Genomic DNA, 72,089 nt, shown 5'->3' with positions numbered 1-72,089 from the left:
TGTAAAGCACACCCTTTGTTGTTGTCTTGAATTGTGAGAACGTGCTTTGAGTAAACTTTGCTCCTGGGACAAACAGAATCGCACTTTCGTCAAGACTATGTTTGCTTTATGAAAATATCCTTTATAGAGGCACCTGGTGGCTCAGTCAGTTAAGCGTCCGACTTCAGCTCAGGTCATGAGCTCACGGTTTGGGAATTTGAGCCCCGCGTCAGGCTCTGTGCTGACAGCTCAGAGCCTGGAACCTGCTTCAGATTCTGTGTCTCCCTCTCTCTCTCTGCCCCTCCCCTGCTCGCGCTCTGTCTCTCAAAAATGAATAAATGTCAAAAAAAATTTAAAAAGAAGAAAATATCCTTTATATCTAAGATCCATGTGTTAAACACTTCTTCTTCTTGTGCCCTTTTGTTTTTCGTGAAGTATGAGCATTAGGAAAGGGCTAGGATACCCGATCTCTTGCATAGGTATTGTTGTGAGTGTTACATGCTACAATATATATGAGGGCTTCTAGGCTTCTGACCTTCTAACCACTGGTTGAATAAGCAACTCTTTCAAAACAGGTAAAAACCAAATCTCAAGCAACAATCAAAGGAACCAAGTTTACTGATGGGCAAATTATGATACATTATTAATTCTAAGTCCCAACATCCTCATTCTTATCAAAAGAATTACTTATAAGGCCAGTTGGGAGAAATAAAAAGCAGAATTTTCCCCAAATGTCCCCCAAATGTTTCCCAAATGTTGTAGAGAACCCACAAAGAGAGCTCCTTAAATGTTCGTCTTCCCATCAGAAAGCTGTTATAATACTCAATGCCAGATATTCAAACAAAATAAGCTCCTCCCAAATTATTCATAATTCGACATTTTCCAAATTCCCAGATACTAAACATCACAAAGATTCAATTAAAATCTGTTTACCTCCAAGTTTTCTTTTGGCATTGATTTATTAAACAAGAAACTGAGAAAGTCATTGAAAACAGTAGCAAAATGAAGTGCATTATTCAACTGTCAGCAAAACTGCCAGTTTTCTCATTTGTGGGGAAAGGGAATAAAAATAATGTAGGAGACAGAGTTTTCATTACTTCCATTAAACTGTTGCTTTTCTTGTTGCCAAATCATACTATCTGGAGGCAGTGCGTGGAAGGCGGAGTAGGCAGGAAAGATCCACATCAGCAGCCAATACTCCGCCCCGGATGTTTCCACCCTCTTCTATTCATGGCTGCACATGCAGTTCCCCTCTTCAGAGTAGTAAGATCAGTGGTGGATTTTCTGTTGCTGTCAACAGGGATAGCCCCGGAGGTTTATGTTGGACCCTGGAAATCAATGTTGGCGTTGAAAAAGATGTCTTTTAGACAATGTAGGGAGAAAAAAAAAGTCAGTTGTATCCTACGTGTATGTTGTCCAGTTTAAATAGCAGGGCACATTTTACCAGTGTAAATGCAACCATTGGGTTTCTCTAGTGATGACAAGGTAATTACTTAATCCTTGTGAATATCTTAAATCACTAGACTGAAGATGCCACTTTAATGAAACGACCCTTTATCTGGAAAGAAAGTGACATAACATAAAGTAGCCTTAAGAAGTGCAACATCTACACTTTTATGCAATGTCTTTGTTCTGCGACCTGATGCTTTCAAATCTGTGACTATACTCCTGCCATAAGTTAAAGATATAAGATGACTGTTGCAGTTAACTCTTGGTTATTCTTGAGAATAGGAGGGTATGGATAAATAAAACCCACAGATAACACAAAATGTCTCTCACAGTCCTCCCTCTGGGGAAGAAGCTGATGGATGGATTGTTACAAGGTCTCATTTGGAGCCTGAGCTGAGCTATGCTAATTGGTGAGCCAGGCTGCCAGGATTTGATTGACAAGAGGAAGAGGGATTTGGGAAGTATTCCACTGGGAGGCATTATTTTTATCTATTGCTATGTAACAAACTATCACAAATTGAGAGGTTTAAAACGGTACACGCGCACTATCTCACAGTTACCGTGGGTCCGAAATTCGGACACAGCTTCTCAGGTCTTCTGCTTCAGTTTCCACAAACCTGCAATTAAAGTGTCAGCCCGGGGTGAGGTTTCATCTGAAGGCTCAACAGAGGAGAGATGTGTTTGTCGGTTCAGTGGTCGTGGGCAAGATTCCGTTCCTAAAGGGCTGATAGACTGAGGACTTTAGTTCCTCACTGGCTATTGGCCACAGGTCATCTAATTTCCTGCCATGTAGGCCTCTCCTCATGGCAACTTGTTTCATCAAAGTTGCAAGCCAAGAAAACAATAAAATCTGCTAGCAAATTGGAGGTCACAACATTTTACAGCCTCAACATGGAAGTGGCATCCCATTACCTGTAAGGTGTTCTATTGGCTAGACATAGACCATTATGTCTAGCCCTCACCCAAAGGGAAGGTATGACATTTGGGCATGAATAACAGGAGGAAGGCCTTACTGGGGCCAATCTTATCTGCCTACCTCAGGATGGTTGAGGACAGAGAGATTGGGATGCGAGGGAAGTTGTGTGTCTACCCCAGATGGTGGCTTCTGGACCTGTATGTCCCCACGTTCTGAGCTGAGGCCCTCAGTAGGCTGGAATTGGAGGGACTGTTTTCACCTAGAAGGATTCAAAGAAACCAGAGAGTTGTGGCTTTTTCTGCTGTGTGACAACATGTGACACTGGATGGATATAAAGAATATGCTCTTCTTTTCTGCATGCACCACAGCATTGCTTTGTCCTTATATAGCCTGTGTTCTCTACAGCAAGAATGCAGGGGGTGGAGCTTTAGTGCCTCAAGACTCTGAATTATGAGAAGTGCTGGGAGATTGTGTCCTTGGGTTTTTATGCAACTGTAAAAGGGAATGTTAAGCATTGCAAGAATGGATGACTCTTGTCTGAGCAGCCTTGTACATACTGGATCTGGATATGTGGGTGAACACTTAATTATTTTCAGGAATATATGTGCTCTGTTTTGTAGTTCTTCCATTTTCTTACCTTCCTTTCTTCCTTTGACTCAGTGATCACACTTTCTGGAGGTTTTAAACATCCTAATTTGTATCTAAAAATAATAAGGAATGGGGCGCCTAGGTGGCTCAGTCCGTTAAACGTCCAACTTCGGCTCAGGTCATGATCTTATGGTGCGTGGGTTCGAGCCCCGCGTCAGGCTCTGTGCTGACAGCTCAGATTCTGGGACCTGCTTCAGATTCTGTGTCTCCCTCTGTCTCTTCTCCTCCCCCACTCATGCTCTGTCTCTGTCTGTCTCTCAAAAATAAACATTAAAAAAATGAAAAGAAATAATAAAAATAATAAGGAAAGCCAAATTCTTAATTCTCTAAGTTAATTCTCTAGGTTTCACAGCAGAAGGCTGAGGGAGAAGGCAGGCTGGTGATGTCTGCTACCCTGACCTCTGATCTATATCCAGAGGCATGCTTTCACTTGATATTCCTGTATTATTTTGGATAGGTAAGTGGATATGTCAGCATACTAATACTGTATGTTGTGAACCATATCCTGGCCACTAAAATGTATCCATTTATCCACCCACATGCTAGATACACAAAGAGGGTATAAATGTTGATACCTGTCAAGAAATACCAGGCTAAAGCAGAAGGAGAGGAAGAGAAATGTGAAGAGAGTAGGTTTTTTCCTCCGATCGTGTTTATCAGATCTCTTCTGAAAGATACACTCCAAGGGCCACCACAGAATGTTCACGCACTGTTTCTCTTGAACAAAGCACCTTCAGACTCCTCCTGGAATGAAGGGAAGGACTACAGGAGGCAGAAATCTCAGATTTGTCTATTGAGATGGCTCTATAATTTATTTTGTAAATAGTTTCATAATGAGCTTATGATGGACTATGTTGTCTGAAATCCTACAGATTTCAGGATGGTGTTTCAGGACCACCTTATGTCTAATATTTATCAAAACAGGAGAGACTAAAGGATTAAAATGTCTAAACGTTATCACACATGTGTGTCTGCGGGCAAGACTATAGAACAGTTGTTCATATTGAAAATGAGATGAAAGATGTTCTAAATTTATCTTATCAGCGCTGTCTTTCAACATAATGATACTTACTTGACACTATCTCATTGCTTTTCAGCCAGTTGCAACCAAGTCTTCAAAAGACACACATTCATTCAGAAGTCATGGCTCAGAAATAGAGAGTGATGCCAAATGAAACAGATAAGTGTTCATTCACCTGGGAACCATATTTTGACTGTGCAAGTTGAAAAAAAAAAGGAAAAAGCAATGTTCACATCAATTTAAAACTCATACTTAAAAGACCTCAGATGGAAACCATATATTTTTCCAATATCCATATATAAATTAATACGTACCATCTGGGTTACATCTGGCAACATAAAAATGTTGTCTTAAGAACACTAAAGGTGTGAGAACCATCAAGCAGAACCAAGCTGATTTGGCACATTTGTTCACGAAAGGAGGCAGTTCTTTATGCGGCAATATTTAACCTAGAATGTAGAGGTTTAAGAACTCATCCCAACATACACAGTTTTATAAAGAATATAAAGAAATGAATTTCATTAATATTCATTAGATAACCAGATTGCCTTCTACATTAGAAGATTATAGATTTCATTTTTTTTATGTTTATTCATTTTTGAAAGACAGAGAGAGAGAGCACAAGCAGGAGTGGGGCAGAGAGAGAAGGGAACACAGAATCTGAAGCATGCTCCAGGCTCTGAGCTGTCAGCACAGAGCCTGACGCGGGGCTCGAACTCACAAACCACGAGATCATGACCTGAGCCGAAGTCGGACACTCAACCGACTAAGCTACCCAGGTGCCCCTACATTAGAAGATTATAAAAAAAGAAGAGTGCATTTTGGAAAATAAGTCTGCTTTGGGGTCTTTTTATCAAGGGTGGTTGGCACTCAGTTTAGAAATATAATATTGTATACAGAAATTGTGATTCTCCTAAGAAGGAAAACCAAGATTTAGCCCTCAGTCTGTCTGTCTACAGGTTTGTGCCCTATGCTATATGAAAGGTCAAAGCTTCCCAATATATCGTATATGCTGGCCATCACACTGACAGTCTCAATTTCAACTCTACTCTAGTACGAACATTAAGAAAAGTGTTTAATATGTTGCCTATATTTTACTGTTGTTTGGAAAGGAGCATTTATGAATAGGTTACTAAAATGAAAACAAGATTCTTTCCAAATTAACACATTACTCTCATTTGTTAGGAGATATCCAGGCTAAAAGCTAATATGCTTAACTAAGGGCCTTTATTCAATATGACTAACAAATAGATAAAATAAGGGAGAAAGAGGTCTATGATTTAATATACAAAGGATGACGCTAAAAAGTGCCTGGGTGGCTCTTTCGGTTAAGTGTCCGACTCTTGATTTCATGCTCAGGTCATGATCTCCTAGTTTGTGAGTTCGAGCCCCACAGCAGGCTCTGTGCTGACAGTATGGAGTCTGCTTGGGATTCTCACTCTCTCTCTCTCTCTCTCTCTCTCTCTCTCTCTGTCTTTCTGCCCCTCCTCTGCTTGTGCTCTCTTTCTCTCAAAATACATAAGCATTAAAAAAAAAACAAAAATTTTAAAAATTGAGTTAAAAGAAAAGAATGGTGCTAAATAATTATTCCACAGGGGCTGAAATTATGAATGGGAATCTGTTAAATTGCAAATGGGATAATAACTGTGATATTACTTATAACTGGAAGCACTTATTCCATAGAATTGGCAAAGTTGTAAGAAAAGCAACACAATCAAGTAATAGAATATAATATACTCAGCTTTTTCAATCTGAAGGCTAGAAGGAAATCTTCCTGTTGGTCCATGCCTTTGTATCTGCCCTGCGATGTGGCCCTGGGTGACCAGCTGGAATTATACAGCTCTACAGGGTGGAGAGTGGGGCAGAGAGAGCAAGAAGCAGGGAGGCATCTGGGAAGTGCTGGGAACATAGCTCCTGGGTTTCCCTGAGCCTGTGGATCTGGCTGTATTTCTGGGACCCTCAGCTGCGTGCTCAGGCCAAGCCAGACTATTGGGGAGGGTCACAAATCACCTGCAGGAACTTCCTTTCTTTTTGTCTCCCCAGTATTTTTATGCAGGTTAAATCTGTTCACAGTTAGAGCCAAGGGAAACAGGAAAGGAAAAAGAAGTTAAAAAAAAAAAAAAAAGATATCATAGGAGTATCAAAAAGTAACCAATCCCCCTCACCTAGTTTGTGTTCGTTTTTTTTTCAAGTTTATTTATTTATAATAAAGAGCATGTGAGCGCTCCTGTAAGCGGGGGAGGGGCAGAAAGGGAGGGCGAGAGAACTCTGGCTCCAGGCTCCCTGCTCTCAGCACAGAGCCTCATCGGGGGCTCAAACTCATAAACTGTGAGATCATGACCTGAGCAAACTATTCCCTGGCAACACGAAGCTTCCCAGGTGTCTCACATGCTGGCAGTGCTGTGTGAAGGTCACCATAATCAAAAGCCTGAGCACCACAGCCACACAGACTCAGAAACCCAATTTTGGCTACACCTTGAGAAGAACTGTCTTCTGAGGCAGACTCACATTAACTAAATTCATAAGCCTGACGAAGGCAACAGGAACGTCATTCCAGGCATTCAAGAGCCAACAAGAGTCTTTCTGCCTGTCTGCATTCCTCCTTATTACCCTTCTGAGCGAACATCCTTCTACCCTACCCCTTGCACACTGTGCTCGGGCCACTCTGACCCCCATGATCTTCTTCAGACACACCAGACATGTTCTTTCTCCCAGGGCCCTTGTCGTTACTTGTCTTCACAACTGGATCCCTCACCTCTTATGGCCCATTTCACAAATGCCAGGGACTCATGTCCCTGTTTAAAATTCCATGTCTCCCCCACCCCACCCCATTCTCACTGCTTTCCCTTCTCTGCTTTTTTTCCGTAGCACCATCTGATGCAATTTTATACTTTACTTATTCGTTTTGTTTGTTTTTATTTACTAGATATGAATTCTGCTTATTTACTAGAAGGTAAACATGACAGCAGGGGCCTTTGTCTCCTTTATTCATAGCTGTATCCCCAGAATCTAGAACACTGCCTGGAACATAATAGCTATTCTATTACAAGTACATTTAATAAACCTAAAATGGGGACCCTCCCCAAACAAAACTCCCCAAAAGCAGTTCCCCTCCTCGATCTTACCGTAAGGATGGGGGGGCCAGGGAGGTATTGGTAAATTTCAAAGTACTCCTGGTACTCCTATGATAGGACAGGGTTTAGAGCTTTAGTTTTAAAAACAGCTTGGCGAGTGAATATGTTTGTGTGTAAATAAAAGCAAAAAAGGAAAAAATGCATTTAATTATTTAACTTACAGAGAAATATATAACTAAAACTATGTTTATCAGGGTCCTCCAGAGAAACAGAACCAAATGGTAATTTATGTGTGTATGTATATGTATATAGGGAGAGAGACAGAGAGACAGAGAGATTTATTATAATTGGCTCATACAGTTATGGAAGCAGAGGCGTCCCTTGATCTGCCATATGCAAACTGGACAGCAAGAAAAGCTGGTGGTGTTATTGAGTCTAAGTCCAAAAGCCTGAGACTGGGGGATCGGGTAATGGTATGGGTCCAGGTCTGAGTTCGAAGCCTGAGAACCAGAAGCACTGATGTCCAAGGCAGAAGAAGATGAGTGTCCCAGCTAAAGCAGAAAGAGTGAGCTTGCCCTTCCCCTACCTTTTTGTTCTATTCAGACCCTCAAGGATTAATGGATGCACACATCCGTGAGGGTGATCTGTCTACAGATTCAAACGTTAATCTGTTCCAGAGACATCGTCACAGACACAGCCAGAAATAACGTCTTACCAGCTAACTGTGCATCCCTTAGTTATTATCCCTTAAAATTACACTGATAATTTTATCAGTCAGGTTGACACGTAGAACTAACCATCACACTATGTAAAAATATAAATATGACAACTTATGTTACGTGATATATGGCATGATAAATATGGTGCTTTGTTACATACAAAATATAAATAGGATACTCATGTACAGTTTGACTCCCGTGTTTACTCAGTAGACAGTGGAACATGGTAATAAAATTAAAAATTTGGAATTGTTTGGGGAGTATGCAACCAGGCTAAGACAATTGATTACACACGTAGTAGCAGCTAACTCTCAAATCATAATCTTGGGTATGCTCCTCAAAATAAGTAATGTCATTTAATTGCATTTAATTTTTAGCTTGAGTCCCATTCTGTCTGGTAGCAGAATCACTTAATTTCTAACAGTTAAACATACTCGATTCAAGGTAGACTCAGTCAATCCAGAATTGTTCTTCCTCTTTTGTGTATTTCTAAGTCTTGGGAAGTTTACTTAGTGTCAGGGCACTGAGGGCAAGGGCCACCTCGTCTTGGCTCACCGTTTCCTACTTGGCTGGCATCGGCTCAGCCTGCCACATTCCCACGCCCCACCCCCACCGCCACCCCATGTATGCCTCACGGTAGCACTCCGTGGCTTCCCTTCATCCTACTCCGGGGGCCTCTTCACATCTGCCAGCTTTCTTTCTAATACCGTCGTGCTCTTCTGGAAGAGGCTCTGCAGGTACACAAGAAAAGTTCCTGTGCTCTCCCATACCACTCTGGAGGCACAGCAGACTTCCAAGGAGGGTACCAATGAGGGAGTGCTGGGTAGGGGATGTCTTTGAACTTCTGTGACTACTCAAGCTACATTTCTTCTTGACTTCTCCTTCATCATTTTAGCATGCAGAATCCCCTCAAATCTTGCCACTTTTCAGAGCCACAGATGGGAAATGGGGTACCTGTTGATTTTGTCCTATAGCCCGAACCTACATGGTAATTAGTGGCGGAAATGGCCAGCTTTCCACCAAAATGGCATGCTTCTCCTTCCATAGTATGGAATAATTGCCACGTCTAGACTGTGTAGCCAGGGGCTGTATTTCCAAGTTTTTGCATCAGGTTGCGGGTATGTAATTCAAATAGTTCTTGCCAACTGAATGAGAGTAGGGGTGACGTATGCCATTTCTACAGCAGGGTTTATAAAAAGTGGGGGTGGCTTTCTCACCTTCTCTTTTTTTCTTCTGCCTGTTGGATGCTAAGTTTCCAAGGAATTGAGGAAGTCCAAGATGGGAGGAGCTGGAGTACATGAGTCATCAGATGGACAACAGCTGCCTACCGATCAGACCAACCTGCTTGGACACTTGCATTAAAAAAATAAAAAATAAAATACTACTGCGGTAAGCCTTCAAAATTTGGTGATAGCAGCAAGTATTACCTTAACAAATAGAGAGTTCTGTGGTCCTCCAGAACTAGGTCTGGGGATAGAGGGTAGATCCTTTCATAGCACACTCAGGGGTATCTGCCCTGTTTCCTTTCACATATATGCTGATCCTGGCCCATGGGATCTTCATCTCATCTGAATTCACAGGAAGAACTGTTTCTGGGTGATATTTATTCTTCTATGAATATTATTTAGCACAGGGCCAGGCCTGTCTGATGAAACCAAAGTCTCGTCCTTGGGTTTCAAACGTATGCTTAGCAATTTAAAGTTGAGTTTGCTTGAAGCTTAGTCTTTGCATTCTGACTGTTATAATTCTTCTGAGGCCCCGAATGCTTCCGGCTGAATGAAAGTTAGTGAGGTTAGCCTCTAGTTTGGGTAGTCTGAGTAGAGAAGGCGAACTTCAATTAAGATAATGTCTTCTTATCTCCTGTATTTATACAACATGACATCAAGATGGACTTTCCATAAGATTGTATAGGAAGTACGTAAAGTCTAAGAATTGAGATTTACTTTTCTCTAGAGAGCACCTTAGATGAGCTCTGCCAACATTTTCCTTGGTGGCCTTCCTTCATCTACACTTACTTGGCCAATCCTCACTTCTGACCAACGCATGATTTCTTTGGACGGCTCATGCTCGCAGACTGTCTTCAGGGCTGATGGTTGGAGTCATTTGAACCTTTCAGGTAACCGCATTTATCCATGTTCTTGCCAATTGCGTATTTCTTTTAAGAAGCGTATGTCGGAGAATGATCAGCTATTCCTTAATTCTAAGATTTGGGGAATGGCATCTGTCTGCCCACTCTCCACATTCTCAAACACCGGGTTTTGGGGGAGGCCTTTCTCCTCTTGCTGTTTGGCAACCAGGTTACACTTTCTGGGAGGCCAACCGAATCCTGTCCCCCTAACCTGACTACCAGGCAAAATCTCTGCAGTTACAGAAGAAGGTCTTCCAAATGTGAATGGGTTGAAGAGTTGTGGATATATAGAATGCATTTTTGGAAAGAAAAGAAGTCGTGGCAGTAGATCCAGGCGGCTGAGATCCCATGCTGAGACCCTTGGCTGTTTCAAAACTACGCTTGCTATCACTCAGCACAAGGGTTCTGTTAGGACAGTGCGAGTTCGACATTCGCAGAATGAAAGATATTTGTAGTTGATTTTTGAGTGCAGATGGTGAAATTTGGGGTAATAAGGATGATCTTTATATCCATGTTCTTCTTTATAAGGAAAAGGTTCTACTAGATTCTCTCAGTGGGCATTCTACTAGATTCTTCTTGTTGTGTCAACCAATGTCTTCCTATTCACTGTGGAGATAAGGCAATAAACTTACTAGCGTATTAGGAATTGTTCAAATGTCTGCATGATTAACAGGAACTTGAACATCATGGACCTTATGGAAATGGATGTATCTTTTCTAGAACTGGGAGGTATCACCTCATGCTTTCCCTGTACTTCTCAGATAATAATCTGAGATTCGGAAAGGTAACACACTTGCCTCAAGTTATCCTTCTTTGTACAGAATGAGATAGAACCGTAAAGAAATGTATGCTAGCCAGGAAAGGATAGGAAACATGGAAACACTGTCGATGACAGGGGATGTGTTTTTAACATAGCAAATAACACACACACACACACACACACACACACACACACATATATTTGCTTCATTAGGCAAGAAGCATGGAATACCAGCATATTAAAATGCAAGAAACAGCATACAAATTTTCTCTATTTTTAGAATGCTGTTATTTGTTAGGGATACATGTTCAGAGGCCTTGGCAGCTAAACCACCTTCTAAATTGAAAACAAGTAAATAAATGAGGTGCTCAAATAGGCACACCAAAGCAGTTTGAATATTCGAGGGAAAAGTTGTAGAGATGAACCAGATTATAAGAGCTGCTAATATGCTAAACTTGATGTTCACTGAATTATTGCAACAACCTGATGACTAGTATACGTTTTGCCATTGTAAAGATGCAGAAACTGAGAAGCTCAGTGGGATTAATGGAACTTTCTACACAACAACTAAGCAGCAGGGCAAAATTTGAACACAATTTTGTCTCGCTCCAGACTCTTTCCTCCCACTATAACTCATGCCTTCTTAGCCATCCAAAGAAAAGCAAGTTTAGCTATTTTCTAACTTGCTTTGCCCCTTTCTGTCTGAATCTAACTCTTGCTCCAATGGCAGCTTTACTGCTGCACTTGTCCCAATGTTTGTTAGGACCCGTGTACACATCCAAGGACTCACTGCCCTCTAGTGCACATCAAAGGCGCTCAAATAAATAGGAAATCATTTCCTCTTGTAAATCTTGTAGACTAGAAGTTCAATACACAGACTAAGGGAATTTTCCATTGGAAAAAAAAAACTTTCAAAATCCAGTGGTTCATAAAAATTAAAAAATTCTGCCTCAACCATCTCTTTACTGGTCCCCAAAGAGCCATAGAGTGAAAAGGTGTGGCCGGCAGTAACATACAGTAACTTGAAAATTATCTTTTGAAATACCGATCGCTGGTGATGCCCTTGCTGCTGCTGCCTCTTCTTTGGTTTCTTAGTGTGATATGCACGGCTTTGTGAGTGGTGCTAAAACTTGAGGTCGGGCTCACAAGTGAAACTCCTGTCTGGGCAGAATGAAGGCTTCCCAACCTTGCTTCCACACGCCCCTCACCCATTTCGAAATCTTCTCAGACAACGCCCCTCGGTCTCAATCAGCATCTTGATTTTTTTTTTTTTTTTTTTTTTTTTTTTTTTTTGCCAGAAGGTAAGCGGAGGTGGAAAAAAGACTGGGACCCACACCCTTTTCGTTCAGACAGGCAGCACGTAGTCACAGCGTGCTGGTGAGGTGTCGTACCTCTTGCCCAGTCAAGGAGCACAAGGAAGGATCATGCAAGGCCGTGGACCTCAAGGAGCTTACAGTCCAGTGGTCTTTTATGCTCTTTTTTCGGACTCACATTCCAGTGGTTGAACTGGCATCTCCAAGGTGGGATCAGCATTATGGGCTCGGGTAGATAATTCTGTGAAAGAAATGGCAGCGTGGAAATTCAAAGGCAGACACAGAAGACCGTGAACTCATGCAGATTAAACTTCCTAACTCCAGTGCTTTGGCATCTCAAGAATCACACACTAATAGCCAATAGCACGTTTCACATTCAACTGCTTTCTAGACGCTGGTGTCTGCTGGAAGATGGAGTTCAGAGGACAGACTTTTATCGTTATGACACATTTGTACAGAGACTCTTCCAGACGAGTGAACATTCCCAGGTTTAATTTGGTCCCTTCACTGACCATCAGCTTTAATTATGTCTCTGGACCATTTGCGTGGTGTGTTTCATGCAAATGCCCTTATTAGAAAACGAGGTATCGCTTCAAGAATCGATCCGATTTCCTTCTCTGTCTGTAGCCTATAGCTTTTGACTTCAGCCCACAAACTCTGTTCTCCACCCACATGTCACCCCCCGCCCCCCCATCACAGGGAAATAGAAGCTCTGAGTGCATGAATGTCAAAACAATGTGCTAATGTGGAATCCGGCCACCAAGTTCGCTCCGAGCACAGCTATTGCGAAATCCAATCTATTTTATCACTCTGTCTTCGTGCTGGATTTAGCAGCTTCATAATTCCACACCTCTGTCAACGAGACCCTCATTATGCAGGCTTCTAAACATTTTACTTGGGGAAAGAATAAACAACATATTTAGTACTAATGAGGTGAGATATTGCTTTTTTATTTGCATTACTGTTTAATGATTGTGATATCTCCAGCACTTTGAGCTCTGGAAGCTTGTTTTGATTGATGCGATTTTTCAGCGAGCATCTCTTGCAGACAACTAGTTACTTGCACAGCACAGTTTGTCACATGTTCTGGATGTGTGGCCTCAGGATTACAGCAAAATGGAGTGCCGTCTTCCACTCACTGTGGTTGCTATACAGGTAATAATGCTACTCATTTTGTTTATGTTTCAGCATAAACATTTAAAATGGAATGTTCACCAACCAGAGAAATTTAATCATAACATTTTTTCCGGTATTTTTCTCCTTCTCCTCTCTGCTGTGCAATGGCTGTGAAATGCCAACAATTTTAAATGTTTTCTCTGATCCTAATTCATCTTGATTCTTCTTATTTTAATGTGTCTTTCAAAGATCATTTACTACAACGAAACGTTCTTTGGTCTATCTTGTAAAATAAAGTTAAATACTCCATACCCGCTCTAAACAAAGCATGACCGATAGCAGCAACTGTTGGTGTCTAAATGGGGAGAGTTTGGGAGCAATGAGAATAATGGCAGAATTAACTTCAGGACAGGCCAAATGCAAAGGCCAGAGGAAAAGAATAGAAGCTTTGTGACCAGGCAGTGCCGGGTTTGAATCCCATCTGGGCTACTTAGCAGCCTGTCCCAGTGACTTAATAGGACACTCAGGTTCTTTATCAATAATGGGGATTTTTAAAAGACCAAGGAAGAGCATCTTTTCTTTCTCTCAGTGTTTAATCCTTGAACTTTGAAAACATAGGCTACTCTCCATTTATACCCAAACTTTAGTATGCCTAGGGGACATTCAAGAATTTCCAAACTATTCCTTTACCAGGAGGGAAAGAATCTATTCTATTATGAGAGGCAGTCCTCAAAAAAAGCAAGAGAGTCGATGCCTTGCAACATGTTTCTAAACCCCAGTGGAAGCCACGTGAGCCTACTAGAGATCCTTATCCAAAGGAAGAAGTAAGAAAGGCCTAAAATTAAGCTGGGAAACTCGTAGCTGGGAACCTCTTCCTTCAACAGATACTTTTTCTGCCTCTCCACGTGGAGTCTGAAGACCCGGATCAAATTCTGATTCTATCACTCGCCAGTCTATAAAAGAAAACTCTATCCTATTGACATCAAGTAAAGTGAGGTAACGTAATGGAGACTGCTTCGCAAATTCTAAGACACTTTTTTTGTATGCTGGGTACTGTGTTCACTAGCTGAGATGGAGAAAACAAGACACTAATTAGAAATACAATTTAAAGTTATTTGTGGTTTTCCTTAATCAGTAAATGTAAGGCTGAGGAGTACTAAATTTGTTTTTTTTTTCCTAAATGCCTGCGGTGAGATGTCAATGTTGACATCATTAGACCAAGAGCCTGGAGAGCAGACCACACTCAAATATCTGTGGATCTCTTTAGTTACAACATTTATCCAGAACACCTCTGTGGCCCATCGGGTGTCACAATAGAGAAAAGAGGATGCTAGGAATTGAGTTAAAGGAAGGTTTCACAATGGATGAGCAGAGTTTCAGAAATGTTTTAAATCCTACATGGATAAGACTTGGTGAGTCTGGCCTCAATGGGACATCAGAATTCTTCCTTCAGGAAAAAAAAAATTGATGGTATGAGTGCCTAAAGGAAATGATGCACATTTTTATTTACTGCCCAGAATCATTCTATTCCTCTTTATTTCTGCCATGTAATGTCACGAGACAAAATATACTCATCGATATAGTTAGCATAGAGCTAAAACATGATCATCAATTTTTTTTTACTTGCTCGACCATTCTACATCACATCTTCTCCTCAAATTTGCCTATAAACACGTGAATCACAGAAATGTCTCAAGAAGCACAGTCTAATTTCATTTTAAAATTAGCAATAGAAACCATTATCTGGAGTGCAACAAAAAGTTCTTACCAAAAAAAAAAAAAAAACCCAAAAAAAGCTTCTTGATTTAGGCCCGGTTTTGAGGAATCCCCAAATATAATTTAGACTCTTTCTCTGATTCGAATGGTATATTTATTTATTCCCACGTGTTCAGTGAATCCCTTCTGTGTTCCAGGCACGTGCTAGGGCCTGGGGTAATGACATGATGTGAGTCAGACATGATGCCTGCTTCTGCACACAGGCTGGGCTGCTGGACCCAGGGCATGGGGAGCCTTGTCAGAACCCCCACACATGGCGCGGAGGGGAAGCAGAAGCATGGAGAGTTGAGAAAAGAGTGGGGAGGGCATGTATTAGGAAGACTGACTTAGAGAAGAAATGGCAGAGGTTTGAGGTCTCCCCAAACTCTCGCTGAAAAAGAATTTCAGATGTCATTGACTTTCCATAAATAACTGTTTATAGGTGAGTTTTAAGTTTTTATAGCTCCAAGGAGATGCCAAGTTTAATGTTTCATATTATAGAATACACAGTGAATTGCTGCATTAAAATAAGGATTGGCTAGAGATTCGAAGTTGTGAGGGCGCGTTTTTATGTCTTTATAATGTTTTGGTACACAGCAATCAAGCTCTGCAGTGAAAACAGGCTAAAGCACACCTTTTATAAAGGGAGAATTAAATAAAAATTTTGGTACTCAGAACTATAATTACAAAGGATTAGGTAGGTGTTTGAACTTGGACACTATGGAGAATTATTTTCACATATGCTTGGTTAAATACACGCAACGCTGCCGTAATTTATTGTGATTACAACCAACCTGGTTGGCATTCCATAAGCTAGAAATATGGGTTGAGGCACCACTTGACTTAAATCTTTTCCAAGTCAGTGGCAATGAGTTGCCACTTCTAACTCGGAGAAAAGACAGGAATTAGTTCAAAGAGATTACTCACAATCCATCTGAATGTTATTGCGTTAAAAACACATACTGGGAATTTACTCATTTTATGGAATTCATTTCTTTCCCTATAACATTAATCAGTAACAGATAGAGAATCTGGGTTCCTTTAGTAAAATATCACGTGTGTATCTATAAAGGCACGGAGAAGGCATGGAAATCAACTTTTCTGAGAATTAATTCCTTTCAACCCCTCCAGCTTCCATGCATTGTCCTTTTATGAGCCATCTTTCTGCCCCTGCCTGAGGCAGGGTCATAGGGAGATAGTGACACTCTCATGCCGAGAATAGCTGTACTGCTGTTAGCAGAACATTTTTCATCTCACACGTGAATCTTGACAAATATAGCTACTTACTGGTCTAGCGTCTCTTGATTCTCAACCCGCTCTCCATTTCTTTTGATGTCTACATACATCGAACCTTTCTTCTTTTTACCAGCGGTGCCCACTGGGGCTCACTTAAATATGCCCACATTTGAACCCAAGCCTGAGATGCAAGTTTCCATTCAGCCCCTCTTCTCTGTGATTCTCTGGATACCTGGGCAGGAATGATTACATGTTGCCTTTTGGAGGAAATAAACTAATGGTAAAAGGCTTGTACAGAAATTACAGGCTCCCACAGAAGTTAATACTTCTGTTAAGCCTGTTTTCTGCAGACAAATAGAGCTGCATACTATAAGTGGTGAGGAAAGTACCAGATCTGATGAGAATCATTAGCAATCTTTTAAATACACTAAATGCACCATGAATGCATTTCACACAAGTCAGTGTGATGTATTATAATTAAACGGGCAGAGCACTGCACACTTTGGGTTTAAAAAAAAAATCAATTTGCCCAGGGACGACTCATCGCATGTAAACTATGAGAGAAGAGGAAAGAGGGGAGAAATGGAGAGGAAAGCCCCTTTTTGGTCCTAGCTCAGTAGAAGTAACTACTAACTATTTACAGTGGACATTCATTTCTTGCTGACTTTTGGGGTTTAGGATGGGTATCTACACAGAAAATGCGTCTAAAAGCTGAATGTGACTTTCTGTCTGGTTTTAATTTATTAATGTGCATCAGTAGACTCACCTGTAGTTTGAATGTTAAGACTGTACACTGAGCTTAAATTGTTCACATGTTTTTCATACCCATAAACAACGTAGGAGTCAGAATTAGACAAGTTCTTGGGATGATCTAGTCTAGATCAGATTGGGATAAAGCCAAGCGACAAAAAAAAGTTGATTAGTTTTAAGTACATATACATGAAAGTCTAATTCCCTCGCTGTACATTAGATTCACCTGGAGAGCTTAGTTTTTGCTGTTGTTACGTTTGTTTGTTTGTTTTAGTTTAATTTGGTTTGGCTTTTAAAGTCCCTAATTCCTGGGTTCCATTCAAACCAATTTAATGGAATATCTGGAGGCTGGTCTCAGGCATCAATATTCATTTAGAAACTCTCTAGGTGATTCAAATTCACAGGCAAAATTGAGAGCCACTAACCTAATGCTCTGCATCCTGAAAGTCAACTTCAGTCTTTTAGGGAAAATTGAGAAAAGTCATTGACTGGACATTCAAGTATAATATGAAATGAGGGAAGAATAATTACTATTTATAGTTACTATACATATCCTTCATTATGTTAATGAACTCATCCAATAAACATTTATTAAGTGGCTACTCTGTGCCAAGCACAGGTACTAAGGGTAAGTGCAAACAGCAAACTCACAAGCAGAGACTAGTTCTCTGTCTTTTAAGGAAGCCTGAAACACATGACTCCTCTCTACCCAGGGGCCAGTAAAAGGAATCAGAGACAGTTCAAGGTCATTTCAGGAATTTCCCCGGACCTCTTTGCTTGCATCCTGGTGTTTCACAGATTTCATCTGCTTGGCTTGAGATCTTCTGCTCAGTGACTCCGATTCTGCCTGTGGAACTGTGACCCTGGTATTTACATAGGATCTCTCCATTTCACTTTTAGATTCCTCTAGTACCTTTGATCTTCACATTGGTGTCTGACTCTTCCTACTCCAGGCTGCCTTAGATAGGTTTTTGCTCTTCAAAGAATAATCCTTTTTATAGTTCTAGTTCACTAGTAAAACGGGAGAATTCTGATTTATGCATATTTACTCCTATATCCCAAGAAATAACAAGTTACGGTGAAACTATTTTTTAAAAAAACAGCATTTTCTATGTTCCCAGTGTAAGAGACAACTCAATGTCAAGCATACCCAAATCCTAACTGATCAATTAAGTATACATTAAGTGCCACAAAGTTTCGGTCTCTTAAGAAGTGATTCTCAAATTTGGCTCTTGGTCAGGATCAACTAGCATTGAGTGTGTGGGCGGGCGGTTGAAAACAGCATTCTTAGGTACCGCTCAGAGTAACTGAATCAGAAGCTTGGGGGAAGGATGATGGAGGACGGACCCCTTGCTTTTTAAAAGTTTGCCAGGTAACATTGAGGCATGATGAGGGTTAAGAACCACAGCTCTAAAAGAACGTATGACAGTGGAAAGAAACCCATCTCCAGCAGCTTTTGTTAACTCACCGGGAACCCCAATAAAGTATGTGCCTTTCTTGTCTTCAGAGCCTACAGGAAGCTAATAAAATTAATTCCACTGACCTTTCATAGAGAAGAGGAAGAAAAGGAAACTCAACGAAAGTACACTGATTTTGCCAGGGGGCCATGGCTTAGATTACTACCTCAAAGTTTCTGTTTGGCAGGTACTTTGCCCAGGCATTTTCATCTTTTAATGACATACTCTTGGTTGAATTATTTTAAAGACACTTTATTCTCCAAGACCATAACCATAAGCCCTCCCTTCAAAAACCATTCTTCTCCCCAAACTTACATGGTTTTGAAAAGAAAAAGAAAACAAGGTAATATCAAAAGCAGATCAAGCAAGAGTCAATAATGGATCAGCACTTTTAGTCTGAAAAGAAAAATCAGTGTCATCCACTTCTAAAGATTAACAGGTACCCTTTAATTTATCTTGAAAACCTGGCGACTAGTTGTATAACTCCATCACATCTCCCTAAAAGTATTTGTGTTCTCTGTGGACACAGTATGGGGTTTCTCAATCTTTCCAACATCTCTCTTTAATTACACAGCAGGCCATTGTGTGCTTCACTCTCATACACAGACTCTCCAGCTAGTGGTACCATTGTGCTGAACACAGTATGGGGCCTCTCCATTTCTGCAAAATAGCTTTCTCATAGAAATTTCATCCGTAGACTAATGGTTTCACTACAGATTGTCTTTCCCCAAGTGGAAATACCACATTTTTGCTGTTAGACTTTTTCTTCTTCCCTTTACCTCAGTCACAAATCCCTTCCTCTGCGGGGAAGTTTTTGAAAGAAACAAGTGCATTAGGGAACCAATATCCTCTTTTTGTAAGAACAGACTTAAGAAATGTTAATCCGTTATGTATCAGAAATTCCAAACCATTTTTCTTATCCTGACATAAAAATTTCATATTTCATTCCTTTAAAATTCTTTTTTTTTTTAATTTAAAAAGTAGGAAGTCTTCTAGGATTTTCCTAACTTGCACATGGCTTTAAATTTAGACGTATTCATGTTTGGAATCCAGTCTGAGTCAGTATTTTTATCCTGAAATTATAGAAGGGAAACACTTTTTTGAAAAAGCCATGAACAGGCTGGCTTGTCTAAAAACTCATCTTCACATTTTTACTCAAATCACCAGTGCACATGGCCTCAATTTATTAGCAGGAAAGGTATGGTTGCATCAGAATGTATGCTAGTACCCTTGTGTTTTTCAGTCATTCTTTTCTTTGTTAATCAACTACTGTTACAAGGCATTTTGCTACAATTGCATATAGACACTACAAACATGAGTAGCACAGGACTGTCTGGGTGGATCAGTCCATTGAGCGTCCCGATTTTGGCTCAGATCATGATCCCACAGTGGTGGGATCAAGCCTTATATCTGGCTCTGCACTGAGCATGGAGCCTGATTGGGATTCTCTCTCTCTCCCTCTGCCCCTCTCCCCTGTTCACACACACACACACACACACACACACACACTCTCCCTCTCTCTCTCTCTCAAAAACTTATTTTAAAGGAGTAGCACATTGTTTCTGTCCTCAGAAATCTTGAAGTTTAAGTGGTGTGAAAGGGATGGAATTATTGAATCCAATAATGTTGTCAGAATCTGATAAACGTCACAAGAGACATACAAAGTGCTCCGCAGGTTCTGAGAAGGGAGACTAAACACTCGATTAGGGTACAGGGAAGTCTCTGTTTTTCCACTCGTTGAAGATTGTCGACTCGACCATCTTTCGTGAATATAGTGAACAGAATATCTTTAAGCTGCAGACGTATTCCTCGGGTGCAATCCATGCCTGCTTTACAAAAGTAAATGATCTTTTCCCACAAAAGAACCGGGTGCACGTACACATGGCTGGCTCTATTCTCTGCTCAGGTCCCCGAAGGTGGGGCATGGATGGCTGAGGACAGCCTGTCCTGCTGGCACAGATATGCTGCTTTTAGTTTGCACCACGACTGTCACTTCGCATCCTGCCAGCTATCTTCACTGACAGGGAGGGACAGGCCAAATTATTCTTATCCAAATTGAATCTTAGACTTATTAAAAAGTAGGCCAATTTATCTTCAGAATTTCAGACTGTGCTTTCTGGATCTTCTTCGCTCCTATTTCATACACTCATTTGCACCAACTTGCCTCGGAAATCCTGGGATACAGCCGATTAAAATATACCTGTAGGTCGCTCCAAAGCACAGGAAGACATGAACGACTGATAGTGTGCAAACAGATGCTATCAGCAATTAAAAGAAATCACCAATGACAGTAAGAATCACTCATCACTTTCGCGCGGGGGGCTATCGTTTGCGATACCCTTTTGCCTTTCTTTTCTCATTTGCTCCTCGCAGCCGCTCCGTGAAGTAATCATGCAGGTATTATTGTCTGTATTTTACAGGCGGAGAAAACGAAGCTAAAAGAGATTGTGTGGTTGTTCAGAGCCACACAGTGATCCAGTGCCATTGCCCTCACTCAAACAGCAGCGCTGTGAGTCTAAATCCATTGCTATGCACACAGGTAATAGAAGTTCAGGCACCCACTTTGTTCTGAGGGAAATAGAGGCTTTACCAGTTTCTGAGACAGTAGACCAGAAAGACGGCTGCTTATTCTGCCTTTGTATTTGACCGCCCCTGGCTATATTACCCGGGACAGTAAGCTTTCTGATAATTTTCATTTTTTCCATTAAGTTACATCTACTGTTTGTCATTCAGAATGCATTAAATCAGAAGAAGAAGAAAAAAACCTCATAGGAAATCAACATTTCAAACATTAAAATTCAAGACTGGAGCATGATTTGGACAAACTGAGGATGCCACGTGATTTCTGCTGATACCATAGCTGTCACTCAATGGCTTTCTCAGGATTCTCCTCTCCAGCAGCAAAAAACAAAGTGTCTAAGCTCAGCCAAAGGAGGACCAATGATGATATGAAATGACAGAGCTTTCACTGCACGGGAGACAGCTTAGCTAGCTCTTGCATTGGACTCCTAAAAGATGCATATGGAACACTCAGTCTATGAAGGAAGCATGTGTGATCTTCAGGGAGAGCCGGCCAAAGTGCCAACGTGCATGGATTTTAGATAAGTCAGTGTGAACATGTGGCGCTGTGTGAATAAAATGTGATTGAGCCTGTATCATATTCTTACTTGACACATGAAGCAAAGCTTTTAGTTCTGGGCGTGCTGGTGATGGAATTTTGTTCACAATTGTCTCATGAGAGCTTGTTCAGGGATTTTAAAACCGAAATCTCTTTATCTTCCCCCTCAGGAAAGACCTTAAAGGGAGCACCATACACTTAATAGTGGACTCTGTCCCTCCAGGGTTGAGAACTCATTTTTTTTTCTCATCGTCAACCTAAAGAGCTCAGCCTGTTGAATACTCTGGCTGGTGTTACGCTTCACGTAGAGAACCTTTTCTTTCCACGGCCCAATCAAAAACACGGGACCAGGAATTACGCATTTCAGTGGCGACGCCACATTCTTGAATTACAATTCTCTGGTCAGATGTAATAAGGGGGATAATCGCGTGCACGTGTCTATTCCTCCACTATGTTTGTTCGTATCTACTGAGCTAAACAGATGGAGGGAGTGCCTATGTTTTTGTTTATTTGTTTCTATCTTACTTTGAAATCTCTAATGTTGTTGACCGATATAATTCTTCACCGTACCATTCATGGGTCGTCTCAGGGTCAGGGTGTCTTAGACTGGGTTCCCCAGAAATCAGGACCTAAAACCAAGTGGGAGTGCTTTATTGGGAAATACGATCCAAGAAGAAGAAATGAGAGATGGGGGAGTGAAGAAGGGAAGAAGGGAGAACCAATTCAAACACGCCTCCCCGAGTTGGCCGTTGCTATGGTGGTTCAATCCCTTACGGCCTCCCGAAGAGCTTTAGAAAGCACATCTCAGGACTCCTATTGGAGGAGGACAGCAGGAAGCTCCTACCTATGCGCTCCTCTCTCCCACCAGTCAAAGCAGCTCCAAATTACACGTGAGTGTTCCGAGGGTTTCCTTACTCCACGGCTGTACCACATGGTGGGCTTGCAGCGCCGGGAGGGTTTACCTGGACACGACTAGCTCGAGCCAAAGCAGAACCGGTTGTTCCTGTGGCTGCAACAAGAGAGAATCTGTGGTGGTGCCTAGGAGGGGTCTGATACATGAGGGCTCCATGATGGATGGAGAAACCACCTTCCCAAAGTTTATTTGTAAGTCTGCCCTGTGACTGTTTTCTTCCTCACACTGTTTAAATCTCTACACCCTTCTCTTTCTATAGACATATATAAAGACATCCTCAGGGTAATCCATAGAAGCCCGTTTAACCCATAGAGATAAACATATTCACTTTTTTTCCCCCCAAATGAAAAATTGTGCCGAACAATACTGCTGTAACTCTATAGCACATTGTTTTAGCAAAACGATGCCCTTAGACATCTAGTAGCTCGTGGGAAATGGCTAATGGTCTCAGCCGAACCAGGCTGACTTCAGAAATTCATTCTCACTAGAGTAATAGTGAATGATATCAGATCAGTATGACTGGTGGGGAAAAAAAGAAAAAGAAAAAAAACCCCACGAGAGTGAAGTAGTGAGCGAGAAAATTGGCAAAGGTGAAATTTTCCTAAATTGTTTTGAACAGACTGCTTCCCAACTTCCTTTCCTCTCACAGCTTTGCATCACATACATTGTTTCTATATTGCTCCTGCTCTGACCACAACTTTCCAGTCTGGGTCTGCAAGGCAATTCAAAAGAACATGCTGTAAATCAACAGTCTTTTATTTTTCATTCATTAATTGTTATGCCATTATTTGAAAGGATAGAGAAGGAAAAATGGGAGAGAGTACTGAGCCATTTTGTACTTTTATTATGTTTGCAAATCAAGCCATTAAAATTGGGGGATACATCTATTTTTATTGCGACCAAACTTTATTCCTGAATTCTATGTCTTTCTTGTTTTTCTTTGCGGAATGGAAAAAAGTCTGAAAAGCAATCTGGTTTATTATTTTGAGGTACTTCTCAAAAATTCTTTTAAGAAGAGGTGATTTTTCTTAGGAATCTATCCACAATTACCCCAAGAGGAGAGACCATCTCTTTGACGTTTCGACTCCATGCTTAATCATTTGATTATGAACAAGCAACGAAAGCCATAAAAAAACGTATTGAAGAGTGAGTGATGTCAGTGCAAACAGTGGAGTAAGGAACTCCAAAAGTCCATCCCTCCAAAAAAGCAATGAGAGATGAGAAATCTGGCAAAAATGGCCAGAATCAACTTTTTTTTTGAAACTCTAGAAACCAATCAAAAGCCTTTCATAACCAAGGTAAAACTGTATCAAGAAAAACAAAGTAAATCTTACTAAGAAAAGCGAGAGTTGTGACATTTAAATTTCCCATGCCCCATCTCTCACTCCCCCAGGGAAGCGGGGATCTTAGACAGAATAGCCTGCATTTCTGGTACACAGAAGGAGCAGAATGAACCACATTTACCAAGAACTGTGGTTGTTTGTTTTGACCTGTCTTGTGGCTCCATGGGAAGGCCAGCTCAAAAGCGTTTACTTTATCATACCTAATTCAGGACTCCACAGTGCTGAGGGGGCATTTGTCAAAACATTTGTAGGCAAATGCATTAGCTGTTGCTAAATATAGCAATGGATAACAGTTGGGGCAAACGATAGACTAACCAGACCTGGGGAGGATAGTCTCAGGGATTAGGTGCTTTCAGGAAGAAGGCTATCAAAAACTCTGACGTATTCCTGGAAATCTAGAAGTTCCTACACATGCCCAGGCTGAGTATATGCATAGGGGGAAAAAAAAGCAACAACGACAACAACAAAATACACACACAAAAAAACAAGAAAGCCCTATGTTGTCACTTCTGGTTGACCTTCAAGCTTTGTGCGAGTCAGAAATGAAGTCTAAAGCAGAGCTGTAAACGGCCTATTTGTGTGTTGAAGATGTGTTGCAACACACACACAGAGCCTACCGGCCAAAACTGGAAGATATTTTTGTTTCCAGGTGTTTGAGGTAGTATCTGTCCAAACACTGGCTAACCCCAAAGCTAACAAAATAGAGACTTCAGTCACTCCCCACCACCAAGAATGTCGACTTTAAAAAACAGGTCCAGTAGACAAATCTAGAACCACCACCAAGGCAAGGTCAAAAATAAACCCTAGGGGAATAAAATAAAATAAAATAAAATAAAGGAAATAAAAGTTTAAGAAAGTAAACCCTGGGTAGGAGGTAAAATCTGTTTCCCAGAGTTGGCACATAATAATATTCAAAATGTCCAGCTTTCAACAAAAATATATGAGGCAGGCAAACAAATAAGACAGCGCGACCCACGTATAAGAGGGTAAAAAGCAAGTAATAGGAGTTTTCTCTGAGGATGCCCAGACCCTGGATTTACTAGACAATGACTTTAGAGCACATATTTTAAGTATGTTCCAAGGGCTAAAGGAAACCATGACCAAAGAGCAAAAGCAAACTATGAGAACCATGTGTCATCAAATAGATAATGTTACTAAAGAGGTAGAAACTAGATTATTGCTGTCCAGAGTCTGGGAAGAGAGGGGACTGGAGAGTGATCATTAGGTCCAGGGTTTCTGTGGGTGTGATGAAATGTTCTAGGATTAGTTGGTGGTGATGCCTGTGCAAAATTGCCAATATACAAAAAAAAAAAAAAAAAAAAAATCACTGAATTGTATACTTTAAAATGATTAAAATGGTGAATGTGAATTATGTATTTTGTCTCTTTAAAAATCTAAATTTATTACAGAAATATGTCAAATATATTTTTTGCACTCTTAATTAACAGAATTACAATGCTATATTAAGTTATAATACATCCAATAAGCATATTTCAATTTCCATGAGTAAAGTAAATAACACAGTTCTTAATTCTGCCACACCTAGGATATTTTTTCTCAGTAAATATAAAGAAATGGATGCTAGGGTTGTTTAAAAATCCCTCCTAGGCAGCTGCCTGAAGAGAAAGAAAAAGTAGGCTTTTCTGTTTAGTATGAGAACCGGGCTATTTCTTTGAATTAAACAAATGTAAACATTTTTATCTCAAATCATTGGATTCCCAGGAATAATGGACTTTAACTATAGCTTCCAGTTATATTCATTTAAATTCAAATTTGGGACTAAAATCAAAACTCTTTCAAGTAAATTAAATAGACACACAAATTTATGTCTATGTCTCTAGCACTGGAGGTAGAGCTCCTTGATGTAATTAAATCCTTCATCATTTGGAGCCATTCTAAGAGTGCACTAATTGTACGCACTGAAACTTTCAGGCAATAAATCAGGAGCGAGGGCTCTCTTCCCCCAGTATGATTACAGCAATGCTTCAGCGGGAGTGCGCTTTCTCTCAGGGCTCGCTAATGCCTTCAGTTGTATCAAATTCCTTCTGAGCCAAATGGTAGTGGAATGTATGGTGCATCCTTCAAGATGCATTTGTTTGGGGGCACCTGGGAGGCTCATTCGGTTAAGCATCAGGCTTCCGCTCAGGAAGCATCAGGTCATGATCTCGGGATCCGTGGCTTCGAGCCCCGTGTAGGCGTCAGGCTCTGTGCAGAGGGCTCAGGGCCTGGAACCTGCTTCAGATGCTGTGTCTCCCTCTCTGCCCTTCCCCTGCTCACACTCTGTTTCCCTCTCTCTCAAAAATAAATATTAAAACAATTTTTTTTAATGCATTTGTTTCAAGGAGAGGCTGGATAAAACAACGTCGATAAAATAAACACTAAAACTTATAGTGTCTGATATTAACCATTTTTCATTACTATTCGTTCACCTGATGGGCACTTATTTAGCAGTCATTCATTCGTTAGCTAAGCGCTGCTCTTGACAAGGAATTGAAGTTTCACATTCACTGCTTTGGAGGAGGCCGCAGTATCTTGGGTGATCTAGAGACAAAACTACAAATAATGATAATTCAATGTTGGCAGGTCCAATGACAGAAACATGCCAGAGCGAGAACCCAGAAGAAGACCACACAGCGTAACCTGGATGATGAGGGAAGGCTTCCTAGGGGAGTAAAGTCTGTTTCTCTGGGCAACACAGATGACTGGAGAAAGAGGAAAAAGGGAAAGGAATTCTGGGCACAAGATAATAATTCATGAAGATGCACAGGAAAGAAACAATGTGGAGTGTAAGTCAAGTGCAAGATGTTTTGCCTAGAAACGGTCAGATCAAGAAAGGCTTTGGATACCACATGAAGGAGCTTAGATCTGACCATATTGGTAGCAAAAAGCTGCTACAGAAGCAAAGTACAAGATGATTTGTATCTTGCACAGTACACTTTTGAGGGAATATGCAATTTTAGGGGACATACTAGAAAATGTTAGAGTGAATCATCTGTAGGACATATACTGTATGCATCGTAATAAAAATTTACAATTTCATGATATATCTTTATTGGAGAATAAAGAGGACTTTTTGGCACATATGGGTATAGGTTTAGAAACTGAGTAAGAATGACACTTGTAAATCTAAGTACTATTTCCTCAAAAAAGAATTTTTCCTGAGTCAAGAGCAGATATCAAGAAAGGAGTTAGAGTTTAAGCCTAGGATCAGGGTTTGGGTTCGACCAGTGCTATCGTGAAAGTCCCAATCTTTTGCAAGACCTGAAAAGCAAGGAATCCTAACCCTCACATATTAGGTCCCCGATACTTGCCTTCAGTCTTATCTAGAGATTCCTCAGTTCCAAAACAATGTCCAAACCAACAAATAACATTTGACTGAACATTTTTCAGTAAACTTGAAAAGTTAAATAAAAAAGTGAAACAGAACAATCAATCAGATCACCGCAAAATCCAATCAGCACAGAACTTTTTGTTTTGCTTCGTTTCTAGACAAGTTTTTAGGGACTGTCTAGATTGACCGTCAATCTGATGATTGTAAAGACCACAATGCGTGGTAAAGACCCCAGTGCACAACCGTTCGGCAATGCCATCAATTACTCTGCAGTAAATTGTGAATATGGATATGGCCAGAGGACAAAGCAGAAAAGAGTTGAGACAAATCCCAGATAAAGCATAAAAGCTGAGACTCCTCTTTTTTTCCTCCCTCTCTCTCTGAAAACTTTCATCTCGTACATCGAAACAGTGTCTTATTGTCCTGAACAAAATCCCTCCTTTCTCAGAGGAAAAACACCATGAAAATTAACGTCCACTAACATCAATGTTTGTTTGAAGTAAAGAGTCTATTATAACTCCATTAGAAGAGAATTGCTTGTGGCACCAAATTACTGTGGGAAACCAGTTCATGCTCCGCCTTCCCATACACACATTGCTAAGACCCCGTAGAGAATCCATTAGTGGGACCCAGAGTTACACTAGCCTATAATTTTTCTTTGCCTTGGGAAAACAGTAGCCTGTAATTTTTCTTTGCCTGAGGTTTTAAAAAGGCCGTCCCTGGCTGTCTCATGCATGCTGTCAGAGTCCCCAGTCCAACTCATATCCAAGTTACCGTCTGGACACCTTCTCAAGAAAAGAAGACTCAATGGAAACAGCTTTTCTTGTCTTACGGTTTGTCTAGTGAGCAAAGAATCCCTTTTAGCCCAGTTCTCTTTCTTGATTTTCCATTGCAAATTTGATTTTGATTTTATAAAATAAAGTTCGCAAATATTTGGTTTTAGCTTAATATTAGATCAAGTCTGTCATCAAAAGTTTGCGTTTGATTTTGTAAGCTTTATACTGATACGAAAATCTACACTGTGCTAAAACAGATTCTTGGTCATTATGGAAGGCCGTATTTTTATGAGCATAGTGTAATGCTGAAATATATTATACCAAAGTATCTCAGCCTGACGTTACTTTAACAGATGGCATTTATCTCGTTATGGACACAAAAAGTTAAAATAATTGTGAGAGTAGGTCAAACATGGATTACGTTTACTCAAAGATACAATAATTTCTTAATTGTTCAGGTTAATGGAGAAAAAATAGACATAAAGCTTAGATAAGGACAGTCTCTATATTAAAAGGCATAATTTTAATTCAGTAATTTTATAAAAACCTCCCCCCAAATCTGAGTAGAATTATTTGCATCTTCTCTAGGTTAGTTCTTCTAAGAACTTGGACTAATGATAAAGCAGCAATGTCTTCCCCAGAGGGAAGTTTTAGATACTTTAATATTGTACAATGTTGCTCTTTTCACCTATAATGATTTTTACATAGCGGGGGCGGGGATAGGAGGAAATATCACCAGACACATTGCTTTGGCTGTGGGAGTATTACCACCTATATAAGATTGCGTCTCCCATGACCTTTGAACCTTGCATAGCTTCTCCTTTTGAGCAATATGGTCTTGTTATTCAGGATGCAGGTACTGATTTTATAGTAAATAGACTATGATTGTAAAACCAACAATGGAAAGGAAAATTCTAGAGAATTTACATATTATCATGTATTCAGCCAATGAATAGTTAATATCAGAAACGTTTGTCATAGCGCATCACTCCATTCTTCTGGAACTACATCCTTCTCTTGACTCTTTAGGTTCTCTTCCTACCTGATTGCTCACTTACTCTCCTCTTTCTCTCTCGTCTCCAACTTAGCTTTCCAAACTGTGAACAATGGAATGTCTTAGGACTCAATCTTGGTATCACTTTTTAAATCTACATACCGAGAAACTCTTGGCGGCCTCGTCTTGTCCCATGGTTTTAAATACCACCTTTATGCTAAAAACCCTCAGGTTCACAAACCCACTCTGATCTCTCCCTGAAATGTATCCATTGGTTCATATCTAATTCTCTTCTTGACCCAAATTCTTAAGTGTATGAAAGGCATCTCAAAATCAACTCTTCTAGAACTTTCTCCCTGTAAACTTACTTTACCTTCATTTGCCCTGTATCAATAAATAGCAATCCCATTCTTGCAACTGTTCAAACCAAAAGTGTTTTTGTCCTCCTTATTCCCTCTCCTTTCACAGCCCAGATCTGAGCCGTTAATACAATCGGTTTTACTTCAAAATATTTCCAGAATCCAACCTTTCCTCACCAATACCATTCTTAGCCCCTAGTCCAAGCCACCATTATTTTTTTTTTGCCTGGATATCACAGTCGTCTGCAATTATCATTACTGCTTACTCTGCTATTGTTTATTTCTTACAAAGCAACCAGAATTGATCTCTTTACCAACAAGCTCAGATTCTTATTCTTCAGCTCAAATTTTCCTGTGTCATTTCATCTTATTCAGAATAAATCCCCAAGTTTGATTGTCACTTACAAGTGCCTACATGATCCGGCCCTGTTCATTTCTCTGGCCTCATTCCTACTAACTGATTGCTCTCTCTGCCCTGCTACTTCACTATGTTGTCTTTCTGGCTGCTCCTGGAATGTTCCAAGCCCATTCTCACCTCATGGCCTTTGCCGTGGCTGTTGTTTCTGTCTGGAGAATTACCTGTATCTATGTATTCATGGATTAATAAATATCACTGCATCACTTCATACAAGTTTTTATTCAAATGTTACCTCAAAAGGAGAGACCCTCCCTGACCACTCTGAGTGGAGGGGCACCCTCATCCATTCTCTGTCCATATTTGTTTAACTTGTTTATTCTACCTAACAGTACTTCAGAGCACTGACATTATATGGGTTCGTTTATTTATTGTCTACTGCCCCTTACCTGGAAGTACATTTCTTGAAGGCAGAGATAGTTTTATTCTCTAAAGAATCTTCATCGACTTGGGCAGTATGTAGTAAGTCCTTCGACAATATCTGAGAGTCAACGAATTTGTTATGCCTTCTACTAGGGAACATGTTTTCCTGACTTCATGTTAAAAGTAATTTTAAAAGTTTTCCCTGTTTTGGAGAAAGAAGTGTCAGCTTCCCAAGCTGTCTTTCAATTTCTCAAAAACCTGCTTAAAATATAAATGATTACATAAGCTTTAAAAACAAGCCTGCTACTTTGGCAAAGAAACAGCCATGGAATCTCTTGCCATTTATTTGCTAGTGCTGAATTTCTCTTCTTCAAACTATTAACTCACTTAGCTGGTAAAAATATTCTGATAGAATCCCTCTCAGTCTTCAAACATTTGTTCAGTGTTCTGGTCTGTGACTGCGGCCATGTGTACATCTTAGCATTTGCTCTTGAAAGCTATTTAAAACAAAAATTAAAAAATAGAATAAAAGAAAGCTTCTATGATTTGGGGGAAATATCTTATTTATGTGGGCACTAAGACTGAGCAGAGACGAGTTCTCATCCAGCGTATGGTCCTTGGATTAAAGGTTTCAACACATTATGAATTTCACTTAAGGTCAATTTTATTACTTATTGCAACCAAACAAGGCAAATACATAGACATCTTCTTGTGAGATACACATTCTACAAGAATTCGACTTGAAAGAATTTCCCAAATCCATCCAGAAGGTAAAAGGGATAAAAATATGTGCAAGAGTTTTACATTATCACACACACAAAAAAGATTCTGTAAAGCATTTGGGATTTTCTCATAAGGAAGTTGAAGGCAACGCTCCTAGAATTCTCTGTCCCTTGGATATTCTTAGTTACAGATACTCTTACTTGTTGATGGCACCTCCCTGGCATTCATCACACTGTTAGAACTCTATTCTCCCCACTTTTGTTAAGTGTGGGAAAAAGCAAACTTTGACTTCCTTTCCAGGGTTCAAATATTATGTACTGTTTATCAAATAGCCGGCTTCAGCACATATTTTCCCCCAGGTATGTTTCAGTCAAACCTAATATATCTGCTTACTGTTATCCATCACAACAACAATATACTTGGGTTTTTTCCCATATATACATTTCGGAATCAAACATAATTTGGATTTGGCAGATGGTGAGTGGTATGTGGTCCAGATTTTTTAGAGTGCGTTCTTCTGGTGGTGGAGGAACTAAAAAATCCTTCTTATTGAATGTTTTCCAATAATAATACCTTTTCCGATATGCCCATGTAGGGACATGCTTTTCTGGCATAGTTTCTTTGGCATGCTATGAATTCATGTGTAATATATGGCAACAGTACACAGCAATATGTTTTTCTGCCTTCCTGATCTTTGCCCATTTTGGTCAATAATTTTACTTCTATATGTATTATGTATTCCCACTATACATTGTTACTCTTTTTGCTTTCCTCAGTCAAATATATCACAACGACGTTTTGAGACAAGAAGTAATCTTTTGTGTTTACCCACAATTTTACTATTCCAGGCTATTCCTTTCTTTAGGAAGATATGAGTTTCTATCTGAAATCTTTTTCCTTTAGGCTGAAGAATGTTTTTAAGTTCTTTTAATGAAGGCCTCCTTGTAACAGATTCTCTCAGACTTTGTTATTCTAAAAAGGTCCTATTTTACTTTCATTCTTGGAGGTTATTTTTGCTGGATATAGAATTCTAGGTCAATTTTTTTTAATCTTTCAACTCATTAAAAATATCATCCCATTTTCTTTCTGGCATGCATTATGAGTAATGAGAAGTCAGTTCAATTCCTTATCTTTGCTCCCTTATATGTAATGTATCATTTTCCTCTAAAAGCTTTCTTGTCATTATTGGTTTTTAATAGTTAGATTATGATATGTCTATGCGTGGTTTTATTCATATGCATCCAGTCTTGGTTTCATTGAGCTTCTTGAATTTGTAAATTTGTTTTGTATCAAATTTAGGAAATTTTCAGCCAGATTCATTCAAAATTAGTTTATGCTTTTTCTTCTTCTCCATCAAAAACTTCAAATACATGTGTGCCAGAGAACTTATTAATGTAGGCCACTGAGTCTCTGTTTACTTTTTCTGTTTATTGTTTTTCCTCTCTGTACTTAAGTTTTGAAAATTTCTCATGCACTGATTCATTGTACGAAACATTTTCTTTTGTGGTATCTAACATGTAGTTACATCAGCCAATGACTTTTTTTCTCAGATCTCTATTTTTCATCCCAAGAAGTTTCATTTGCTTATTTTGCAAATAGGCTTCACTTTTTCTCCTAATTATGTTTATATTTTCTTATAAAGTTTTGAGCATATTAAGCCTATTTTAATTTTGTTCTCATTCCATCACTCTATATGAAGGTTCAGATATTCTAGCCCATGGGACTGTTTTATAAGGTCCATGAGCTAAGAATAGTTTATATATTTATAAATAATTATAAAAATGCACACATAAATACACAATACAATATAACAAAGAAAAACATGTTACAGAAACTATATGAAGACTTCAAAGCCCAAAATGTTTATTTTCTTGTCCTTTACAGGAAAACATTGTTGTCTCAACCTACATCATTTCTGAATACATTTCTTTTTTTTTTTTTTAATTTTTTTTAAGGTTTAATTAGTTTTGAGAGAGAGAGAGAGAGACAGAGAGACAGAGAATGAGCAGGGAAGGAGGAGAGAGAGAGAGAGAGAGAGACAGAATCTGAAGTGGGCTCCAGGCTCCAAGCTGATAGCACAGAGCCCGACACAGGGCTCGGGCTCACAAACTGAGAGATCATGACCTGAGCTGAAGTCAGACGCTTAACCGATGGAGCCACCCAGGTGCCCCTGAGTACATTTCTGCTGACTGACTTATCTTCTGGCTATGGGCATCATTACTTCTTCAATGTATAGTAATCTTTGATTGCATGCTGGGTATTACATTACTTTGCTGGTTGCCTGGATTTTGAAGTCTTTAATTTAATTTAATTTAATTTAATTTAATTTAATTTTAATTTATTTTTGAGAGAGAGAGACAGAGACAGAGTGTGAGCAGGGGAAAGGCAGAGAGAGAAGGAGACACAGAGTCCAGAAGCAGGCTCCAGGCTCTGAGCTGTCAGCACAGAGCCCGATGTGGGGCTTGAACTCACGAACTGTGAGATCCTGTCTTGAGCAGAAGTCAGACACTTAACCTACTGAGCCAACCAGGCACTCTTGAAGTCTTTTCAAAAGAATATTGAGTTTTATTCTGAAAAGTAGTATTTTTATTGGCCAACCATTTGATCATTTTGAGAATTATTTTACAGCTTGTTAGGGCAGGTTTAGAGTAACTTTCATCTTAAAAGTAGTTTAGCTCTACTCATAAGGTATGGCCTTCTGAAGTCTCTCTTGAATACCCCAATTAGTCAATAAGTTCTCTCCATTCTGGAGAGTCAAATTTTGAGTGTCTTCCAACTCATTGTGATCTCCAGTAAGTTTTTTTTTAATATCTTATTCTCTATATGGTGTTCTTTACTCTGATTAATACCAACATAATCTTTAGTCAAAGACTTTGACTAACTTAAGCACACCAACTTAGTATTTAGCTGAAGTCAAGAGACTTTATTGATTTCTGCGGTTCTTTGTTGACATAGCTTTCTCTTAACTCAGAGTCTGCAATAAACCCATCTCATGTTAATATGAATAATGCATTTCTATGAAAATATCTGAATTGTCCAAAACAAATTTCTTAAAAAAACTCATATTTATAACCTTAAACTACTATCTTAGACAATTCTAGAAAAACACAAGAATATGCAAATACACATTCCATTAACCATCATTACAAAGATGTAACCACATATACTATAATCTCTACATTTTTGAGAGAATGAAGGTCAAAAGTTACATAGAGTACTGGGGCACCTGGTTGGCTCAGCCAGTTAAGTGTCTGACTTTTGACTTTGACTCAGGTCATGATCTTGGAGTTCATGCGTTCCAGCCCTGGGTTGGACTCTACATTGACAGTGCAAAGCCTGCCTGGGATTCTGTCACCCTCTCTCTCTGCCCCTCCCCTACTCACTTTCTCTGTCTCTCAAAACAAATAAAGTTTATATTTAAAAAAAACTACATAGAGCACTAATTTTTTTTCATTTTACTGAGATTTAATTCATGTACCATACAGTTTATTCATTTAAAATGTATAATACAATGGTTTTTAGTACATTCACAGAGTATCTATCACACAGTATATCTATCACCACAATTAATCTTACATTATTTTCATTACTCTAAAAAGAAATTCCACACTCCTTAGCCACCACACCCCAAGCTCCAATCCCCTGCATTCCTAAGCAGCCACTAATCGACTTCCTGCCTGTATAGATTTGGCTACTAGGGGCATTTCATCAAAAAGTAATCATATATATACATATATATATGATACACACACACACACACATATATATACATATATATATATATATATATATATATATATATATATACAGAGAGAGAGAGAGTTCTTTGTGACTGGCTCCTTTCACATGATGTTTTTAACTTTTATCCATGTTGTAACACTTATAAATATTTCATTCCTTTTTATCGCCAAATACCACATTTGTATGGCTAGACCACATTTCATTTTTTTCATTAATCTGGACATTTGGGCTATTTTTACTTGTCAATTATGAATAATGTTGATATAAACACCTTTATATAAGTTTTTTGTATACATATGCTTCCATTTCTCTTGGGTATATACCTAGGAGTGGAATTGCTGGGTTATATGGTAACGTTATGTTTAACCATTTCAGGAACTACCAGACTGTTTTCATACTGGTCACACAAATCTACATTTCTGTTAGCAATGTATGAGGGTTTTAACTTCTCTATATCTTTTACAGCCCTGTCATTATCTTTCTTTTTTATTATAGCTATGCTATTGTGTGTAAAGTGGAATCACACGTGGTTTTGATTTGCATCTCCCTTATGGTTAATGATGTTGAACATCTTTTCTTGTGCCTACTGGTCACTTGTGTATCTTTTTTGAATAACCATTCAGATCTCTTATTCATTTGTTAATTGGGTTGTTTGTCATTTTATTATTAAATTTTTATAGCTGTTTGTATATTCTATGTACCAATCCCTTATGAAATATAAGATTTGCAAAAGTTTTCTCCCATGATGTGAGTTGTCTTTTCACTTTCTTCATGGGGTCCTCTGAGGCACAAAAGTTTGTAATTTTGATGATGTCCAGTATATCTATTTGCATACTGTGTATGTGGTTTTAGTGCCATATTTAAGAAACCATTCATTAACTCATCACAGGTCATGAAAATTTACATCAGTATTTTTCTCTATGAATTTTACAGTTTTAACCCTTACATTTAGGAGAATTGATTTTGTATAAGGCATGAGCTGGGGCCCAACTTCATTCTTTTGCATGTGGATATCCAGTTGCCTTATCACCATTTGTTAAGAAAACGATTCTTTCCTCCATTGAGTTTTCTTCGTATCCAAAAATTGTTATTTTTTTATTTTGGATCCCCCAAATTATCTCAATAACCTGTGACTTTCCAGAAAACACTGAGAACCGCTATAATGAATAGACACATATATTTTTATTTGATATACAATTCTCCCAGAAGCCATTTTAAAAAGTAAGCTTTCACTGTGTCCTAAACCCTTCTCCACCTGAGTAAAATGGTTATGTAGGGTAGCACAGTTAATAACATATAATTGAACAAAATGTGCTTGCTAGCCAAATGAACGGTCATTGGTTTTTTAAAAAATATTTAAACACATCTTCATCACCCATTGCCTATCTCAAGCAGGATAAGACTGAATATGGCCTTAAAGGACCCAAATATCCTTTCATACAATTTGGGTTTCACTCACCCACAAAAGATAAACTTAAAGCTTTACCGTAGTTCCCCCACCCCGCTTATCTGTGGTTCCACTTTCTACAGTTTTAGTTACCAGCAGTCAACAATCTTTTGAAAGCAGATGATCCTCCTTCTGATGAATTGTCAGAACGTCATCAGTAGCCTAACGCTACATCACAGTGCCTGTATCATGCACCTCACTTCATCTCATCACGTAGGCATTTTGTCATCTCATATCACGAGAAGAATAAGGGTGAATACAGTGCAATAAGACATTTGAGAGACCATGTTGACGTAATTTTTGTTACAGTGTATCTGAATAATTTTCTATTTCATTATTAGTGTTGTTAACGTCTTACTGGGCCTAATTTGTAAATTAAACTTTTTCATAGGCATGCATGTATGCCAAAAACAAAGTATGTACAGGATTCAGTACTATTTACGATTTCAAGCATCCAGCGGGGGTCTGGGAATGTATCCCCTGTGGATAAGGGAGGACTACTCTAGTATAAAATCCTGAAAGTCGTGAGTTGAGGTTCTCAGGATAGACAGACCTCTGCAGTTGAATTTTGTCCCACAACTTACGGTGTGCCTTCAGCTTATTTCTAAAACTCTTTAAGCTTCAATATAAATGAAGACAATAATCTATCATCTATAAAATGAAGATGATAATAAAGCTTCATTTTATCGGTGTAAGCACTTGGCACAGATTTGGACTTACAGTAAAGTCTCAATGCATGTTCGTTATGATTAACTAATAAAGAGTCACCGATTACGCAAGGCGCTATTAAGCACTGGAAATAATAACTTAATTAAGACCCAGTCCTTGGTTCCAAAGCAAGGACTGACATATGTTGTCTTTACCAGCCTCTTATATATTTGCTTCCTTCCTGGGAATGTTTTTACACTTAGACTTATCCTCTTTGACCTTCACGTACTCAATGGTTTCTTTGTTTTAATCTGCTGCTCCAAAGTACAACCCCAGAATGAAACACAAGGTAATCAAATATCATCATCTACATTTTAGCTAAAACTCACTTACACCAAAGTGTGTATTAAGGTTCATGCAATCATTTATTTCCTCATTTATTCATCATTGAAACCATCAAAAGTTATTGAGCACTTACTAATGCTAAGCACTGAGCAAGATAATGGCAAAATAAATAAGACATGATTCCTAAACCAAAAGGAAGAACATAGGTTATGAATATTAATAAGAATATAAGAAATATAGTTACTTAATAATAATTATAATAAATGCTATAAATGTTCAAAGAAAGATATGGCAAATATGTTTGAAGGGATGATGTCAACAATCTACATGATAGTTGTCATGGTCTGTGTTTCACTGAAGAGGTCATTTTACAAGATTAAAAAAAAAAATAGAAGAAAAATTACCACTAATTCACAGTTGAGACTATATTACAAACAAACTATTTTGCTTAATGGATCAGGCTTTCTTTTTTAATTACTTTTTTAACGTTTTCATTTTATTTTTTGAGAGACAGAGACAGAGCACGAGTTGGGCAGGGGCGGGGAGAGAGGGAGACACGGAATGTGAAGCAGGCTCCAGGCTCTGAGCTGTCAGCACAGAGACTGATGTGGGGCTCAAACCCACAAACTGTGAGATCATGACCTGAGCGGAAGTCCAAAGCTTAACCGACTGAGCCACCCAGGCACCCCTGTTTTTATCTTTAATTTCTTTCAGTTGAATAGACTGTTATTCTTGTTTAACAGTCATGTTTTTGAATCATTATAATCATTTGAAAACAATTAAAGACTCATGTCATATAGACTAACTCTGAATTAGTTTCTGTTGATTGCCAGTAGGTTAATGATCTCTCCAGCTTATTGATCAGGTTCTCACCAGATTACCTGCAATTTTATGCATTAACTTCTTATGAAAAGCACCTGTGTTTAGTGTAATATCTTCTTTAGCAATGCCGTTCTCACAGTTATTCATTCTTTGAGTATAAGTTGAGTAAGACCAAGTTGTTTCCTAAAACCAGAACTGATTCCACTTTGTCCAACAAGAATAAAAAAAATTTTCAGAATATAAATAGTTTAAAGATACTTTTTTCTACTGTAAATGGCACACAGATGGTGCTTAACTGTTCTCTGAATCAATTCCAAAAATGTGCAACATCCTTAATAGAACTGAAGATGGTTGAGGTTCTATGAAAATCTTTAGAACTTATAATGTTTTTCTAGATTTTAGATTGAAATTTTATTACTGGTAAAAAGTTGTTTGGAGGAAAATCCACTTTTATAGTGAATGACTTTGAATGACATTTAACAATGTCTGTCTAATAAAATATTTTAATTTTCCTTGTAGATTATTGCATGGATAGTTAAGACTCTAAAAACCCAAATACTTCCGTCTTCACCCCCACCCCCTGGCTAGCTTGTGTGCTCACAGATGGAGCTTTTAACAATTTTATTTGGATTTCACTCTTCCTTGAAAGATGTATCATTCTGTTTCCAGAACTCTCTCTCTACATGTTTTATTTTCTTGCATTTAATTATTCTCTCTTCTCTTTCATATTCTTCTATTTCATGCCTTTTCTTTCTTCTTATCCTTATAATAGGAAATGATAAAAGCAAAGTAAATGAGGGAAAAAAGAGTAAAAGGAGGAAGGACAGGATCTGTAAATCACAGGATTCCTACAGAAAGCCTGACATATCCCCAGGGGCTCTCTTACGCAAGCGCATATCCACATCTATAAAATAACCTATATGATATGTCATCTTCCCGTTATGGAGTCAATGAGGACTTGAAAACAGTCCTGGAAAGTCTTGGGCTCAAGGAAACACAGAAACACATATCATTCAAATAGAATAGTACATCGTTAGAGAGTGTCACCATTTCTCAAATGAATGTGGAAAGCCCGAGTGCCCACAATCAAATAGCCGACTCCTGCTTGGAACATTAAGAACATTCACAGACCAGCAGAGCTGAAGGTGGTGCTTGTACTTGAATCGCCTCTCTAAGGTCCATGAAAGAATGTTTAGCCACTGAGGATGTTTCTGTTCAATACTACTGTGTGCCAGTCACTTGACTTGGTCCTACCTTGAGGAGACAAATGACAAATGGTCCCTGATTACAAAAACATACAGCATGGAGGCAATTGCATAGACAGTAACAAAGAATCTATAGAGTCCAATAAACAAAGAGGTATTTATTCTGCCTGTGGGCTGAGATGGAAATGGGCAAGAGCAGATTGAGAGACTCAGAATATCTGAAAAGGGCGTAAAGATTGAAGAATGCCCCACTACTAACATTTACTATGGATAATAATCACAGTGAATTGGTTTGACTTGGGGATGATTGCTTACATACTGTAAGGACAAACCCAAGCCTGAGTATTAACTTTTTCTTCTGGCAAGACAGAAATGTACAACCTTAAGCTATGCCTGAAGATGCTCTGATGGAATCTTTCAAAGAAAAAGAAAATATAATTAACAAGCTAGATGTTTTACTCCATAATTTTACTTGTGGCAGGGTTGGCACATTCAAATTCCCATAAGGGCCAAACAGAAAGTGTAAATGAGTGAGTGGAACAGGGTAGAGATTAAACACATATGAATAGAGTTCATTTCCATAAAGAAAAACACAAAGCCATTTCAGCCTTTCATTTTTTTTTCAACTTTTGATAAATACACAGGTTCAGAGAAATAATTCTCTGACATTTGCTCTCAATTCGGGAGAACACTAGGAATTATTGGGAACTGGGGCAAACTGGAGAGCCCTTGAACTGCCCCATGAGGGTAGTTGCTACTTAACTTCAGCCAGTTTTTGCCATTCCAGAATGTGGAACAAATATCAACAGATATTTGAGTTATTAAGAACTGGAAATATTAATTGTATGTGAATTATCCTAATTTTTATAAAGCATAATTTACTTAAAATGTAAGTCACTCTTGTGCAAGTCAGGGAGCATTGGCTACTTTATGTGGACATGTTCCCAACACCATGGTCAAGATACAGAGCATTTCCTTTTTTCCAGAGTGTTCTCTGATGCAGCTTTTCCATCTACCCTCTCCTGCCATACCTGGCCCTTGACATTTATCCACATGTCTTCTATCCTTATAGTTTTTCCTTTAAAAATTTTTCATAGAAAAGGAATCTGTATGAAGTCTTGTGTGACTTGCTTCTTTCACTTAAAATGATGATTGCTATTATTTTACCCATGATGTTTCATGTTTAAGTACGTACATTTATTTTTATTTCCTAGTGGTATTCCATTGTAAGGTTATACCATAACTTGCTTACCATTCACCAGTTGCTGGATATCTGAGTCGTTTTCAACATTTGGCTATTATGAATATAGCTGTTAAGAACATTTTTCTACAGGTCTTTGTGTGCATTCATTTACATTTATATTTCAAAGTGGAACTGCTGGATTTTATGTGTGTGTTTCATAGGAAACTGTTTTCTAAAGGGGCTGTGACATTTTTCATTCTCACCAGAAATGTTTAGGAGTTCCAGCCGCTCTAGAACCTTTCCAACCCTTGATATATTTATTCTTTTTTGTCTTAAATTTTAATTATTCTCATGTATTTGTGTTGGTGTACGATTATGATTTTATTTTTTACATTTTGAAATGTTTATTTATTTATTTTGAGAGCGAGAGAGCAAGGAAGGGACAGGAAGAGAGAGGGAGAGAAAGAGAATCCCACGCAGGCTCTGTACTGTTAGCACAGAGCCAGATGAGGGGCTCAAACCCACAAACCCTGAGATTATGACCTGAGATGAAATCAAGAGTCAGACACTTAATGGACTGAGCCACCCAGGCACCCCAGTCTGCATTTCATAATATGCATCTTTAACTTATCATAGTTCTCCTTCAAATAATAGTGTACTGCTTTCTGCACACTGGAAGAACCTCCTAATAGTATGCTTCCTTTTCCTCCCTCCCACCCTTCGCACTATTTTTGTCATATATTTCTTTTACATGTGATATAAAAACCATAATATTTTTGCTATTCCTTTTCTTATAGAATGTCAATGACATGTGAAAAAGATAAAAAATAAGTGAAAAAAGTCTTCTCTGTTTATTCACATTTTTATCATTTCTGGGGATAATTCATTCTTTTGTGTAGAAACAGACTTCCAACTGGCTCATATTCATTATGCCTATAAAACTCATTTTAACATGTCTTTAGTACAGGTGTGGGGATAAATTTTTTCAGTTTTGGTTTTTAATCTGGAAAATTATTTTACCTTTATTTTTTAAAGGGATTTCTGTGAGGTACAACATTCTCAGTTGACAAGTTTTGTTTCTTTACCAGTCCAGATGTCACGTTCATGACTTTTGGCTTATTTACTTTCTAATAAGCAGCCTACTGTCATTATTAGCTTTGTTCTCTATATGTTTCTTTCTTCTTCTTTTTTTTTTTTCCTGACTGCTTCACAGTTTTTTTCTTTCCTTTTGTTTTTCAGCGGTTTGACTATGATGTGCCTAGGTGTATTTAGTGTACTTAGTGTTCTTTGAGATTTTTTGAAATATTGATTAATTGGTGAAGGGTAGCATAAAATATATAGCACTCTGAAATATACCACTGGATATATTATTTTACGCTGTAAACACTTGAAAACCAGCAAATTCAAGGAGAGGCTTTCTCTCAGATCCCCCAAAAGGAACTCAGTTGTCATAGATTCCCTTCCCTGAAAGTTTCATCAACCAGGGAGGACCGACTCACCGCAGGAGAGGAGATTAGAAGTCCACACCACACCCAGACAAACTTCATCACAAACTATCATACCTACTATCTATTCTTCTAGGAGCCATTCATGTTTCCCCAAATCATCTAGTCTCCCCTAAGAGCCCTACATTCCCTTCCCTATTAAGATGTCATTTCATCTTAATTCTAAAGCCACCTCTTGAGTGACTCATTTTTTCTGGGTATTTCCCACATATATATGAATTATACATGTTAATAAACTTCTGCATGTTTTTCTCTTGTCTTTTATTACAGGAGTCTCAGCTACAAACTCAGAAGGGTAGAGGAAAAAGTATTTTTCCTCCCCTACATCGGCTTCAGTCAATTTTGGAGAATTCTTGGCCCGGATCTCTACCTATATTGTCGTAGTCCACTCATCCCTCTTCATTCTGGAATACCATCCAGGTATTTAAAGAGTTTGATAATGTCCTACATATGCACGAATGCCCTGATAGACATTTTATAGAAATAAAATAGATTTCTTTAGTGAAAATATGCTCTATGTCCAGAAATTACTCTGCTAAATATTTTAATTTATTAAGTTTACCAATATGCACTTCCATGGTAAAACGATAATTCAGCTATTATTAAATTTAAGTCTAGGGGAAAAACAGAATTTCACATTTGTTTTATTCAGGGGGCTGAAATCATTACCTTTTGTATTTTCTGTGAGGGAGAATATGATCGTTTGAGATTTGCACAAATTTCCTGATTACAGACAGTGGCACAAGGAATAATCCAGACTGGACTTCAGCCAAATACATGGAAATCTAAGGCAGGGTTTTCTGACCCAAATGACTCTAATTTGCTTTTAGACATTTGGTGTTTTAATAAACAAAACATCCATTAATTTAGGCCATCTGGGAAGTACTTCTGTGCTTGGGCCATGAAGTCAGGAATCTTTCTGCCCTGCTATCTTTAACCAGATTATTTGTGGCACTGAGGTTCAGACACTCAGCATTAGGCAAGATAGTCCCAATATATGACACCAATCTTTTTGATAGCGCCCATTCCAAATGATCTTTTAGATACATGCTAGTTTACATTAAATCTCATTCTCTCCTTCCTTCTTTCCTTCCTCTTCATTTTTCCATGTGTTGTCCACTCTAAATTCTTGCCAAACAAGTATTCTTACATCCCTACACAGGAGAGTGCTGTTTTTAAACTTCAGTAAGTTTAAATTTAAGTAATTTTTTCACTTAGACTTATCTTATGCAATTATAGTCATCAAATCAGTAGTTCTCACACATCAGTACACCCTGGAATCACCTGAAGAGCTTGCTTGTTGAACCAGATTGCTGGGCCTCGCTCTGAGGTCTCTGATTCAGTAGGTCTAGGGGTGGGGCTTGATAATTTGCATTTCTTGCAAGTTCCCAGGTGATGCAGATGCTGTTTGTTTGGGAATCCCATATCAAATTGTGGTTTTGCTGGGCTAATTATGTGTAAACACGAACCCATATGTTTTCTAATATAATAGTGGATGTTCAGTATGTAACTATGAAAACCAATGTTTGCTTTGTGAACCACCAAGAAATTTTCTCACCTATCCCACCTTTTCTGGAAGAATTTTCTAGCAGATCTCACTGGATTCCCCTGATGAATTACCCTCTGTCTGGTTATTCTTACTTCTCCATTTTCTTTTACTTGTACTGTAAATTCAGAATGCCTATACTGTTAGCCGACGACATATAAAATATCACTTGGCATACCCTATACTTCCAGCATAGATATAAAGGGGTTATCAGATACCCATTAGTTTTGGCGGGGAGGAAGGTTTGTCTCAAGGAATCAAGGGAAAAGTGCCCACACAACATTCATTAGCACAGAAAGTCTGGTATTCACAGTATAACTTCGGACAGCTCCCGACCCTCCCTTTTCCTGATCTTTGCCCCTAAATCTGGCTGAATGACATTTTTCTGAATCCCAGAAAGCCATGTTCTCTTCATCATATTACTTGCAAACCAGTATTTAGTAAGTAATGGGTTTGGAGAACCGCATTTAAGGATGGATGTTTATTGATATACATTGACACCGATGAATATAAGTGCAGATTCGATACGTAATATGACAAGGAGATTACTGAGATATCATCATTATTTTTTCTGTTATTGTCTAATGATCATTACTGTCACTAATGCTCTTAACAAGTCAACAATGACAAGGTCAGCAAAATCAGAAAGGAGATGAAAATTCAAGACATTTTCTAAAACCGCCTCTCAGCTCTTTAGGTTAAGACGCTCGTACTATATTTTCACAAACAAAATGAAAATGCACACCTTGCTTCCTTTCACCCTTAGGAATTCCCTTACAATGCCGTTCTCATCTGGAATGTCTTCCTTTCTCACCTCTATCAATTCAAACTTGACCTTTGCTTTAAGGCGCAGCTGGAACACCACCCCTCTAACAGAGCCTTCATCAATCTTTCATTCCTGGGAACACCTAAAGCAATTATGGAATGTACAGTTTAGCACTTATATTCTGTCATGTATTTTTCAACATTGTTTAATAAAATTTTCCCCTCAACTGAAAAGAGTGTCCCTTGCAGCCCCAATAACTGTACTATTTTCCCATTGGTTCATCTTTGATGGTATTTATATGTTCTAATAACTCCTAAAGAAACATCTAATTATACTGCTTTTCTTGTTACTTAAATCCATTTCTTATCTTACTCATAGTTGAAAATCGTCGGAGTCAAAATTTTGCTATTAATTCATTGTGCGATCGTAAATTTTATATATGTGTGTATCTTACCTCTTGCCTTCTTCATAATTTTCGTTTAATTTACTATGGCCAATACAATGTAATTTTACAGAGAACTGGTCATTTTAACTCAAAGATTTGAACATGGAGTCCTAGTTTTAGATTAGTTGCCTAAACAAATAAATAGGCTCTTAATAATCCTGACTTCAAAAGTCAAGAAAAAAGCACCCCTAATTTTATATCCATAAGAAAGAAATTATAAAGCATGATATAATTTTCCTGCTTCAGGGAAAAAAAATACATAATAGCTAGCATCAGGAAAGTTAAAGTTGTGGCTACAAAACATCATGTAACTAGTTTATTTGCATTTTTCTTTTGTCAACAGCCATTTGGCATCTTGTAGACAATGCTAATGTCTATACGATGCCAAAATATTTACCATAACAGTCAACTGACATGTGAGGGGAAATCAACATGATTTCTTTCATACCCTTGGTGCTAAATCACTGGCTCAACTTATTTTTTTTAATGGAACCAGCCATATTAACTGGAAGTTTATATCCTAGTCTCTCCAATTTAGGCTAAGAGTGAGGAAAACATGGATATTTCTTTTGTCTCTGCCAGGAGGCCCTTTGCCGCTCTGTAAAACCTACAGAGGAGTCCTGGCTAAGGGAGACAGGTCGGGTCTAGGGGCAGCCTGCTGAGGAGGAAGGGGAAATGCATTATCGATCACAAACAGAGATTGTCTCAAGAAGCTTCTACCCGCACAAATAAAAGCTCAGCTGAAAACTGTGGTGATACTGAAAGCATGGTAAATTGATTCAGAGGAGGGGACAAACCACTTTTTGATCAGAAAAGGCCACCATTCAGCATTTTCCCTTTCCTTAAAGGTACAGAAAATAGTATTAAACTAAGCAGTAATAAGTTATGTCCTGCCATATTTTAATTACACCATAGTTGTTTTTTCCCCCCTTGCATTTGACGATAATTCCAATTCGGACACTTTCCACTGAGGTGTAAGAACATTCCACTGTAACCTGTAAAACTTATTTTCCAAAAAAGTTCTGAGGTAAAACAAGTACCTGATACAAAAGGGAAATAAACCTTGGAGCCAGAAGCCTTGGATCCAAGCCTCCTTCCTTATTAACCGGTTCTGTTTTACCATTACCTAGTTATGTCAGCTTGGCCCGGCTGCTTTCATTGCCTGAACTTAATTCTCTCATCTGTAAGATATAATTACCAATAACCATTTTACCACTCTGTGGTGAGAGTAAATGAAATAACACATAGACATATTCTTTGTCAACTAGAAAAAGCCAAAAAAATAAAATAAAATAAAATAAAATAAAATAAAAAAGTAAAATAAAATAAAATATAAAATAAAATATAAAATAAAATAAAATATAAAATAAAATAAAATAAAATATAAAATAAAATAAAATAAAATAAAATATAAAATAAAATATAAAATAAAATATAAAATAAAATAAAATATAAAATAAAATAAAATATAAAATAAAATATAAAATAAAATAAAATATAAAATAAAATATAAAATAAAATAAAATATAAAATAAAATAGCAGCAGCCCAGATCACTGACTTCTTTGTTGTTATTCATACCATCAAAGAAGAAAGGGCTATAGAGCTGTCACACCTTGTCATGTACTTTTCATAGCTGCACCAAGCTTTATCAGTGTCCCTAAAAATATGGGTGCTTCAAGTTCCCACCCTCTTATGAATATTTAGTGGCAACTTGAATAAAGCAGCTGCATGATTAATTTAATTTTTCTTTTCTTTTGAAAGTTAGTGATGTGTGGGCAGAATGCATTTGGCCAGTGAAAAGTTTTTTAAAAAGTGCACAAGACGTAAAGTGCCAAACAAAGGTGGCAACCACATAAAAAACTAAACCAACTGACTCCAGTGTAATTCAACCTGCAGTGGTGGACGACATTGTCAGATCCATAGAATCTGGAAAGCTGGAAGAAAGAAATCGAGTTCTCCTCCTCTTCCCTCATGAGATAATCCCCTCTACAGTTTCATGACCAGCTAGATGCTCTTCATTACATCCTAGTCAGGAATTTTCTTCTCCCCTCTATAGCTAATGTGTCAGCTGATCTCACTGTCATCCCTTAAATGCACGACAATTTTTCTAGATTCCTTCTGAAATTTTTTTCTAGGTATCACAAATTATGATATCCACCCATGGCATGAGATATCAGAGAATCTTCTAGGGAGAAGGAGCAAGGGGCATGACTTTCAAAGTACTAAATATTTTCAAAAGTTCGTTCAGTCAAATGGAGATTTACACAATCCTAAATACATATCATTTGTTTATGAATGTTTCCAGGTCTCCATACAATTTTTTTTTTACCAAATGGTAATTTTTTTAGCAGATATTCTGATACTCTCACCATACTAGTAATTTTTAGTATCTTTTTATTAAGTATACTTAATTTATTTAGTATCTTTTTATTAAGGTTGTGATATTGTAAACACAGCTTGGCTTATTTTACGCATAAAATTAATGCATATGTAACCCATTAACTTAGATTCAGAAATTAATTTGTAAAAATAATGTATTTTCAATTTTAAGTTCTTACCATTCTTTTTTTTTTTTTTTTTTAATTTTTTTAACGTTTATTTATTATTGAGAGAGAGAGAGACAGAGCATGAGCAGGGGAGGGGCAGAGAGGGGGAGACAGAGAATCTGAAACAGGCTCCAGTCTCTGAGCTGTCAGCACAGAGCCTGATGCGGGGCTCGAACTCACAAACTGTGAGATCATGACCTGAGCTGAGTCGCTCAACCAACTGAGCCACCCAGGCGTCCCTCTTCTTACCATTCTTTAAGTGCTCTAACATCACTGCTCTTCTTGTTCTACAGCCTTTTTGTCAAATGTAATCAAGGACTTTACCTGAAATATAAAGCCATAAGTTTTTCCACCCACAGGTGGAAAATTGAAGACATTTGTTTTATCAGGAGCTGGATAAAGAACAAGAAAAATTGAAAAGAGAAAAAGGAAAATTGAAAATGTTTTAACTCATATTCTCCAGGCTGCAGAAGACTGTGACTTCAAAATAAAGTACTTCCTTTTTTTACTGATTTATTTTGGTACATGCACTCATCCTGTTTGACTCAGGAATGCTAGGCTTTTATTAGATTTCCCACTCCCAGGTACCTCTGGGAATGCTGAGAGCCGTTGTTATATGTTCTCAAAATCTTTCCTGGTACTCAGCAGTCACTTGGAAAAACCAACATCTTAACTCTGGACCCTGTTCCCTGGCTCTGAGTTGAGTTTCACTTCATGTGTGTTTCAGGGTGAGGGTGTTTCTCCCTCTTCTTTAGCTTCACCCCAAGTACAGTGACAACCTCAACCTTCAAGTCCCTAAAGAACAACGGGACTATATGATGCTTAAGAAGACTATTCCTAGAAGCAACCAGAGAAAGGAATTATAATACAGAAGACTTAGAATCGGTTGTAGTTATTTTCAGAATCTATAGTCAAGGGTCTCTTGGCACCATTTTTCCCCCTTAGATCTTACCCTGCCTCACTGCAGTAAAAGCTCAACATCCCTGTCATACTTCTCCTCTTCTACTTCATAGAGTCCTGCTTAAGTCTTGGTGGATAGGCAAGGTGAACTTTCTAAATACACCTCTTCTCCTGTAGTCTATATGCCAACTCAATGAGGCCAGAGAGAAAAGATATGACTTTTCCATCCCTCTGACTCCCCCAGGAATCCTCAATTTCAGCCCTGACTGACCTCTCCTTAGCCTGATCCATGGGGAACATGCATTCTCTTTGGGAAGAACACTATCCCCCACCCACAGGTGTTGGTGTTCCAGGCTTCCCTCAAGATAATTCCACAATTCAAAGAATTCTCTGTGTATTTCCAAAAGTGCGAAATGCTAAGAATTAAAAAATGTCAATGGAGTCAAGGAAGTTGAGATTAAGCCATAAAGCTCTAGTTTCTGTTTCTAGCATTTTGTGAGTAAATGCTTGCACAGGAAAACTCACAAACACATACATCCCCTAAGAACAAATGAAGAAAAAATAATAGCCAATCTAAGTCAGAATCATATTATCAAAGAGAACATTTGCTATCCCAGTCTTAAGTATCATCATATGGGTTTTTCTGATTTCAGGATTTTCTCAAAAAGAAAATATAGGTAACTTTCTGTCTGAATAACTTTAAAAATCCCACAAAACTGCTCAGAGTAGACAAAAGGATCATAACAAGAGGATAAGGAGAAAAACAAAAGACAAAAAACACCTCTACCCTAGAAGGTAGAAATTAAGTTCTAGTAACTTGTTTAAGACAATTTTTTTAGAACAATTCTAGATTCATGGCAAAATTGAGAGGAAGGCACAGACATTTTTCCTACACCTACTGCCTCCACACATGCATAATCTCCCCCTTTATCAAGTCCCCCAGCAGAGTGGTACATTTGTTATAACTGATGACTCTCCACTGACACAATATAATCACCCCAAATCCACGATTTACATCAGGGTTCACGCTTGCTGTTGTCTATTCTATGGACAATGTATAATGTCCAATATTCTATTGGACAAATGTATAATGACATATATCCATCATAATAGTATCGTACAGTTTTCCCACTGCCCTAAAAATCCTCTACCTAGTCATCTCTCTCCTCCTCACAATCCTTGGCAACCACTGATCTGTTTACTCTCTCCATAGTTTTACCTTTTCCAGAATGTCATAGAGTTAGAATCAAGTATGCAGCCTTTTCATATTGGCTTCTTTCACTTAGTAATATGCATTTAATGTTCTTCCATGGATTGTTAATTATAAGTTAGTGAACATTCTATCTTATAATTTTCCTAAAGTGTGTGAACAAGTTTCTATATGGACATGCGTATATGTTGTGTTATACTTACTCCAGATCCATAAAAATGTAGGGCAGTTTAATATTTATTTTACCACTTGCTTGAAGTTTACTAATTTCTTTATAGCACTTCCTAAATCTAAACCTTTAAAATCACTGAAAATATGTTATGCTAAACTTCCAAGCAGTCACCAGCTCCATTTTCGAATAATGTCATGTACCAGGCTTTTAAAGTGTAAACATATTTTCAATATCTTTGGCCCTTTGTGGTCGATAGAATCCTATGATAACATCAAATGAGTAACACTCTAGTATAGCAAGTGTGGGCAGGACCTAGAACTGGCTTCTGACCAACGGGATATGGAAAATGCAATGGGATAGTCATGGCCCTGGTTAGGTTACATTTTATAGCAAGCGTGGATGGACATTTCAGATGTAATTAGGGCCTACAATTAGTTGGCTGTAAATTAATAAAGAGCAAGATTTTATTGGGTGGGCCTGACCTAATCCATTGATGATTTTGAAAGAGGGTTTAGAAGTCAAAAACTCTCTTTCCTAGTAACCTCGAACAAGCAAACTACCGTGAGTTTTACTGTTGCAAGAAAACGAATTGTGGCTAGGGCCACATAAGTTTGTGAAGAGGACACTGGGCCTCAGATGAAACTCCAGCCAAGGGAAGCCCTCACTTAAGCCCCTGTGAGATCGTGAGCAGATAGTCTAGCTATAGTGGCCATTCCCAGATTTCTGACTCATGGAAACTGTGAGCTCCTAAGTGTGTGTTGCTTAAGCTACCGAGTTTGTACTAATTTGTTACGCAACGATAGAAAACCAATACTTCTTTAATCAGAAAACATTTATTAAGCACTTACTATGTGCCAGGAACTACTCTAGCATTGGGGGTACAACCCTCAAAAAGACAGGAAAAGTCCTTGCCCTCAAGAAAATTCTATTATGCGCTGAAGGAGTGGGTCACTGCAGTACTCCATTTAATACAACCAGCCTTTTCTCTTTTTATCTGAGTCATGTCAGTTAGTTGGAGGTTTTCTGTTTCATTAGGATAACACTAGCTGCTACAACAGAGAAATCTCCATACGTCAGTGTTTTAATATAATACAAATGTATATATATATATATTTTTTTTTTTTTTTCTTGCACAACAATTCTGTGAGAATGTTTGGCATATAGCATTCCACATGATTCAGGACAAAGAATCTTTCCATACTCTGACACCACCATCCCCTCCAGGTCTCATGGTATTTTGCTTACAGATTAAGCAAACACACTTCTCTTTCCCATGGAGAAAAGAAAAGTGAAAGTAGAGAAGGCACATTTGTTTCTTTATCAGTTCGGCTTGAAGTGGTGTACCTTCACTCGTATTCCATTTAGAAGAGTTCATCTCATGTAGTCAGCTGCACAACGGCTTCTTAGCAAGTAATCTCCATTATGGAAGGGGAACATGGATATTTGCTAGACAGCTGGATGTGCCTGCCAGAAATCTTAATAGCTTGATATTTGGCCTCAGGTAGACCAAACTATATTATGGTCATTGAATGGATGAATGAATGTGCTTAGGTATACATTTGGGAATGATGTAGTATGCGAATTGAGCCCATAGGGTATCATGAACATCTTGTTTTGGTTTGTGCAATCTTCCTTCTCACTTCTCGTAACACATTCTTTGTGCTTTGTCTAGAGCCATAAAACCCACTGCCAACCACTGACAGGGGAACACACTGGCCAGGCCTTGTCATTCCAAGTGGACTGAACCAATCTGGGCCAGTCAGGGTTCTTCATGGGTTTAATAGTTGGAAGGATGCAGATATAGGGCTACCAGCAGTTGTCATGCCCTTCATAAGAAGAGCGTTCATGAGAAAGAAAACCTGAGAGACCACTAGTGAAGCCTCAGCCCAATGTTATTTTATTTTCTCATTTTCATTTATCATACATCGTTCGTACTTATATTTTACCTGATCTGGTTCCTAAAGAATGAGCAGCAGGGAGAGACAGGAATTAATTAACAATGAAGACAAGTGTGTGAATAATGCAAGGGAACATGTATAGAAGATGGTGGCCTGACTGGATGACAGAGAGGACAGAGGCTTAAAGGAAGGTGCAGTTGCTCAGTAAGATGGGGCCATCCCAGAAAACATCTTTAAAGCTGGAAAATTAGTGTGAAGTTTCTTCTGTGGGTGGTAGGTAGACGTTAAAAATTTTGAAAAAAAAAACAGTTATATTGGATCGTAAAACTAAATTAAGAATCCATAAAACTTCAGAGTTGGAAAGACGTAGAGATCATTGTATCAAACACTTCTATTCTCTCTATAATTAAGTTCAAGATCAAAGTTGAAAGTTGGATGATTGGAAATTTACCTTGGGGGAAAATGAAAAATGGAATAGTGCAGGGTGATGTCACAGTAGGCTTGAGTTAGGAAGGCGGTCCTGAAAAAGCAAGGATGATTATTAAAAGCATTCCATAGACAGAAACAAAGTAAGGAAAAGTTACACGCATGGAGACTTTAATTAAGGAAATGGAGAAAGATGCTACCGCGGACCAAAACGAGGAAGTTGAGTGAGAATGCCAGTTCAAGGGAAATACCACCAATTCTCTTTTAGATGCACACGTTTGGAGTATGTTGAGTTTCTGAATATAGCATATCACTCGGGAAAACTTTCCAGTAGAACTAGTTACAGAGCACATATTATGGGCTAAGTACTGTGATAAATGATTTATAGATATTATCAAATTCGATCCTCACCACCCTTCTTGGGGGTGTTTAACAAGATGGTTTAGCAGCTTTCCCTAAAGTTCCCCAACTACTAAGGGTCAGGGCTGGGAGTTTCGCCAAGACTCAGCTGTTTTCCAGGCTCATATTCTTGATAGTGATGTCTCCCATTATTTTGCCTCCCTGAAGTTAACCAACATGACTCCGTGACTACCTACATACAGGATCTGAAGAAGGTGAAAGGGATAGATACTCCCAAAGCATAGGTGTATATATAGATGCTTAAATTATTCATATAGACGTAACGTGGTGGCTTTGAAAAAGACATGAGTCACTTCTCAAGTTGTGATAATAAAATGAGAAAAGCGTACAGAATAAAGGCACAGTCTTAAACACCCACATCCACAAGAAAGTCCTCACCAGCAAACAAGAGCTAATAACAGGGCAGAAAAAGCAATCTCAGAAAACAGAAGATTTAGAAATGGCAGGTTTTAAAGTCTGTAATACCTTAGAAACCAAGGAAGAGGTTAAAGAAGATGGATTTGATTACTTTGGTCAAAAGCAATAAAAAAAAAATCAAGCTAAAATTGTGAAAAATAGATTTGGCTATTACCGTACGTAGTGATCTTAGAGGGTATAGTCCCCTATTAATGCAGAACTAGTTTGGGGTGGTTAAATAGAGAATTCGAGGTACGGAAGTAAGAACATTAGGTCTAATCCTGTTTCCACGTGGATTTTTGTCTTCATCTGTCTCTACTTCATATAATCCTAACCGCATATAATCTATATTTCTACATTCGATACTGTATCAGCATACCTATTTCATTCGGACTTTGATCCTTTGCTATTTGGTCCCCTCAACGATTCTCAGACCAGCCATTAGTTCACAGGCATCTACATGTTCTAAAAAGAACATATATTGCTGGCTGTGTTCTAAATCACAGTGACTTAGAACAGGCAGAAATCCATTACAGGGGAAACCAGTGGGAAAGAGCTGTGTCGTGATAAAGGAAAGCGGACAGCCTTGATAAAGCTTTTTAAAGGAATTCCTTCCTTTCCCCACTGTTACCTGTCTGGCCGCAAATCACTCACAGCCAGACGCAGCGAGGCTTGCAAGAGCTGACTTACTGGCAGAGACCAAACTGTGTCACTTCTCAAAGTGGGAGTAGCCAGACCTGCTGCAGAAGCAGCCTTCCTTCTAGATTTCAACATGGAATTTTTATGTGGTTGTGCGTGCTCCTCTTCGGTGTTATAAAACAGTCAAGCAAGATGAATATGGCTGGTAATTTATACTGGAAACTTGCATTGAATTATACTTGGATGACTTATTAAATGAAGGATATTATCAATATTACATCTGTCATAAATGAAAAACTCCACGTTTGAATGGATCTAATCCATTCATTGTTTTATGAGCACGCTGGCCTCCAGAGAGAGTCACAAATCCAAATGATGTTCCTGAGTGATGGATTTTATGTTCTCTTCTCAGGCATGGCTGAAAAATGTGTGAAATCCTTATGTAGAATGAGGGTTCCCCTCTGGCCAAGCATCGAAAGAGTCTTTTATAGAAAAATTTCACGCGACTATCAGAAAATGTTTCTGTCCAGCTTCAAAGATTAGGAAAGGCAAGGTGGTGAGTGGCAGATGGGTATCTCGGCGTCAGATAAACAGAACTGCATAAAACCTCTTATTTACTTAGTAGTCCCCATAAAATCATTTGATACAAGAGCCTGGATTTGGAAGTCTACACTTCCTCCACTCAGTGATCATTGTTTAATTCACCCATTGTGTTTTGCAACAAAGCTCAGGAAATTAAAAACTGCAACAGTTTCCTCATTTCCTTAAGCAAATTCCCTCTTATGTATGATATTTTGCTTTGATTTGTCATGCTTAATCTCTCTTTGGTGAACTGTAATATCTTCCATGAAAGGCAGGATCCATTTTGTGTAAACTCAAGTCTAAAATAAAAATGGCTGGCTGGCAATGTTCTTTAGAAGCTTTACACATCCTCTCTTATTTAATCCTATAAGGGCTCTATAAGATAGGTTATATTATTATACTAATTTTCAGGTAAGAAAACTGAGGAATAGACAGTGTTGTCTGTTTTTCTCAAAATAAATAAATAAACTTCAAAAACATAAAAAAATAAAGTAAAAATTTCCTCATGTTAAACACTGTGCTTCAGAACTCTGGAACTCTCACTCTTAATCATTGACTATAAGTCCTCATAAAGGCACTTTAGAAGAAAATCTCCCAGTGTGAATATACATTATGCTACTGATTGAAAAGTGTCTAGTGTAACAGATGAAAAAGGGATCTCAACAAAGCATATCTTTTTGAAATTTCATAGTAGGAATGAGGAGTAGTAACTAAAAGCTTCAGAAAGAATAAACATCACCTACTCAGAAATGGAGAATCACATGACGTAAGGCATTTTAAACTAAGTTTCATTACTAGAAAGAAGATCACAGAGAACATTTTCAAATTTGGAAGAAGTAAATTTTAGCCTAGAATTTTATGCCCAGTCAGTCTTTTAAGCAGTAGACGATAGAATGAAGACATTTACAAACAAGTATGATCTGTGAGAACTTACCTGCTATGAATTCTTTTTTAGGAAGCTCCTTCCGAGTGAACTGCAGCAAAAGCAAATGAGCAAACCAAGAGAGAAGACACTGGATTTGGGAAACCATGACTGAGATACAAGACAGCGATAATACCAGAATCATGTCCAGGCCCTACATCCTGAGGAATCCCGAGATCTCTGAGCCAAGACTGAAGCCAAATAAGGAAAAGCTTCAGGGGAAGGTCATTAAGGAAAGAGGTAATTCATTAAAATTTTTAAATGGTGTCGTGTTTGTAAAGAAAAAAAGAAAGATGACTCTTTTAAGTCACTGACATGGAGAATGGAAGAGAAGGGATATTTCAGAGAGAGGAATTAATAGTTTGATGATGAATATACTGGGGAAAGAATTAACAATGGGCAGAAGTAAGAAAAAAGAGATTTTGAAACAGATGAGAGAATGTATGCCGTGTTTCTAAGATGACGATGTTAGAAATTTATTTTATCTTTCTGACTAGGCCACCTCCAAAGTGTCTTTTTTCGACTCTCCATTATCTGACTGGGAAGATACCTTTTTTGTGGGTGATGAAGAGGAGGAGGGATACTAAAAGGGCTTTCTTCCCCCATCCCACCTCCACCTTTAGGGAGTCACCACGGGAAGTCAACCAGATGAGAAAGAGACTAGATTTGTAAGCAGAATTGGCCAACCTGACCAAGATCTAGAGAAACTTTTTATGCAAGTTTCCAAGTCTACGCTGGTATTGCAGGGGTCAAATGGGGAAGGAGGTGAGGAGAGACACCTTTAGCAAAGGAATCAACATTGAAGCCTGGAGGAGTTAGTCAAGCCAAAGTGAGCAGTAGGGAAAACTTTCCAGGCTGAGGGAACAGCTTGGCAAGAAGTGAGAAGACCATATCACATTCTGGAAACTGATAAGAAGTTGTTCCATGTGACTAGATTGTGAAAGATCTCAATTCATGTTTGAAAAAACACACCAAAAAGGAGGAGAGTAGTTCAGAAAAATCCTTGCTGGAGGGAAGGACCTTCCAAACCTGAGCCAGTCAATGTGAAACGGTTCCGAATCCATGTCCAAACACGAGGAACTGATGTCCCAATATATCTAAAAAATAAGAAAACAGAACAAACTCATGTGAGTAGAGAGGTAAAATTTTATATATAAATCCACAAAGCGAGAAAAATAGTGGAAAGCAAATGTGATCACACTGAGTAAAGAGAATTTCCATTGTGCTCAGACATGACGAAGAATCAGCTATAGGTCTGGAAGCCTGAAGTAACAGGAAAAGCATTTGTAAACTACTTTCTCGTTATGACAGTCATGAACATTGGATGTTCCTATTCCAGATGGTAACGCTGGTTGCCCCCAGGGTGCGTTGGGGCTATGGCTCCAGGTGATGCCTGGGGGAAGAGTGTGTACAGGATGGAGTCAGGAAGTGAATGCCCCTTGCACAGTCTCTGTTCAGATCAACGTAGCTGGGCCAGTAAACAGGGACCTGAAGTGAGGCTCGCTAACCTAGAGGAGACCATTTGAAGTCTAGTCAAAATAGCAATCGCTCAAAGACAACCACTGCCCTCTGAAATTTGAACAGTGACAGGAATCAAAATTAATTGCGGACATTTACGACGTTTTCTGATCCACACCAGTATCACATCAAAAGCGTTGTGTTTCTTACTCTAGGGGTACACGAGCATGTGTGTTTTTCACACAAAGGTTGTATTTGCTGCTTATGCTTTTCTTACTAACCATGTTCCACATATTTTGGCTGCCTCTGTATTCTGCTACCATTCCATAACCATGAGATGAGAGAATAGAAGAAATTATTCAGGAAGTGAGTCAGCCGTCATTTTGACAAAGTATACTTAAACGTCTTATGGGAGCTCCTTCACCCTCCAGAAGGAGACACAGACTGTGGACTTCTGATAGCAAAGTCACAGTTGTGGGGAATATAGCTTTTAGCAAGAGGAAAAGGCTGAGGCCTAGAGAAAAGGAGGCCAGGAGGAAGCAACGTGGGGTTTTTAGGAGAACAGGAAGTGTTTGAGAAGCATATGTGGGCAATGGATTTCGCTAGATTAGAAATTCAGGGACAAACGTTCATATGAAAAATAACACGCACATTTATCTGTAATACAATCTCTGCATATATCCCCTGAAAATCCAAGTGGTTGAGGATTCTGTGGCGTGAGGCCTCAGTCGTTTCTCTTTCCCTTAGGGACATAATTAATATTCATTACCACTAAAATAAAATAACTAATAAATACTTTTAAAGTACTCACTAGATATCTATATACAATGGCTTCAAGATAGAATATATCTCTTTGAAAGCACAGAATTCTTTTGTAAAAGGAGAATAATGAGGGTATTTTTCAAAAATTAAAAAAAGAGAAGATACATGCAAACTCTACTACATTTTTCTCTTATTACAAGTAGATTATGAATTCCTTTTATAAAATTTAGAAAGTACAGATTAGCAAAACTACACCCAGGTTTTCCTACAAAACAAATTTGAATCACCTCCTAAGCATACCATGAATATACTTACTTATCACTAACTGGTCTCCACAAAATCATTTTTTTTTCCAATATATGAAATTTATTGTCAAATTGGTTTCCATACAACACCCAGTGATCATCCCAAAATGTGCCCTCCTCAATGCCCATTACCCACCCTCCCCTCCCTCCCACCCCCCATCAACCCTCAGTTTGTTCTCAGTTTTTAACAGTCTCTTATGCTTTGGCTCTCTCCCACTCTAACCTCTTTTTTTTTTTTTTCCTTCCCCTCCCCCTTAACTTTCTGTTAAGTTTCTCAGGATCCACATAAGAGTGAAACCATATGGTATCTGTCTTTCTCTGTATGGCTTATTTCACTTAGCATCACACTCTCCAGTTCCATCCACGTTGCTACAAAAGGCCATATTTCATTCTTTCTCATTGCCACGTAGTACTCCATTGTGTATATAAACCACAATTCCTTCATCCATTCATCAGTTGATGGACATTTAGGCTCTTTCCATACTTTGGCTATTGTTGAGAGTGCTGCTATAAACATTGGGGTACAAGTGCCCCTATGCATCAGTACTCCTGTATCCCTTGGGTAAATTCTTAGCAGTGCTATTGCTGGGTCATAGGGTAGGTCTATTTTTAATTTTCTGAGGAACCTCCACACTGCTTTCCACAAAATCATTTTTAATGATGGTTTACCATTCCATTTTATGAATATTCTATAATTTATATTATCAGTTATCAATGGTTGGATATTTGGCTTCCTTTTGCTCCCTCCTCTTCTTCATTTATTGCTTTTAGAACAAATAAGGCTGGTTTTTGATATTTCTTATCCATTTTTAAAATTTTTCAAAGCTTCAAAGAAAAAACAAGGGAAAACACTATATCTCTATATACGTGGGTACATGATCTGTATGCATTAACAATGAAAAAATAAAATAAAAACTACCCTTTAAAAAATTGCCATTGCCTTGGCCAAGAATTAAAACACTTAAAATGGGGCTGCCTGAGTGGCTCAGTCGGTCGAGCCTCCGACTTCAGCTCAGGTTATGATCTCGCGGTCCATGAATTCGAGCCCTGTGTCGGGCTCTGTGCTGAGAGTTCAGAGCCTGGAGCCTGTTTCAGATTCTGTGTCTCCCTCTCTCTCTGCCCCTCCCTGCTTGCTTGTTTTCCCTCTCAAAAAATAAATATTAAAAAATAATTTAAAAATACTTAAAATGATTACAAGAAGAAACGTAACCATTTCTTTTGGCTAAAATGCTAAAATCAATGTACACAATTATCTAGTGGGGATGAAAGTTGCGTGTGACAAGAAATATCTGGTCTATGTGAAGATCTATCAAACATCTACAAAGGGAAAGAAGACTTGATTGACATCCTCAATTGACATCCCACATTCAGATTTATGTTATTAAAATAATAGATTACTTAGGGTAGAGAAGGAAGTGTCATGTTTTTTTCCAAATTCAGTCTGACAGGGAGGTGTTAGGCCTAAGAGCTTATAGGAAACCTTTAAAAATTAAACTTATTTTCATTTCTGCTTGAATAAAACGTTATTTTGAAATACATCTCTTAGATGTTCAATTGTACAATGTACCTGCCTTCCACTAGTTTTTAAGTTTTATTTTATTTATTTTTGGGGGGGAAGGAGCAAAGAAACAGAGGTCCAAGCAAGAATCATCCACGCTGTCAGTACAGAGCCCCATGAGGGGCTCAGTCTCATGAACCGTAAAATCATGACCTGAGCAGAAATCAAGAGTCAGACACTTAACCAACTGAACTACCAGGTGCCCCTGCCTTAAAATTATTTATTGACTTAGGGTATATCCCAAACTTGGTAGTTTCTTCATGGTCTAATGTTAATGAACTTTCATAAGTAAAATTTCTGACTCAGTAGGAAGCTGGGCTTCTAGGATATGAATTCAAACACTCTCCTTTTACTCTTCAGCCTATGGTGTTTACACATATGGGTATATCTGCTATTGCCCTAAGAGTGCATTACACCCTCCTACTTATCCTGCTCTCTCATTAGACAGGAAACTTCTTGAGGACTGGGACCTTATCTTTCATGTCTTTGGGTCTTCATTTTGTTAAGTAAATTAATCGTCAAATTGCCTCTTTGTTGAGTTGGCAGGCGTACATCTTCAAATACATTTGGTAGAAAGGACACTGGCTTCTGGAAGAATATAAAACTATTCTAGGGGCACCTGGGTGGCTCAGTCGTTAAGCGTCTGACTTCAGCTCAGGTCACGATCTCGAGGTCCGTGAGTTCGAGCCTCGTGACGGGCTCTGGGCTGATGCCTCAGAACCTGGAGCCTGCTTCCGATTCTGTGTCTCCCTCTCTCTCTGCCCCTCCCCCGTTCATGCTCTGTCTCTCTCTGTCCCAAAAATAAATAAACGTTAAAAAAAATTAAAAAAAAATAAAACTATTCTAAATGTTCTGTTTTGTACTTTATCACCACTTATTTATCTGTTCTCAAGTACTCATGGCTAAGGCATTTTAGGCAAGAAAATAAAACATGACGTGACAATGAACACAGCTTGAGATTAAACTGACCCTCACACTTATCCCATGAAAAATAAAACTGAGCCCTCCGTATTCGATCTAGTTATTGAAATGGATGACAGATAATCCCACAGTAAGATGATACTAACAAATAAATTTTAGGCTTCCATGTTGAGGTGGGAAGATTTTCTATATTTCTCTCAATCTCCTTTCTGGTGTTTTTAGAACTCATCTTCTATATTTGGGTCCATAAAGTTGGGAAGTTCAATGACCCTGAAGAATAAATGAGCAAATAATAAGGTGAATGTGAGACTTGGTAGACTATAATTGAAACCCTTTTTTCTTCTAAACATAAGAATTACTTTTACTCACATTTTCCTTTAGACACAAGCAGACTATTAAACTGTACTTGAACTCCTTGTTTTAAAACATATATCACTACTATCCACATCAGGCTCTTTGCTAAGAAGTCTGTACTGTGCCAATATCAAAGATGATACGCAGGACAGGGTTGAATATCAAAATGTGTCTCTTTGTTGACAACATTTTGTGCAGGTTGAGTCACTCATACAAAAGGAAATTATTTACTTCATTTCTATTTATTTACAATATCTTAGAAATGATTTGATGGCAAGCCATTGTCACTAAAAGAGAAAGAGTGACATCTGGTGGAATAACTTAAATTTATCCCAAAGTCCTGTCCTTAACATTTCTACTCTCTCGAAATAAGTGTTTAAAATACACGTTCTCTTCCTGGAGAACAAATGCGTCTCTATGATGGGAACTGGCACCTGCTCTGTATCTTGATATGATTTTATGGTACCAATACCAGTAACAAATTCCCTTCTGAAAATAAAAATATGGTGATTTCTCAGTAGCTGTCCATAACAATAAATCTTTAAAAAAAAAAAAAGAAGAAAGAAAAAAAAACTGATTATAAGAATTTGAATCCTCTACCCTTCTAGCTATTTGAACAATGCAACCTGAAAGCAGCAAGCTATAAGCTATGTACAAAAGTATATAAACATGCTCATATGTATGTATGTATATTATATTTTTATATACAGATCTTCCTTAATGATGAGGTTTTGTCCCAATAAACTCACGGTACGTTGACAAAGCACTTAATACACCTAACCTATTGAACATTACAGCTTAGCCTAGCTTCGGGTTTAGATGCTCAGAACATTTACATTAGCCTAGAGTCGGACAAAATCATCCAACACAAAGCCCGTTTTATAATAAAGTGCTGAATGTCTCATGTAATTTACTGAATACTACACTGAAAGTATAAAACAGAATGGGTCATATGGGTACAGAATGTAAGTACATTGCAAGTACTTACATTGTAAGTACATTGTTGTTTATCCTTGTGATCACACATATGACTGGGAACTGCAGCTAGCCCCTGTCCTGCATCACAGAAGAGTATTGTACCACATTTTGGTAGCCCAGGAAAAGATCCAAATTCGAAACTTGAAGCATGATTTGTACTGAATGCATATTTCTTTCTCACTATGTAAAGTTGAAAATTTATAAGTCAAACCATTGTAAGGCAGGGACCATCTATACAATATATTTAGTATAATTATATATGTGTAATATATAAACATAATTGTGAGTAAAGGCAATATGGAGGAAAGTGCAATATGATTTTATAATGTTCAAGAGGGGTTGACCCAGACCATCATAAATTTATAGGTCTTTACATGCCTATGGAGCATATAATTTTTTAATTAAATAATAAATGAATATGAATAGTGAACCACAAAATAGCCATAAATTACAATGTCCAACACCATACAGCAGCCACAAAGGGTTAATGTTTCCATGATTATTAATTGTACTAGATGTTCTGGAATGTGAGTTATTTGCAAGAATTGTGTACTACAAATTAAAGCCAATGGTCTCTGTAGGTTACATGGAGTGCAATCTTGAGAGATAGTCACAGTCTTAGACTTCGATTCCCACAGACCTGGGTTAAAATCCTGGTTCCACTAGCTGTATAAATTAAACAAGTTACATAATGTCTCTGTATCTTATGATCTCAACCAGAAAAATGGGGACAAATATCAATGGAGTTGTGGGTATTAATTGAAAAATATACGTAATACATTTCAGCAGGGTGACTAGAAAACAGTACTTATTTGTCATTGGCATGGTTAGTCTATTAAACCCTTTGTGTTTCACATATTTAACTGTAATATACTGTGTGACATAATATGTTATATTACAAATTTATTGTTGTGTAAAAGTTTCTTGGAAGGTACTGTTTTATGTTAATAAGAAATGTCAGAACTACACAGTATTTGAGAGCTTGAAGTCGAGAAAAAGGAACTTGGAGCAGACAGATAATGCAGAGGATATTAATAGTAAATTATTCTCAAACAGATAAGATACCTCATTCATAAAATAAAAAACAGAATGCTATAAGAACAGAATTTTTAAAGAATGAGGAATAGCTCTTTGGAATTCAAAATACAGTAATGGAAATAAACATTTTCATAGACTAACTGAATGATAAAATTGTGGAACATTCCAGAATATAGAAAAAAATTCAAAGAGATGAACAATAAAAAAGACAACATAAGAAAAATAGAAGATGCAGGTACAACATTTGGCTAATAAAAGTTCTAGAAAGGAAATGAAAAAACAGACATCCAAAATGTGTTTTCAAAAAACTAATGAAGAACATAAAAATTTCCCAGAATTAAAGGCCAGTTGAAGTTGCTAAAGTCTCCCATACAATGAATTTAAAAATTTGCACATTAATGAATATCATTGAGAAATTTCAGACTAATAAGAATAGAGAGAATTTATGGAAAAATTATCAGAAGGAAAACCAACAAACAAATTTAGAATATACACAGACTTCTTAACAATAGTTGTGGAAATTAGAAAACAATAGTGTAATACATGCCTTGTTATGTACAAGGAAACCAACCCCCAAAGGCAATCAGCAGATTTCTCAGCAGAAACTTTGCAAACAAGGCTAGAGTACCATGACATATTCAAAGTGCTGAAAAGAAAAACGCTTACAATCAAGAATACTCTATCCAGCAAGGTTATCATTCATATTTGAAAGAGAAATAAAAAGTTTCCAAGACAAGCAAAAGCTAAAAGCGTTCATCACTATGAAACTGTCCTTAGAAACAATAGTGAAGGGATTTTGTTAAGCTAAAAAAAAAATGGCACTCATTAATAATAAGAAAGCACACAAAAGTAAAAAAATCTCACTGGAAAGGTAAATATGTAGTAAAGGTTGTGGATGAATTACTTATGAAGCTACTAAGAAAGTCAAAAGACATAAGTAGTAAAATAGACTAAAACTACAATAACTAGTGAAGAGATACATATAATCAAAAGACATAGAAAGTGACATCAGAAAAATAAAATATGAGCAGGTGAGTAAAAATATAGAGTTATGGAATATATATAAACTTCAGTTTCTATCAACTTAAAATAGACTATTGTAAACATAGGATGAAAAATGTGAACTTCACCATAACCACAAAGAAAAAATTTGTAGTAAATACACAAAAGAAAATGTGAAAGTAATCTAAACATAACACAAAAAAATCATCAAACCACAAAGGAAGAGAGAAAGAGAAAAATAAAGGAAAAAAGAGAAACTATAAAAACAACCAGAAAACAATTAACAAAATGACGGTCAATACATATCTATTAATAATTACTCTAAAAATAGAGTAAATTCTCCAATCAAAAGACATAGAGTGGCTGAATAGCTTCAAAAAAATGGGACACATCTATATACTCTCTACAACACACTTCAGGAGCAAGGATACAAACAGACTAAAAGTGAAGGGATGGAAAAAAATATTTCATGCAATGGAAATGAAAAGAAAGCTGGTGTAGCTGTATTCATATCAGACAAAGTAGACTTTAAAACAAAGACTGTAATAAGAGACAAAGAGGGACAGTGCATAACGATAAAGGGATCAATCCAGCAAGAAGATATAGCATTTACAAATATATATGCCCCCAACATAGAGCACCAAAATATATAAAGCAAATATTAACAGACCTAGTGGGAGAAATTGACAGCAATTCAAACATTTGTTTTGCCACAGTGGTATAAAACTAGATATAAATAAGAAGAAGAAAAATGGAAAAAGTACAAATACATGAAGATTAAACAACATGTTCCTGAACAACTACTGGGTCATAAAATAAATCAAGGGAGAAATAAAAAAATTACCTAAGACAGATGAAAAGAGAAATGCAATGTATCAAAATCCATGGGATTCAGCAAAAGCTGTTATAAAAGAGAAGTTCATAGCAATACAAACCTACTCAAGAAATGAGAGAAATCTCAACTTCACATTGGACTGAAAAAAGAGAATAAGAAAGTCCAACTTTAGTAGAAGGAAGAAAAGAATAAAGATCAAAACAAAAATAAATAAAATAGAGACAAAAAACACAATAGAAATGATCAATGAGACTAAGAGCTGTTTCTTCGAAAAGATAAAGATTGACAAACATCTACCAAGAAAAAAGAGAGTTCCAATAAATGAAATCAGAAATGAGATAGAAGTTACAATTCATACCACAGAAATATAAAGGATCATAAGACTACTAAGAATATGCCAACAAATTGAACAATCTAAAAGATGTGAACAGATTTGTAGAAATTTAAATCTTCTCAGAGTAAATCATGAAGAGATAGAAAATCTGAATAAACAAATTACTCATAAGGAGATTGAATCAGTAGTCAAACATGTCCCAACAAACAAAATCCAGGATCAGATGTCTTCTCACTGGTAAGTTCTACCAAACATTCCAGGATGATTTAATATAGCTACCCTTCTCAAACTCTTCCAAAACATTGAAGAGGAGAGAAATATCCAAACTCATTTTATAAGGCCAGCCTTACCCTGGTACCAGAAATAGACAAGGACCAAGGACAAGCTGAAAGCTTTTGTTTGAAATCAGGAACAAGACAAGGATGCCCATTATTCCCATTTTCATTCAACTTAACATTGGATGTCCCAGCCACAGCAATTAGGCAGGAAAAAGAAATAAAAGGCATACAAATGGGAAATAAAGAAGTAAAACTGTCACTATTTGCAGATGAAATACTATATACATAAAACCCAAACTTTGCCAAAAATCTGTTAGAACTCATAGATAAAATCAGTAAATTTGCAGGATACAAAGTTAGTAACAAAAATCTGTTGCATTTCTAGAAGTAAAAACAAACTACTAGAAAGAGAAACGAAGAAAACAATTCTATTTCAATTGTATCCAAACAAATAAAATACCTAGGAATAAATTTAACTAAGGAGATAAAAGATCTATACACTGAAAACTGTAAGACATTGATGAAAAAAATTGGAGACACAAATGGAAAGATATTCCATACTTATGAATTTGAAGAATTAATATTGTTAAAATGTCTCTACTATCTGGGGCACACGTGTGGCTCAGTTGGTTAAGTGTCTGACTTCAGCTCAGGTCATGATCTCACAGTTTGTGGGTTCGAACCCTGCACTGGGCTCTGTGCTGAACACTCACTCAGAGCCTGGAGCCTGCTTTGGATTCTGTGTCTCCTTCTCTCTCTGCCCCTCCCCGCCTCGTGCTCTGTTTATCAAAAGTAAATTTTTAAAAAATGTCCATACTATCCAAAACAATCTACAGGTTCGATATAACCTGTGTCAAAAATCCAATCGCATTTTTCACAGAACTAGAACAGATAACTTTGTAAGGAACCACAAAAGACCCTGAATTGTCTAAACCATCCTCAGAAGGAGGATCTCAGATGTATCACTCTCTTCGATTTCAAATTATACTATGAAGGTGTAGTAATTAAAACAGTATGTCATAAAAACAGACACAGAGCTGCTCTATTCCACAGAGCAGTGGAACAGAATAAAGAGGCCAGAAATAAATGCACATACATACGGCCAGCTGATTCACTACAAAAGATGCAAAGATATACAATGGTGACAGGATAGTCTTTTCAGTATATGGTGCTGGGTAAACTGGACAGCTACATGTAAAAAGAAGGAAAGCAGGCTGGAAGGACAGAAGAAATTGGACCACTATTTTACACCATATACATAAATTAGGACTCAAAATGGATTAAAGATTTGAATGTAAGATCTCAAATCATAAAATCCCAGGAAGAAAATATAGGTGATAAACTCCTTAACATTGATCTTAGCAATTGTTTTTGGACCTGACTCCAAAGGCAAGGAAAACAAAAGCAAAGCTAAGCTATTGGGAGTTTATCAAACTAAAAACCTTCTGTACAGCGAAGGAAACAGTCAACAAAATGAAAGGGCAACCTGATCAATGGGAGAAGATATTTGTCAATCATATATCCAAGAAGGGGTTAATATCCAAACTATATAAAAAACTCACACAAGAAAATCCAATTAAAGAATGGGCAGAAGAGGGGCACCTGGGTGGCTCAGCTGGTTAAGCATCAGACTCCTGGTTTCAGCTTAGGTCATCATCTCATGGTTCGTGAGTTCGAGCCCCAAGAGGGTCTCTGTGCTGTCAGTGAGGAGCCTGCTTAGCATTCCCTCCTGCACTCTTTCTCCACCCCTGCCCCGCTCACTCACACTCTCATTCTCTTTCTCAAAATAAATAAATAAACATTAAAAAATAAAAGAATGGGCAGAGGATCTAAATACACATTTTCCAAAGTAAACATACAGATGGCCAACAGGCACATGAAAAGATGTTCAACATCACTAAGTATCAGGGAAATTCAAATACAAACCACAAGGAGATATTATCTTACCTCTCAGAATGGCTACTACAAAATAGACAAAAGATAACGGTGAGAATGCTAAGAAACGGGAATCTTTGTGCACTATTGGTGGGAATATAAACTGGTGCAGTCACTATGAAAAGCATTATGGAGTTTCCTTAAACAATTAAAAATAGAGGTACTATATAATTCAGTAATTTCACTACTGGGTACCTATCTGAAGAAAATGAAAACACTAATTTGGAAATATATGTACATCCCTATGTTCATTGTAGCATTTTTTACAATAGCCATGATATGGAAGCAACCTACGTGTACAATAGATGAATGGATAAAGAATATGTGCTGTGTGTGTGTGTGTATATATATAAATATATATATACTATATACTATATACTATATACTATATACTATATACTATATACTACGATGGAAGACTACTCAGTCATAAAAAGAACAAAATCTTGCCATTTGTGACAAGACTTTCTGTTTTTTTTTTATGTTTATTCATTTATTTTGAAAAAGTGAGAGCATGTGCAGGCAAGGGATGGGGAGAAAGAGAATCCCAAGCAGGTTCTATGCTGTCATCACAGAGCCTGCTGCAGGGCTCGATCTCACGAACCTTGAGATCATGACCTAAGCCAAAACCAAGAGTCTGATGCTTAGCCAACTGAGCCACCCAGACACGCTGAGGGTGTTTCTTTTAAAAAGCAGAGTATGCATGATATTTTGAAATAGAGAGGCATACCAGAAGAATAAATGAAAATAGTCCTAAGAGGTTTACTTCTAGTGAGCAAGTATTAAGGTGGGGTGTGGGAAGATAACTGTAGTTTGTTTGTAATTATGTGTTTTATAGTATATTTTTCTCTGTAAACTGTGTGTGTGTGCATGTGTGTGTATTACTGTGATAACTATTTTTTTTTAATTTTTATTTTATTTTTTTTCAATTCTTTTTTTTATTACTTTTATTTATTTAATTTACATCCAAATTAGTTAGCATATATTGCAACAATGATTTCAGGAGCAGATTTCTTATTTCCTCTTACCCATTTAGCCCATCCCCCCTCCCACAACCCCTCCAGGAACCCTCTGTTTGTTCTCCATGTTTAAGAGTCTCTTCTGTTTTGTCCCCCTCCCTGTTTTTATATGATTTTTGCTTCCCTTCCCTTATGTTCATCTGTTCTGTGTCTTAAAGTCCTCATATGTGTGAAGTCATATGATATTTGTCTTTCTCTGACTAATTTCACTTAGCATAATACCTTCTAGTTCCATCCACGTACTTGCAAATGGCGAGATTTCATTCTGTTTGATTGCCAAATAGTACTCCATTGTGTATATATACCACATCTTTATCCATTCACCCATCAATGGACATTTGGGCTCTTTCCATACTTTGATTATTGTCAATAGTGCTGCTATAAATATGGGGGTGCATGTGTCCCTTTGAAACAGCATACCTGTATCCCTTGGATAAATACCTAGTAGTGCAATTGCTGGGTTGGAGGGTAGTTCTATTTTTAATTTTTTGAGGAACCTCCATACTGTTTTCCAGAGTGGCTGTACCAGCTTGCATTCCCACCAACAATGCAAAAGAGATCCTCTTTCTCCGCATCCTCGCCAACATCTTTTGTTGCCTGAGTTGTTAATGTTAGCCATTCTGACAGGTGTGAGGTGGTATCTCGTTGTGGTTTTGACTTGTATTTCCCTGATGATAAGCGATGTTGAGCATTTTTTCATGTGTCAGTTGGCCATCTGGATGTCTTCTTTGGAAAAGTGTTTATTCATGTCTTTACCCATTTCTTCACTGGATTATTTGTTTTTTGGGTGTTGAGTTTGCAGAGTTCTTTGTAGATGTTGGATACTAGCCCTTTATCTGATATGTCATTTGCAAATATCTTCTCCCATTCTGTCGGTTGCCTTTTAGTGTTGCTGATTGTTTCCTTCACTGTGCAGAAGCTTTTTATTTTGATGAGGTCCCAGTAGTTAATTTTTGCTTTTGTTTCCCTTGCCTCCAGAGATGTGCTGAGTAAGAAGTTGCTGCGGCCAAGATCAAAGAGGTTTTTGCCTGCTTTCTCCTCGAGGATTTTGATGGATAACTATTTATTTTTAAACAAAATTTCTTTCTTGGGGCACCTAGGTGTCTCAGTCATTTAAGCGTCCGACTCTTGGTTTCAGCTCAGGTCATGATCTCACGGTGGTTAGATCGAACAGAGTCGGGCTCTGTGCTTGGGATTCTCTCTCCCTCTCTCTCTGCCACTCCCCTGCTCAGGCGTGCTTTCTCTGTCTCTGTGTGTGTGTGTGTGTCTCTCTCTGTCTCTCTCTCTCAAATAAATAAATGAACTTTAAAAAACAAAAAGAACATTTATTTCTTCTGCTGACCTGACATCTGCCTTCTTACCTTCTGGTCCTAATTACAGTCTCCAGAAGAAAATAATAATAATAATAATAATAGTCTCTCTTCACCGTAACTATCTTTCAAGTACTTTAAACCAGAGCTCGTGTTCTTCCTTCAGTTTTCATTTATAAGATAAGGGTAAAATTGCTCAGGTCATTCAACCACACCTCACATGAAATCATTCCCTTCCCTCATCTGATTGTTTTCCTCTGTACTCAAGAGAGTGGTGTCCAGAACCAAGGCTGATACTCTGGATATAGTCTAGCTAATTTACAGCAACGCTATCACTACTTTCATTCTGTATATTTTGATCCATTAAGGCAACAAAGATCACATTAACTTTCTTAGAAGTTAAACTGCATTAATGCTTCGTATTGAAATCTTAGAGCCTTTTCCACACGTGTGATTTTTAAGTCACCTGTCCTATATTTGCATCTGTGTGGTTTTCATTTTCGTGGAGGACCTTACATTTCTATCTATTAACGTGTGACTTATTAAAGTCCCCGTATTGTCCAACTGAAAAGAAAATATATTTGGCTTTTCATTTACTCACAGAAAATATTAGCTATTTCTTCCAAATTTGTGCCCTCATATATTTGATAACTGTTCTTTCATTCAGGTCTTGAGTAAAACTGACGAACCCCAGCCAAGCTCAGAAGACCAAGCCCTTCAGCCACCAGAACGTGCGTTTCAGGTTAAAAGCCATCTATTAATCAGCCTTACATTACAAGTTGTCCGCCCATTGGAAGTTCATCAGATCTAACCAAGCACCAGATACTTCAAGTACACGACAGTCCTCTCTATCTTAGCCATTTATTAGCCAGGTCATTAAAAAGATAAATTAATACAATTAAATCTATTATTCCTTTTTCTGAACGTGCATTATTATGAGATAGGTAAAAGCGGCTATGATCCTTCCTACTTCAGCAGGTATTCAGAACAGAGACATCATTTGACTTATCTAAGATTTCATAGTGACAGACCTGGGCCCGGATTTTGATTGGGGCTCCTGACGTATAGCCCTATTCTCTGGAAGTTGGCCAGTGCGTTGGGATATAGTATGATGGTGGTCGCTGTTATCTTAGCGTCAGGTTTTAAGCCTAAAATTTAGCTTTACTTTTCTAGCCTGAAATCGCACCCAGATACGAAATAGTTCAGTCCTGGAGGTCATGCCATCGATATTCAAATTATAATGGGCCGGCCCTGCCCCCAACAGACCCAGCTCTTCCTGACAAGTGACTGAGGATACAGCTTTAAGCCTTTAAATATTCCTAGGCAAAGAGTCTGTGCTTTGACATTTGCATTTGTCTCATTATGTTTGATTGGCATATTGAGATCCATAAGCTTGTGGTTAATATATTGCCAAGGATTCTTAATTAAGCTGGTTGTGCAAAAAAGGCATCAGAGTCTCCTGAGAAATGTATAATCTTTGCCAGTCATTCACTCTGAATTTGCCTCACTGCCCCGGTGGCGTAGCAGTAGCACCACAGGGAGAATTGGAGCCTTGACATAACAACCGCGGGCTTTCATAACCTGGTGCTGCCATTTGAGTTGGGAGGAAAGGGAGGCTGTTACCACAGAGACTGGGGGGCAAGCAGGATCTCTAAGTCCGTGGTCCCAGTAGACGCATGAAGCAGCACAAAATCTGGGACAGGCAAACTGCCAGTCGTCACACTCCAAGGAATTATTAAACATTAATGTGTGCACTTTCTCCTTACTTTTTCTTCCCGGTCTTTTCATGAAATTGATCGTTTGGGAAGCCAAAGCAGGAAAACAAACCTCTCCTGAATCAAAACCACCTGTAAACACCTCCCAGGCCCCCCCACCCCGTGTGCTTCGAGGCAGTGGGTCTCAAAGTCTGTCGCCCAGACCAACAGGATCTGTATATCTTGACAACCTAGAAATGCAGATTCTCAGGTCTCAAACAGTCCTGTTTAATCAGAAGCTTTGACGAGCAAAATGGGATCCAAAGGTACAAATTTACAGTTATAAAATACACAAATCATGGGGATGTCATGTACAGCATGATGACTATAGTTGATAACACTGTATTGCATATTTGAAAGCTGCTATGAGGCGATCTTAAATATCCTCATTAGAAGAAAAAAATTGTAACTATGAACGGTGACGAATGTTAACTAAACATGGTGGCGATCATTTCACAATAAATATAAATCCTACCATTACGTAGTATACCTGAAGCTACTGTAACATTATGTATCAACTATATTCAGTAAAAAAAACAAAACAAACAACAACAACAAAAGAAACAAGCAAACGAACAAAACAAGCCATCCACATTATTCTGATGTGCTTCAGTTTGAGAACCGCTGCTATAAAGGAACCACTCGGATTTTCGAAGGTCGGAACCTTTCAAACGAGATGATTCTGAGCAAAGCAAGGACAACTCTTGGGGAATCCCAGTCTGAGGCTACTCCCTGGCTCACTTTTTCCCATTATGCCTGCTTGGATGTCACTGCATTGACATCCCCTGAGTGACAAATGCCACAGGGTCTCCAGTGACCATCAGGTGTTTTCAGGAGTCCCCTTCAGGAAGCAGCATTCCTACAGGAACGTGATGCATTTCTCCCTATGACTCATTGCTTGCCAAGGTAACTTCCCCTTTTGCTTTCAGCCTTCTTCGCTCTGCCTCGCGACTGTGACCCTTGGGAGAAAATTAACTTTTGTTGACTCCGGACATTATGCACTCATCTCTTTCCTACCTTCCCACCCCTTCCTGTTCAGTCTTCCTCCAGGCATCCCCCTTACGGCCTGACTTGAGCAGGATGCTGCAGTTTAAATGTGGGTCATGCATTGAGCAGTGTGCCGCTAGAAGCCAGTGCGATCTGCTTTGCTCACACCCTGTTGATTTCAAATGATCCCACTTTCAATTCTATTCCAAACCTCTAGGTGATGCCTCCCTGGCACACAATGGCTGAGACATCTCAGCACTGCTGTGCCCACTGAGAATCCGTTAAATACAGAGAAGAGTTACTGGGCTTTAGTCCGAGATGGGTTTGGTGAAATTTCCCCTATTTGTTGTATACACATAATATCCCGATAGTATGTACCCCTGCACAGAGATTGCTCTATTAGGAGGCATTCGAGGGTACATGCTGTAACAAATGCATTGAAATCTTTTCGATCTGTGGATTCCTAGGTTGTTTATCTTTTACTATTCGCTCCGTGTGCCTAACCTTTGCCAAACAATCGCAGAGCTGTGTGCTGGCCACAGGTTTTATTTGCTGCCTTTAGTCATTTTTGATTTCTTAGCAGAAGCAAATACAAGGGTAAAAGTCAATGGAAAGCAGGTTTAGATAAGCTCCATTCCGTCCATACACATTGCCAAGAATCCCTGCGTGTTCTTGGGGCAAGGAAGGAGTTTCTGTTCTGATTTGGAACACCATAAATCAAACAACTACAGTTCAACCACCCCCAAGACTGCTGACACGGCCCCCTCCCAATATTTATTGCCAAATGTACGAACTTACAAATGCCAGCATGAGTGTGCTGCCTGCACCTGGCAAATTGT

The 72,089-nt window shown here is 38.2% G+C and overlaps 3 long non-coding RNA genes across 3 annotated transcripts; 1 reads left to right on the top strand and 2 right to left on the bottom strand.

Moving 5' to 3' along the window:
- Positions 1-994: 994 nt before the first annotated feature.
- Positions 995-4,190, bottom strand: LOC122235113. Its single transcript, XR_006213242.1, has 4 exons — positions 4,065-4,190; positions 3,568-3,736; positions 2,465-2,603; positions 995-1,307 (listed from the first exon to the last, which is right to left on the bottom strand). It is a non-coding gene; the product is annotated as an uncharacterized LOC122235113 (long non-coding RNA).
- Positions 4,191-43,606: 39,416 nt separating this feature from the next.
- On the bottom strand, positions 43,607-52,810 carry LOC122235112. Its single transcript, XR_006213241.1, has 5 exons — positions 52,659-52,810; positions 51,489-51,557; positions 47,107-47,181; positions 45,350-45,490; positions 43,607-44,006 (listed from the first exon to the last, which is right to left on the bottom strand). It is a non-coding gene; the product is annotated as an uncharacterized LOC122235112 (long non-coding RNA).
- Positions 52,806-69,394, top strand: LOC122235111. The gene is made up of 3 exons (XR_006213240.1): positions 52,806-53,123; positions 54,456-54,662; positions 69,177-69,394. It is a non-coding gene; the product is annotated as an uncharacterized LOC122235111 (long non-coding RNA).
- Positions 69,395-72,089: the final 2,695 nt, after the last annotated feature.

Source organism: Panthera tigris, chromosome F2, assembly GCF_018350195.1.
Source record: "Panthera tigris isolate Pti1 chromosome F2, P.tigris_Pti1_mat1.1, whole genome shotgun sequence".
Lineage (NCBI taxonomy): Eukaryota > Metazoa > Chordata > Mammalia > Carnivora > Felidae > Panthera > Panthera tigris.
This window is presented reverse-complemented; position numbering and strand designations above follow the sequence as displayed.